Source organism: Ruditapes philippinarum, unplaced genomic scaffold, assembly GCF_026571515.1.
Source record: "Ruditapes philippinarum isolate M1 unplaced genomic scaffold, ASM2657151v2 ctg4747_1_1_1_1, whole genome shotgun sequence".
In the NCBI taxonomy this organism is placed as follows: Eukaryota; Metazoa; Mollusca; class Bivalvia; order Venerida; family Veneridae; genus Ruditapes; species Ruditapes philippinarum.
In genome coordinates this window covers 85692-146984 of record NW_026867054.1, presented here as the reverse complement: position 1 = coordinate 146984, position 61293 = coordinate 85692, and the positions used below count along the sequence as shown (strand labels likewise).

At 32.1% G+C, this 61293-nt stretch overlaps 3 protein-coding genes across 4 annotated transcripts; all 3 read left to right on the top strand.

The window, feature by feature from the left end:
• The first annotated feature begins 2633 nt into the window (after nt 1–2633).
• On the top strand, nt 2634–3469 carry LOC132734655 (uncharacterized). Its single transcript, XM_060721442.1, has 2 exons — nt 2634–3111; nt 3346–3469. Exons 1-2 carry the CDS (start codon nt 2835–2837, stop codon nt 3408–3410), a joined length of 342 nt encoding a protein of 113 aa, XP_060577425.1. The 5' UTR covers nt 2634–2834; the 3' UTR covers nt 3411–3469.
• Nucleotides 3470–18630: 15161 nt separating this feature from the next.
• Nucleotides 18631–46170, top strand: LOC132734658 (uncharacterized). 2 transcript variants are annotated; one of them, XM_060721445.1, is made up of 2 exons: nt 18631–18740; nt 43201–46170. In XM_060721445.1, the coding sequence occupies exon 2, from the start codon at nt 43204–43206 to the stop codon at nt 43708–43710; it is 507 nt and encodes a 168-aa protein (XP_060577428.1). In that variant the 5' UTR covers nt 18631–18740; nt 43201–43203; the 3' UTR covers nt 43711–46170. The 2 variants fall into 2 exon arrangements, with proteins under 2 accessions (XP_060577428.1, XP_060577427.1); XM_060721444.1 differs by lacking the exon at nt 18631–18740 and adding an exon at nt 18919–19130.
• Nucleotides 46171–53067: 6897 nt separating this feature from the next.
• LOC132734657 (E3 ubiquitin-protein ligase TRIM71-like) lies at nt 53068–55547 on the top strand. Its single transcript, XM_060721443.1, has 2 exons — nt 53068–53284; nt 53700–55547. The coding sequence occupies exon 2, from the start codon at nt 53704–53706 to the stop codon at nt 55468–55470; it is 1767 nt and encodes a 588-aa protein (XP_060577426.1). The 5' UTR covers nt 53068–53284; nt 53700–53703; the 3' UTR covers nt 55471–55547.
• Nucleotides 55548–61293: the final 5746 nt, after the last annotated feature.

Here is a 61293-nt window from a genome sequence, read left to right as displayed (position 1 = left end):
TTTAAATATTGACTGAAAAATAGGTTATAGTTTTACGACTGTAGAGAGACGCAGCGTAGAAGCCACTTAGAATTTAGAATAATAACAATATATCAGTATATGAAAACAACAACGTTATAAGTACAATGTAGTATGATCTTTCGACATAAATTATATATCACTCTTCCTATAAAAAGGAAACATAAATAAATCTCTAAGCTACACCAGCCACAAACAAGATCGAAATATATAGCTATTTTACAAAAATACAAGGTTAAAACATGTAAAAAAAAATACTAAAAAACGTTGCAAGTTGTTAAATAAAATAATAAAAAAACAAAGAATAAGTTTCAATTTTAAAAGAAATGTACATATACGTAATATATGAATTATTGTGAATCAGTAATAGATTTTTTAAGGCCCCTTCCAATTGATTTTTAAATTATATATGTTGCCATAGAAATGACATGCGGACATAGGTGCCGCCGTAGTTTATATTTCCCTTAACAATTTGAGGACATTTTCGGGATTATTGCATTTTTAAAGAAACGACAAAGATTAGCTCCGATGATTTTACTTAACTTTGAATGATTTAAGAAAACACATTTAAAATCTTTATGTAGTATAAAATTAAACTCACAGTGCTACTGTTTGAATAATCAGTCAATGAAAATTGAAACTGTTTGCTCTTTTAGGTTAGGTCATGTCATATTTCAAACAGCGGAGCTTAGAATAAATGAACACAATTTTAGACGTGAAACAAAAAAAAACAACCCCCGCTAAAAAAAAAAAACATTAAAATAAACCCCATAAAATACACCCGCAAAAAAAAGAACCCATCAAAACAAAATAAAAAATATGTCTATATTGCGTTATTTTTGGTCTCTCAAATAAAAAGTGATAATGAGCAACACATCCTCGTTTTAAAATGACATGCCACAGAAAATGTGTGGTCATAAACGTCAGAAATCATTCAAAATGTACGTTTATTGTTTATCATTAATTAAAGTATAACATTGTTTACAGAGGAAAAACCTCGTTACAATGAACTTTAGTGATATGACGTCATCAAACAATGAATTAATGAGTTCCGGAATGTTTAAATTTTACATGTTTCATTGAAATATACAATGTTTACATTAAAGGTATACAAACATAACATTTTGGTAAACAATCGCATTTTCTTTCGGCCATTTCCGTCAAATTCCGTAGGAAAGTAAAGTGATATTGTATTGTTGATTTTTAAGTGTCAGTGACACGACTAAAAGATAACCTTGAAAACCCAACCACGTCTGAATTAACACACTTGTCAATTGTTTTTCTCGTACAAGATGATTGATCAGGGCATACGACAAAATTTCATGTACTTAACTTACAAACATTTACTCAGAAAAAAGAATGTGGTGTTTTTTAGATTGCCCCATTGAAAGGAAACAGAAACATTTTATTAAAGCCTGTAAACAAAGCCTCATATTTCTGTTATTTTTACACTTCATCATCTTTAAAACTCAGTTATATGAATGCGTTTATAAAAAATGATCTTACACAACACGTGAAGAAAAAAATATAATTCAGTTATCTCTAGAGACGATGACAAATGTCTGCCGACACAGAATTGACACAATGCCCTATTTACGACAAGTATTTGGCAGCTTAAGACTGTGAATTTTCTTTTGAATTATTGAAATATGTATTTCCCACTCAATTTATATTGACCAATTTCTACAACACATAGATTGTGACGATAGACTAAATTATAGCAAAATAAACGTTTTTCCATTGCTTACTATGTTGGATAAACACAGTTAACTCACATATGTGTTTGATATCTGCCATAGAGATATATAATGAAATATATTTACTTGTTCAGTAACCATTTTTGTGTCAACCAGATGAAACTTAATATACGAGGGGCTTCAAAAAGTAATGCTACTTGATTAATAAAATGAAGACGTTAAAAGTGCCTCTAAAATAATTAATTTCCAACAAAACAATTTGCACGCGGTTTTCGTGCTTGTGTAGCTATTACATCGGACAATATATACCTGAATAGAATTATTGCACCAAAACGTCTGATTTAAGTATGGAAACACATTTCCTATATTGTAAAATATGTAACCTAAAATTATATTCAAAATGCTTGTTATAACGATGTACCTATGTGTGTACAAGTTATGAAATAAACTCTGTTCTGTTCTATTCATAAGTAACATGACTTTTTGAAGCACCCTCGTATATTATAGTCATGCATTTTAGTATGCCCTCCATGATTATGTTCCTGGACCAGCAGAAAAGTTTTCACATTTATTTACAATGCAACCAGCATGTTTGTTTACATAGTTTATTATTATAATAGTTTTTTTTAGGAATAAAATAAAATAATACAAAATCATATATACGTAAAAATATACGTACAGAACACCTGTAATATACCTGAATTATCAAATAATTTCATTTGTGAACACGGTGGAAGATAGTATGAACTTTTTTGTCGGTTTGTTTGTTCTTTTTTTTTTTGGAGGGAGAACATTTCCTTTTAAATGTTCAAAAGTGTAAAATAATGTTACGTATAATGACATAGATTATCTTAATCAGTCAAGTATATAATGTTTAACATTATTGTACACCAACTAAATTTGAAAAGAGTATTCTGCTTTTAATTTTAAGTTCTGCGCGTTACGTAGTATAGCCGCAGAACGTATGTCTCAACGTTATGTCGCACATAAACTAGTGCGCGGATCACTGATGCGTATATCACGTGATCAGTGATTGGTCATGTGGTTTTAGGCGGTAAAATGCTCGTGGAAATCAGTTCTACGCTCGGTTTCGATTGTGAAGGACAATTTTGAGCAGCCATGAATAGAGCGGAGATGTCGGGGTTTATTGAGGAGAAAGTTAAAGAGGTTGTAAAAGCAAACAACGAGGAGCTTCTGGGAAGCATAAGTAACATGCTTTCGAAGATAAGTGACAAACCTTCTTCTGCTATTTCAATTTTGAACGTGCCAAAATTTAAACGTAAAAGTAATGAAGAACAATTTAAACTTAATGCAAAGGTTATTGACAAATTAGCAGTCGCTCAAGCAGCCGTAGAAACACAGGATTTATCGTCTGCTAAAGATTCTATTATTCAAGGTAAATTGAAAATATTTTAATAACAAACGAAAAATGTCACGTGCATTCAGTGTTTCCCGTTAGAGGTCAAAACAGGTATATTTCAAAGATAGTCATTTAGTCTATAAAGATAACGCCTAATTTGTCGGGAGTCTACCGTTTAATTTTAATCGTTCATGTTTCGCCCGTGCTTTATTTTGGTAGGCAGGATTATTTTATTGTTAGTTTTTTGACACATGTGTGTAAATATTTCAGCATGGGAGTTATTGAAAAGGCGGCAAAAACTGGTGTTGCTTGCCGACACTTCAGATTTGGGCTAGAAAACGGTGAACGAATACGAAACCAACCCAATTGCTAGTGACAGGGATGATGAGAGGCGGATTTTCAAGGCTGAGGCACGTGCTAGCAGGAAGGCTAAGGCAGATAAAACAAAAATGGCGAGAAAAAGCAGCTGTACGTATAGACGTCCAGAGACGCCAGGATCGTCATCACAGACTCAACAGGGCACAAGACAATGGCCAGGATTGTGTTTCTTGTGTGGCAAAGCCGGTCACTGGAAAAACGAATGTGTGCAGAACAGTTCTTATCAGAACAATAAGTTAAGTACTTGTAATTTTGATATTTTAGAGACTTCACAGTTAGTCTTAGGCACAGATGAGCATGTAGATATGGCATGTTTGGGAAGGATGGAAGTAAGTAAAAATGAATCATGTACGGGTGCTCAAGTAAATAATGGAGAAAACGTATCAGGGTCAATAGGTAAAGATAATCCTATTTCCCCAGTTGGCAGGTTAAAGCAGAATTTTGGTAAGTGGGAAAATGTGTCTAAAAATGTATTTATTTTGGACGTTGTTAAAAATGGCTACAAATTACCGTTTAGTTATATGCCGCAAAAAGTGTATCTGAAAAACAACAAATCGGCAAGGGAAAACGAATGTTTCGTTAAATCTGAGATAAAGTCTCTTTTAGAAAAAAGTGTGATCTCTGAGGTAACAGAGAAGCCCTATGTTATAAACCCATTAACAGTAGCTTACAATAAAGTGGGTAAACCTAGGTTAGTGTTAGATTGCAGGCATATTAATCCTTGCTTACATAAATTTAAGATAAAATTTGAGGATATAAACACTGCAGAAAATATGTTTGACCTCAATACATTTGTTTACTCTTTCGATTTAAAGAGTGCTTACCATCACATAGATATTTTTCCGGAATATACTAAATATTTAGGTTTTTGTTATATTGAAAATGGGATTGAAAAATATTATGTATATAACTCATTGCCATTCGGAATATCCACCGCTGGGCATATATTTACAAAAACACTTCGGGTTATCATTAAATATTGGAGATCTTTGGGTCATAAAGTTATCATGTTTTTAGATGATGGAGTAGGTGGTCACACTGAATACGAAAAGGCAAAAATATCTAGTAATTTTGTGCGAAGTTCTTTGCTCGAATTCGGGTTTTTGCTTGCTGATAACAAGTGTTGTTGGTCTCCATCAAGATTAGTGTCTTGGTTGGGTCATACAATTGATTATAACACAAATTGTATGTTTATTGCAGAAGAAAGAATTGCTCGTTTAGAATCGTCATTAAAATCAGTCATTTTTCAATTATCAAGAGATAATTTAGATTTGTTACACGTTAAGTGTTTAGCTGTCGTCGTAGGGCAAATAATTTCTCTTCAAAGCGTTGTAGGAAAGATAGTCTGTCGTATATACAAAAAACATGTAGCTAAACGTGCAGTTCTGTTTTACGGTTGGGGTTCCATTTCTTTTATGAAATTCCATGTTAAAACGGCGGTACATGCATGCATTTATTTAATTAGCATATTTCTGTTTATAGAAGTAAAGTGTATGCCTCCATATCATTGCGCGGAACTGCATGTTGCTTGCAATGAAAACGCGTTCTCATGAATGACCTTACATTGTGACATGGTTTACATATGAAGAGAGAGAAGATTAACTCTAAACAAACTGAATATAGAAAAAGTTTCCATTATTATCATAATTCTTAACTTTTGTTACTTAAAGAAATATATAAATAAAAAATTCTGTTGAAGTATCAGTAATTCTTAACAAATACTGATCTTACTAATAATGTGGTATATAAGAAATCTTCATTTTAAAAAGAAAATATACAAACAAATGTATTGATAGGAAAAAGGTCTAATTATCTGTGACAATTTTCATTTAATGTTTGTATAAGCTGCCATTGTCAGACCGACTTGTATTGTAAACTGAGTAAATAATAACATTTTGAAGAAAAGAACTTCAGAGGTTGCTATTCTAACTGTTAAAATATCACGCTCTCATATATATCAAATATAATTTTCACGGATAAATCAGTGAATGTAAGCCGTGATCGGACATAATGTTATTGGCATTAGTTTCGTAATTAGACGCGCCGTCCAGTAGATATGCATTTGTCCGTATAGCAATGGGGAAAATATTAGACTTGATTTTGTGCATTTTTTCAAATTTTCTAATAAAAATAGCTTTTCTGATGTACAACATGTCACAGAGCTTTAAAGGATTAAAATAAACGTTTAACTGAAGTGATAGTGTCATGTTTGAATATCATATTATTTTTATCTACCTCATAAATAACGTGCCAATGAGCCAGTCTATAGTAAGTGAGACTAAAAAAAGAATTGGAGCACCACACTAAATACCGAATTCCGGTATATACGATCGTTCTAAAACCCGTTGAGACCCGTCAATAATCTAATGACGGGTAGGAAACAAAAGGTATCACTAAAATATGCAACGGAGATTATTTTGGCGCTGCGGACACAGCGGAAATATTTTTGAACAACAGGCAAAACGTGTGCGGAGTGTTATTCATTTAAATAATTAACATTTAAGTTACAAAACAGGTTAAGTGAGTGAAACATTACGCTTAAATAGGTTATTTTGAAGGATTCTGTGACCGACGATTGTCCTATTTTACCTAGATTTTTAATAACATTTTGTGGTCCATTACCTAGATTCTAGGCGAATATGCAATTTTTTGTTCAAGGAGTTTAATCTTTTATAAAAAAAGTAAATAATACGTAACACAAAATTGAACTGTTCACATCATTTGACGGCTTCTTTGATGTTCAGCACCAACATTTAACTTGTTTCGTTTTATATTTTAATATTTATTCTTAATTCATTGAACTTTACAGTTATATTAAAGTAGGATATTTTCATCCAAAATATTCATTGTATATTCACTCATTATATTTGCATTTTTTTCTACCGCAGCATGTTATTGTCACTATGTTATAAAGATAAAAAAAATTGTCATATCATCTGGATATCCTTGGACGTTATAATATATAATGTGATTATGAATAGACGTAATTGTATAGAAGGGAGAAAATGGTGTATATGTTTCCCTTTTCAACGCATTGTTGTAAAGCCAGCATTTAACTCTCGTTGATTATCTTCGTAATAGAAAGTGACTGATTTTTTGCATGATAATAAACTAACTGACATCATCTGTCAATATGTCAGAATATTTGTTAGATTTACCGTTTAAATAGCTTTAAATTGACAGAAAATCAAAATAATTTGCACGTTTAGCGCGGTAATTGTATAATTATGTGTGTAATAAAAGTATATTCACACTACGGTGTAGTTTCTATAATGAGCTAAGGCGTGTAATTGACATTACGCCAGAGAACCCACTGATTCACGTGACCCGGTCAGTAGGAACCTTGGACAAAATACAGGTACCAATGTATTCACAAAGCTGTTATGCCACTTATGTTACCAATTAATTTACCTTATATAATGTGTGACTATATATAAAATGTTGATGCTTTTAATAGTTTACTTGAATAGTAGGTATATTATTCAATTTATAAATGTATAACGGTTTTTAAAAAAAAATAAAAATCAATATCTGCATTCACGTATTAATGACGCATGAAACGTTTTGCCAATATCGTGTTATTTCTTGTTGACTTCAAGGAAATTCTAAAACTGCCAAATATCATTACAATTTACAAATTCAAAGGGATACTATATGTAGAACATTATATGATTATGTTATGATCGTTTGATTTTGAAATTGAAGTAGCACAATAAAAACAGTAAAATTATAAATGTGACACAAATAAATTAAAAATATTTTTTCGAGTTTTATGTGCAAAATTCGGTTTAGATAATACATTAATTTATTCAGAAATTGTTAAAATTGATTAAGAAGATTGCATGCCCTTTCTACATTTTTATTTTTATGTGATTATGTATTGTTAACATACATTTGACATGATTCACGACAAAATACAATTTTATTCTCTAAACGTCACATACATCAGACATGTTGTTATTGGTATAAGTTCCGTATTAAGCTGATCTGTTTGAATATTTAATTTTAATTTATTATTTATATTTTAAAACTTAATAGAGATACTCAGGTTATATAATTTCACTCAATGTTTTATTGTATTTACCCATTATGTTTTCATTTTTAAGGCTGCGTCTTTATTGACACTGTTCGTTACAAACGAAAAAATTGTCAGTATCGCGTCTGGATATTCTGCGGACCTTATGAATATATAAGGTCATTATGAATAGATAGGAATATTTAAATAAACGTGGTCTTGGGTATTTAAAACCTTTTCTTCTTAAAAATATTGTATTTTTTAGCACGTTCTATTTATTGGAACACTTAAAACTAATTGCTAGAACAAGACAGGCTTAACGATTTTTTCTAATGTTTAAATCCAAAATTTTAAATTCAAGTTCTTCATCAATTTCCATACTATTGCTTTCCCTGACTATCTTTAGTAACGAACGAGTTAATATTTTATAGCCTTATCTTAGCGCGTTGTAAATATTTGCAATATCGTATAGTATTGTCTATGTACGTTTGAAAAGCGTGCACCTGCTAGTGACGTTATTAAGTTATTTTTCTCACGCCACCTGATATTTTCTTTAGATTAGTTTTTCAATTAGTATTGGTATGATTAATTTAATAAATTAAATATACAATTTATAGACAAATAATAAATCAAAATGTGTTAATTTATTATTTTTTTTTTTTTAGGTATCATAAGCTCTACTACTTTCCTTTTGTTTTACATACCTATTTCTAGAAGTAAACATATATTTTGTAATTACATACATGTATGACATGTACTAAAACTTATTTTATCAGTTAAAATCATAAAATGTAAATTTGGAAAACATAAACAATACATTTCAGCTTAGTTTTTGACCATTATAATTACTGTCCCATTGTATGAAAAAAGTTTAAAGTTATAATTTGTTTATGTCATTATGTTACCCACTCTTTACATTATTATTTCAATCAGTCATATTGTTTTACTATTGTGACGTGGCTTCTAGAAAAAGTGATTGTTTGTTTTGTTGTACGAAAGTGCATTGTGTTTATAGCCAAAAAAATATTTCATACTTATTATCTACATAATATTATGTTGAAATTTAATAACATTTTGCAAAATAAAAACAAACTTATTCCGATCTGTCAATATGTCAGTATATTTGGTTACTAACATTTAATATATCATAATAAAACTTCAAATTGACAGAAAATTAAAATTATTGCAATTCTGAATAATTATTTCTGTACCATTGTCTTAGCCAAGTACTTTGTCGGACTTCGCAGGCATTTTTAGCGTGGAATCGATAACGACAGCTTATTGGTTTATCTCTGTGACCCCTGCCCAGTTTGATTGACATGCGGCGTGAATGTCAATTTACTATCTTGAACGAATTAATCGGGCGGTTTTATTGCTATCTCACCGTCATGGAAGAGTAGATGTTCAGCAGTACAAAATATACATTTGTTGGAATGTGGTAGAGTGTTATTGTTTATAATAACAAGGAGTGCAGTTAAATTCATCGAAATATTATGATTAGATGCAAATCAAGGTATTTATTTCAGTTTTTTTCAGTTCATGTGGAAAAATATGTATCATTTCCACGTAATGATTGTTTATTTGTATTAGTATTTGTTATAGATTAAGAATATAATGTGAAAATCTGTAAGGGCTGACGGCTTATAAGTTGACTTCTTATGAAATATATTGTTCCGTATACATATGCATTGTACATCACTTCTCTGTCAATTATCGAATATAGTGAGACCCAATAACACAAAGAAGGTGACTTTCATTTGAAGGAAGAAATAAAAAATGAGCAGAAATCGGTATTGTTTCTTTACAAAAAACACACACATGATTTAGTAACATATCGTTATCTTTGCACATGTAAGAAAATCGATTTAATACCAATAGATGCAATAAAAGATAAAAACATATGAGTGAAACAATCCAAACGATATTAGAATGAAAATATCTAAATATCTAAATGCATTACTTTCTTGCATTTATAATAGGACATGTGAATAATAATAAATAAAAACGCTGTAACTCGTATCTTTATATGCCATGTTGAGATTGATACAAATTGCAGACACGTGTAAAACAAACTTCGAGTAGCCGATTAATTGTAAATACTTTCGCCGTTGACGGCGTGTGGTCTGAGCCCATCCTTATCTCAGCTGTAATCGATCTAACTGGTTTATCAGCTGGATAGATTCATGCTTTGGATTATAAATAGGCGGGGCTATTTCCTTATTGCTTTGATTGTATAACATCTTTATACTCTGCTATTACAGCGGGTTGCAATATCTGTTGCTTTAGTCCATTCATTATATTGCAGAAAAGATATATTAAATTAATTTAAGCAAAGGCCAGTATACAGAGAAACAATGTGAGAAGATATGCAATCCTTGTATATTATATAAATGAAACAAATGAGCTATTAAATCATCGTATGAGAGTTATTTTTATTTATCTTATTACATTAAAATTTTACGCTTTTCATAAATAAAGAATATGGTTTTACAATATTGGCATAAGGGTTTAAATTATTCCAAACTTATTCTGTTTATTTCATTTTAATGCTTGTGATCAATAAAGTAAATGATAACGTTATACTAAGTTGCATTATAAGCAATTTCATATTGTTTCAATATTTGTTTTCAGATAAAGGCAATGTCAAGAAACAGACGTTATAGAAGAAACCAATAAGATATCACTCTATACGTGAATGAAAATTTTATCGATTGCATGTCAAACTTTATTTTATCATGTTTTGCTTATTTATTTTTGTTGTTGTTGTTTTTTTCTTCTTTTTATCAATTAACAAACATATCTTGAACAATAGATTATACATGTATCGTACTATTTAACAATAACAAATAAGTGACGACCAAATTTTCATATGTATTTTAAAGACGCAAAATGAAGACGATAAAAAGATGATTAAATAGGCGATGTTTAAGTTCTTTTCAATAAAAACAGGATTTGTTTTTATCGATTGAAACTAGTATGAAAATAAATATTTCGCGAATATTTAAATATTCGAACTTTCATGCCACAGTGTGAAAATTAATTAATTCCGTAGGTATAGAAAAAAAAGTTGAATTTTCTGTTTATTCCGTTTGTTCGACATTTAAATTTGAAATACTTCTAATTTCGTGATTTGGCTGATTTTAGAAGAATGTAGTGAAAATACGGAAATATGTTGAAACAGAAAATATTGAAACAAACTACTCACTTTCATGTTATCAATAATTCTCAATATTTCCAAACTTATATTAAGGATATTTAATAATATAATGAAAAGATGATATCAAGGACTTTTTATTATATAATTACATGATTAATTTCATCGAGTGGTATGAAAACGATTATTATACAATTTGTTATAAACACGGATAAGATATAATTAATTGGATAATCATGAAATTAAATCCCGTTATTTTGGAAAAATAATATACTTTTTTGTTTATTAAATGCGGTTACTTTATTTAAAATTGTTACAGATATTACAGTCCCATTTTTATTTATTTTAATATGTATATTAATGAAAGAAGTTACGACTCGAATGAAAGTACGGAAAATATGATACACAGCAGTAAATGTAATCTTATAAAGAGAAATATATGGAAAATTAAAATACGCATTTCATTGATGAATACATCTGAATATTTTTTATATATACTTTACACTACATGTATAGTATAGAATAAACAACTACAACACATAAGAATAAAAAAATTAAAGATCAGCATGCCTATCAATTTGTTATGTTTTCAATTTACTTAAATGATAATACGTGTACGGTTGTTTGATAAACATATTTATGTTGTAAAAAATAAGTTGAAATAGTTTACAGATAAATGTCAACAGTTTTATATAAAACCATTATTATAATTATTATTTATTGAATGTAATTATTATTGGGTGTATTTTTTTGTGTTTCTTCTTTATATTCTCAAATAGAAGTATGAAAACATGTATCGAAAATTAACAGACATTTCCGTTATTATTTAACCTTCCTTTTTTATATTTAAAAAATACATTGGACGTCTACAATTAATTAAAACGGCTTTTGTAATCCGCACAAATGACAATAATATTGACCCATTTAAAAGCAAGCAAAATCTTCTTCTATATGTATTCATCAAATAGCGCCGAAAAACGATTTTCCACATAATCGTAAGAAAATAAACTCGTATAAAAGGTAATGGAATATTATCCACAGAACGGACAGGTACCAAGCGTTTCGTATGAGGTTTAAAAGAAAGGGGAATTATTCCTCTAAGTCAGCAAACACTCTCTCTCTCTCTGGGCATGTAAATTTGTTGTCGAAAAATTAGCTTTTAGGTCGACCCCCGAAAAAGGACATCTGGAATTTCCTTTTTATTCTGGAACGCATTAATTATGTTAAGTTATAGAATCAACATTGGGCTATGGCTGGTCAATTTACAGGTCTTGTTCAAAGGGTTGTAGTATTCAAGTTTGAAGGCAATCCATTGATTAATAAACAATTATGACCGACTTTGAAGTTTTCGAAAGGCGATGACAACATGACTGTAGCAAAATCTCTTTTTTGTTCTCAGTATTCCTAAAATAAATTCATATTCAAAATGAGAATATTTTCTGAAATATATAGCTCTTTCAGACTACAATTGTTTCCCAATCGTTTAGGGCACACGCATTCTTTTACTTGGGGATAATACGTCGCTTTTCATGGAATGACACTCATGTGTCACATTGAAGGCTCCATGATAACCGCAATATGAACACATCTACGGATGCTTCAAAATTGTACCAGTTCATGTTAAATGTTGAATTTTGCTTGGGGCGTGGATGATAGCTTGCACTTGACAGTAACGTCCATGAACAAGCTCAATCAAACTGAGCCTGCAACATTTTTAATTTTGCTGTGTTTGGCTTTCTTTAGGTATTTTTATTTTCTCTATTATACCGCCACATCAGCGTTGTTTGTGCAGTGTCATGTTATTGAAATTTGAAGCTATAGGTTGGTTAATACTAAAGTTATTCATCATACATTTATCGTACGATCCTTGAGCACGACATTATTGTTTTGTATACATTTTAGTTGGTATTTTAAGTTTCTTGTATTTGGCCTGTTTCAACTTGGGTGGTTCCAGCATTCCTACTTTAATACTGTATAATCACCCTTAGGATATGTTGCCTGCTTTTATAGTCTTGTCTGTGATATGCAGGCTTCATAACCTCAGATACCCTTTCAAAATTCCATTTTATTCAGTTCCACCCATTGTTTGAACTTTCCTCGTTTAGGGCACACGCATTCTTTTACTTGGGGACCATACGTCGCTTTTCATGGAATGACACTACTGTGTCACATTGAAGGTTCCATGATAACCTCCGTGTGATGTTGAATTCTGCTTAAGCCGGTGCTAGGGGGCGTGGACGGAAACTTGCACTTTCCAGTACCGTCCATGAACATGCTCAATCAAACCGAGTCTACATTGTTTTACAATTTTGCCGTGTGGAACTTTCTTTAGGGATTCTGTTTTTCTCTATTTGGTAAGAATAAAATCAATCATCATTATATCCCTCTTCAAATAATATTATGTTTTCTAAAATATACCTTATACCTATTGGACGGTATATGACAACACTTGACAAAACAAAATACAGAGACAGTTCACCGAAAAATGACAACACAAATTCGACAATTCATGTTTTGGACTTGTTCATCACAAGTTCAAAACATGACCCCTATTGATTTTAAAGTCAAAGGTCAGGGTCACAATAATGTTTACACTGAAATTTGTGGTTTCTGGAGCATAACTTAAGTTTCATTTGGCCCACAGTGTTCAAACTTTATAGGATGATTGTCAATATTGGGGTAGAAGACCCCCTATTGATTTTGGGGTCAGCAAGGTCAAAAGTCAAAGGTCAAATATGATCTTTACACTGAAAATTGTGCTTTCTGTTGGAGCATAACACAAGTTCCATTTTGGCTTTACAGTGTAAAAACTTCATAGGCTGATTGCCTATATTGAATAAAAATCCATATCTATATTGGGGTTACAATGTCTAAGGTTAATATCAAATGACCTTAAATTGTTAACAGTTTTACAACTATAGGATGATCACTTATATTGAGTACATTAATTATATGCCAAAAAATTTGCTTATATTATGTTACACCTCTGGCGGTTTTACTGTCCATCCGTCGTAGCAATTTTTACTTACAATATAACAACTTGATGGTGGTTGATGAAGATTCTTCAGCTATACAGGAGATTGCTTTTTGAAGGAGGTAATACTTTATTTAATTCCCATGTCTTACAAAAGCTTTATCCTTAATAAAAAAAACACTTTCGGGCATATAATGTTCCGCCTAGCGGTGCTCTTGTTTAACATATGATAGAAAATCTATCAGTTGCTCCTGGTTTTTATATTCATCGTCACAATATAGTCCAAGAAATCCGTGCATAATATAGGGTGAATTGTGCACCTCTTGTGAAAAGCATGAAACTTGGCATGATGGCAGGAAATAGTATTTCAATTCATTTTAGCCTGGGATCCACTTTTTAATTATCCAATATGGCCGCCAAAATCCAAGATGGCCGCCATATATTAAAATTTTCAGAATATTTGGGTATTTCAGCTGTAGTCATACCTAGAGTAGTATAAAAAGTATCAGTGCATTATATAGCAGGTTAATTTATATTCAAGCCCCTGATCCAGGTTGTGCAAATCCAAAATGGCCACCAAAAATCCAAGATGGCCGCCATTTATTTTTTTTTCAAAATATTAAGGTTTTCCAGCTGTATTTTTTACAGGTCTGTATAAAATAGCACCATTTTATTTTATTACACATTTATATATATTCAAGCCTCGGATCCAGGTTGTGCAAATCCAAAATGGCTGCCAAAATCCAACATGGCCGCCATATTAAAATTTTCAGAATGTAATAGTTTTCATCTGTTGTCGTCATTACAGAACAGTATAAAATGACACCAATTTAAAATTATGGTATTGCATGTTTATTTATATTCAAGCCTCGGATCTAGGGTTTACATATCCAACATGCTTGCCAAAATTTAAGATGGCCACCATGTTGAAATTTTCAGATTTTGTTAGCTCACCAGCTGTAATCATTTTCAAATTAGTATAAAATAGCACACATTCATTATATTACATGTTTTTTTTAAACATATCAGCATGAAGTAAATTTTTGGGAGACGTATTGTATTTGCCTTCGCCGTGTGTCTGTCTGTCCGTTCGTCCGCATTAAGCTTGTCCATCCTTCACAGGTTAAACTACAGGTGGGATTTCAACTTAACTTCACAGAAGTAATCAGTACCATCCTAACTTGCGGACATCACCGTCACGTTCCGCTTCGCTGCACAAAATAGCCGCCAGAGCTAAAAAAAGAAATATCTTGCCCGGTCTTCACTGGTCAAACTACTGGTTGAATATCAACCAAACTTTACAGGAGAGAGCAGTATCATCCCTAGTTGTGCATACACATCACCAACACGTTTCGCTTCGCTGCGAAAAAATGGTCGTCATAGCTATAAATGAAAAAAATATTGTCCGGCTTTCACAGGTCATTACTGGTGGGATTTCAATGAAACTTCAGATGAGTGACCATGCATAGTTTTGGGAGACATATGCTTTTATGACAATAACCCATTTAGTTATGAAACTGTTTTAAAGCATCCCGATTCATATTGAAAATATGCTCATAATTAAATTGCTCAGATTATTTTTTAAAATCATTTTTACTTGATTTACGAAAACTCAAAGAAACAAAAGAATATTTAAAACAAAAAAAAGAAGTTAAATTATCTCATATTTCATTATCTGCCCTCGAATAAAAATTTCTTTGCTAATTTTAGGTAATTTCAAGGGCAAGTTACTTGCAATCAAACGTAGTAGTGTCATATTCCAATGATATAATATGTAGCTGACCTCCTTATTGGGTCATTGTGCAAGTGCTCGAGGAATGGTATAGAAACTTTTGTATATTTTTACCCAACAGCTTTGTAATTTTCCCTAAAAGGAAAACACTTCATTATAATAATTTCAGAGAATTCTAGACTGTGTAATTTGTATTTTGATAAAAATAAAAAGTTAAACGTAACCAAAGACTACTTGAAGTAGTTTATGTTCAAAGTCAAAAGTGACCTGTTCTTAAAAAATTGTGGATACTAGGCTAGTAAATTGCTGAAAATGTTAGAAATAATGATATTTCAGTTGTTTCATCAGGTTGTTTTTATTCTAACTAAAGCAAGGTAATGTTTAAAGTGTTATCAACTAATTACTAATCGGTATAGACAAGAAAATTTTAGTCAATTATTTATAATTAACACCTACATGTTTTGATGTACCGAATGTCTGTCAAGTTTAAAGTCAATTGTTCATTGTTATTGTGATTCTAGAAGGACTAAATAGAAAAAAAAAAAAAAATAACAAAAAAAGCTGAACAAATGACAACCTCATGAATTAAGCTAAATGCGGCATGATTTCACTAGTTCTTGTGTACAGTCCTTTTATGACAGTTGTGGAAACCAAACAGAAATAATTTAATCTAAATAAACAATTTATAGTTTGTTAAAGTTTTTTCATTGTTTTTGAAATACAAAAAAAATAACTGAGATTATAAATCAACTATTTTACTGTAAAATAATATTCACATGAGTGACCATGCATAATCACATGATTTACAATGCATAGTTTTTGGAGACATATGTTTTTGTAACAAAAACCCATTTAGTTATGAACTGTTAAAAATCCAATAATTAAACAAGAGGTGCACAATTCACCCTATTTAACATCTACAGAAACGCGAGGACACATTCTGATATCTAAGTAAACAATTTATAATTTGTTAAAGTTTTTCCATTGTTTTTGAAATACAAAAAAAAACTGAGATTATAAATCAACAATAATACTGTAATATCAGAAAAGACATATGCCTATGTAAGGCTTAATCAGGCATTTCAACTACTTTAAAATATAAAAGGGAGAAATTAACAAGAAATTTAAGAGCGTTGCCCCTGGAATGCAGCCCGAATTCGCAGTAAGTCAGTAAGTTAGTATCTCAATCTTACATTTGGAATTATCAAATAGAGTCTAAACTTGATCTCATATAAAGTCACGAATTACTGATCTTAATAATGTCAAACACTTACGTTTGATTACACAAAAACCAAAGATATTTTTGTTCAATATCATTCTGTTTTTCTGGTCAATTCACAAGACCTTGCCAAAATAATGATATAATAAGAGTCTGATTCCGTTATCTATGAAACAAAATATGCTGCTTAAATTACTAATGAAAAAGAACTCACAGCTGCAGTAAGACGATCACAAGGATGATGCAAAATAATTTTATTAAAAAGAATTGAAAGGAGAAGAACCCTTACGTCTCCGACACTTTGTAGTACAAATCATACTGAACATTTGGTTCAAATAAGCTAAGGAATTCTGTGCACTAAAATATACAATACAATAGAGGATTAATTCACACTTTTCATGCATTAAATTCTACAGAAGCGCGAGGACGCATTCAGAGCCCTCATTCTATGGGCTCAGGTTTCAATTTCTGTAGATGTTGATGCACACAATAATGTTTTAGTCATTCTGTTTCGGTTATTCTACGATATGTTGTTTTCCGCATTGTGTGTTATGTTTTGATAGTAAGGTAACTGGGGATCATTATTAAAATCAGCGGCTTTGCATTGTATCAGAATCATGCACATTGACAAGAGCTATCGGTAGGACATCATAGAGTGCTTGACTGTTCTCGGTGCTTTAAAGCTAAACAAGAACCTAGATTATGAAGAATTCTCTATATTTAAGAGGGACATAATTCTGTCAAAATCCATGATAGAGTTATTGACCTTAAACGGTGACCTTCTATTATGCTAAAAAATTAGTGTATTAGGGCTTAACGTATTCCATCATATAATTTTTACAAAACCAACTTGCATGAAAAAACATAGCCAAATTGTAAAGCTGACGCCTTTGGTGTACAATATCACTCGCTCCCTATTCTTTGAAATATCAAGCTAAATAATGTGCTCGCATGGTTTTATCCATAAATGTAAGTTTTTTTTCTATGTAAATGTACATCTGTGTGTGCAGGTTTTATGCAGGCATGCAACTTTTTTAATTTGTTATATCTATGAAAAGTGTTAAGATACAAATTACCTTTATTTTAGAAATTTGTCAATATATAATCATTTAATGGCAGCCATATTGGATTTTGAAACCATATTTAATTTTCTACAAATGCTACTTTAGCATTTTTCCAAGAAATTACTATTTTTGACCTATCATGTCAATTTATATCATTTTCTAATCATAAATAACTTCATTTTGACATGTCCTGTGTATTTTTTTCATTTTGGCGGCCATCTTGGATTTCGCGGCCATCTTGGATTTTTAAAAAGTGGATCCCAGGCTGAAATAACTTGAAATACCATTCCTTGACACCATGCCAAGTTTCATGCTTTTCACAGAAGGTGCACAATTTTTTCACAAATTTCTTGGACTAATAAGAGTGGTGTCGTTTTATCAACACATCCCTTACTCATATGATGTAGGTGTTGATAGGAAACAAATACTAGAGTATTTGAAAAATTAAATAATATCAATAAAGAAAGAACACGATAGTGATCCCTCAAACGGAAAAATATAAATTGTATAATAGTTGAAATTGCAACTTGGTAAGGGCAGTTCATGCTACACTCATGTTTTGTGTGTTTAATCAAGTTACACGTGATAGAATTTAAAGCTCAATAACCTAATAACCTATACAAACTATCATAAAAGATTAGCCAGTTGCACCTTGATTTCATATTTATTGCCACAATATATGAGTGAACTCCTGATAACAGTATTGTTCTTTTATTTTTACATGCTCTGCAATTAGGCTAACCGATCTTAAAAACCAGGGCATCAGCTGATTTTCTAGTGAGGACAGTTCTTTTGTACTAGAGATGGCATTCCACATCAACCGAGGACAGCACCGGCAACCTTTACTGTGACCAGGTAATGATGTGTTCCACTTCATTTTTCAGCCTCTCCTGATAAGTTTAACCTCTTTCCATAGTGCATTTTTCTTTTATGTTTATTCTGGGCCCATCACCGCTGTATATACCGCGTTCAGGATACACAAACAGTGACATTATTAGTAATATGCGTTATGGCGCAATCGATATTACAAATGAGGATATTACTCATTTAACTCTTTTTGTGCTGATATTGTGTTAATTTTTGAAAAGTGTTTGAATAGGGTTTATAATCGGTTTAAATTGGGTTGAATGTAAGCATTTGTTTTTGTCTTTATTTTTGTCATTTTTACTGAGGACGCACTATTTTTATTTGTGTATTTTCTTGATAGATTTTGTAAAGGTCGTGATTCGGTTTTTTGTTTACAAACATTGTAAGTAATGTTATTTTTTCAATTTTTCACAGCAAATTCTGATATTCTTTAAGTGCATAATGTTTCATTTATTTCAACGTTAATTGTTCTTTCATGTTACAACATGACATTCTTCTTTCGTTAAGTAAATTGTTGTCGTGTTAAAAAAAATTAACCGAATACCCCTAGCAACAATGTAACCAAGCTCAACTGAAAGTAGTTCAAACGGGAATTTCTGTTTATAACACTCACAGGAGGGGTTGGCAGTATTCAGAGATAAATATAATAAAGGTTCAGTTTGATTATTTTTTAGATATTCTTTCTGTACTCAGAAACTATCAGAATATGATTATTATTACTAGTAGACTAGTAGTAGTATATCTTTTTTTTATTATTATTTTTGTGTTTCATAATTAATTTCGAAAATATTGACTTCATTCAATCTGTCATTTTCATATACAGCACAGTATGTATACATGTATATTATGTCTTGGTTATAAATCAAATACCAGTTATTAGTAATGTTTTGACACTGGTGTTTGGTTTGAGACATATATAAATTTGTTTGCTTACCAGTGCATTTAACTGACAGTTTTAGGTAATTTTTAATTTGATATTTATTTGTATAATATTAATTAAAAGGATCATAAGTAAGTTGTTATATGCTACATCTACAACATCTATAACATAAATTTACGGAATTTACATTTACTTGTTTGATAATTATATTTTCTGAGGTAAGCAAACAAGATTTTTGTAAAATAAAAACTTTATAATTGTTTCTCGTTTTATTTGATACTGGTTATCTTATTTATCCCTGTGAGTTCCATTTATCTTTCTGATACCCCATTTACATATGTGTGGCAGGTAGTTTAAATACTGTTATTATGTTGTATATGATCATATATTTTATGAATACACATTGATCGTTTTTCATCCGTCATCCCATTTTTATACAGTGTTCCATGAATTTTCAGCTTTTCCGCCACGTTAAATACATTTAAATGTGTTAAACCAAAATTTAAGTCAATAATTATTATTTTCAGCAAACCTTAGTGTTTGTCATTAACTTTGCAACTTTGACCATTTGTTGATAATATTGTAGTGACACGAGTTTATTTAAACCTTTTTTGCAGAAAATACATTGATCTGTCCGTTAAGGACTGACGTGTCACAAACTGCCATGAATTTTAATTCTTTGGTCACTTTTAAACATATTTCGGTCAGGGAGTGAGTCATCTTTTACATTTTTCAGAAAAATATAGGTGGTTTTAATTTTGTATATAGATATATCTCTATTTGATATGTTTACAATATTACGCATTGAATACACATTTCAATACGGAAGTTAAATTAACAGGATGAATTTTGTATAACGTCAGGTAATTTTTTCAGGCGAAAATCAATAGTGTTTAAAGCTATAAATTTATACGTGTGGATTTTACACTTCATGTTGACTAGGCAGTAAAAACAGGCCAAGCATATATTTATTTATTCTGCTTTGAACCTGGATAGATTAAATAGAGGATATTGAATGAGTGTAGTTTAATACTAAATTTATTGAACGAGTTGAATAAAATCATATTATGCGAGCTTCTGGCGAGCATAATATTGTTTTATTCAACGAGTTCAATAAATTTAGTATTAAATATAATATTCTATTTATCACATATATAAAATAAGAACAGTGAACTGTTAAAATGACTATCTTCAATCTCCTTGAGAATGCCACCAAGAGCTCATCAACATGACAATAGACAATTTGACAAACGGCTACATGAGAATAAGATCTTTGTGGGTGGCATTGTCTTAGTCAGAAAAGTAAGTCTTCAATGAAGAAATTTGCTGGCAAATGGGAGAAAGACACATATATTGTTATAGAGATTCCCTACAAAACCAGCCAGTATGTAAAGTTTAGCGGCATCCTTCACCGAAATTTCTTCTAACTTTTATGCCAATACCTGAGCCTGAAGAACTTTCTCAGCCTATAACTGATCGCCCGCTCAGAACTGGGCAAACAGTTATTCAGGGAGATTTCCTCACCCAGGTTTGAGCCCTGCTGCAGAAGTTACTCGAACTTCTCTATCTGCTCAGCCTGCTTCTTTACTCAGAACTTAACCTTCCCCCTTTACTTCGCCCACTTTATTTATTGATAAACCTTATAACACCAATACCTTTTTAGGTGTAGGTTCAGCAGGTCTGAGTCCACTCCAAGCAACACCTGTACCTCCAGTTCCACAACCGAAGTCAAAGAAATATTACAATATGGTAAACAAGATTAACAAGTAAAGGCGGCGTTCAGTTGACGTCTACCAGACAGTTTTCGTGAATGGGTGACATCTCAGCTCAGTGTGTTTAAACATAATTTTGACTTTAAGGGCCATATAAGCTAAATTAAATTTTGAGGTCTAGCATCCATATCGATTAAATTGTGTGCTGTAATAATAGTTGAATAATTAATTCACAAAAGACCATATATACAATATATTTTAATGCACTATGGACAATCAGTTTTCTTGATAATGCAATTCGTGTTCCAGTACCGTCCATGACCAGGCTCAAACAAACCGAGTCTGCAATAGTTTCTATTTTTTCAGTTTTTTGTTTTTTAAGGATTCCGTTTTCTCTATTTCATTGTCATATCAGTGTTATTTGTGCCGTATGGAAGCCGTAAAAAGTAAAATACACATAATCAAAAATGTTATATTTGTTATCCTTAAGGATCGTTAAGCACAACATTTTTGTTGTGTGTACATGTCTGTGTTAATGCTTTTAGTTCTAAGCATTTGAACATTTTTAACTTTTTTGATTCCAGTCATCATACTTGATTCCAGTATTTATACTTGAATACTGTATGATTTTCCTTAGGCTATGATGCCTGCTTTTTAGATTTGTCTTTTGATGTCCTTTCTGTGATATGCAGACTTCATAAACTCAGATTCTCTTTAAAAATTCCATTTTATTTAGTTCCGCCGATTGTTTTCTCGTTTAGGGCACACGCATTCTTTTAGTTGGGACCATTCGACACTTTTCATTAAACATCTAATTTTCCTGTTTTGGGGCATTAATCAACAAGATTAATCAAGGGAAACAACTTCTTAAAACTGGTTCATAATAGTTGCACAATGGTATCTTCCCTTCATCTATATAAATCGAAGGTATACATTTAAGAAATATAATTAAGGATGTAAAAGGGACAGGCAATGTTAGAATAAAAACTTAATATCAGAAATAGAATACCATAAATAGTAAATCTGCAAATTGTCTGCCTTCAACTAATAATATTAAACGATTTAAAAAAAAATTAAATCGCTAAATCACCGATTTCTACAAATCAGTAGGCGCGGCCATGTTTGTGTATTGGCCGTATAAAAACAGGTGCGCGTGATGTCATTTCCCAACATCTTGAATAATATCGTAGCGAAATATTAAGATATTATAAAGAATTGGCCAGACAAATTAATTTTAACAGGATGCGCAGAGAAGATATTTTTGTTCAAAAAAAAAAAAACAATATCAAAAAAACAAAAAATAATAATAATAAAGAAACAAACAAATAATATCGGTCTACCCGTCGCACCACTACAGAACATAGATGCCTGTTACTCCAAACAATGCTACGTTTATTAAAGTATCACCTTAATGTTATTCAATAATATTTCACAGATCTGATAATACACAATGTTATTATTTTAACAAAGTTTCACAATAATGCAATTAAATAAACAAACGCACCAACGAACAATTGGCTGTTAATTATTAAACGGCGATAATTATCATAATTATATATTATATATATTAGAGGTTAGTATATATATATATATATATATATATATATATATATATATATATATATATATATATATATATATATATATATATATATATATATATATATATATATTATATATATATATATATATATATATATATATGTGTATATTTTTACATATTCTTCGATGTTTAAAAATTGTTTAATTTGCAAAATTATATACATATATACTTTCTTGTACACACACAGTAGCAATATCAATCACAAAATATACAGGATCTTTAATTAATTTTACATTTGGTTAGCATTTATTATTATTCTAATTTACAGGTTCATAGAATGTCGGAGCAATTTAAAACTAGTTAGGGAGTGTGTAGATAAGGTCAATTTTTCCAACTTGTACTTATGTAATATAATGGTACAGTGAACACAATAGTAACCACTGTAGCGAATCATTTTGCATGTTTATCTATTTATTGTCACATGACTTAATATTCGTTGGTCATTTTAGAATTATGTTTATTTGTCATGTTTGTGTTATGAATTGTCATTGTTCAGTGAAGTGTCAAGTGTTGTCAAGAACTGTCCAATAGTGATCTAGTATGTTTTGGTAAGTGAGAATATGATTGGATGAGAGGGATATGATGATTTTTGAACGCAAGATTGATTTTTTTCTAACCCATTCAGTTGAAACTTAATTTTGGAGTTGAGCTCATGTTCTTCATAGAACTGCATGTTTAGATAGATTCACTTACTGAATTGATTAAATTAAATATACTTTCTTTATGGAACATTATTCATTTAATAACCTATATAATAACCTAACCTGGAACTTTCATTGTAATACATGGTTTTTATAATTATATTTCTTAATACTGTTTCATATAATTTTGTTTTTGAATATTTGTCCATTGTGATTGATGACATTACATATCAAAGGCTATACATAAGATATATATTACTGGATTTAGTTGAGTTTATACGCTGAAAAAAGATATACGACTGGCGACATACCCGATACACACAAACAAGCAAATACTTGTCGCGAAAATTTAGTTCAAAATAAAAGGATTTATTTAATTTTACCCATGAAATATGGTGCTATATCAGTCAAATATATTTCATATTTTTTAGAAATAAATATGAAATATAAATATGAAAGTGGGCGGAGTCAAAACTCATATTTATTTTACGGAACTTCTTTCGCTGTTTTGTTTGAAAAAAACTGATTAATACAAAACAAGTTTTTCTTGAATTTTGTTTTTAAAACTATCTAGAATGATAGAAAATGGTCTAACTAAGAAAATTAATCCGAACGCCAATATCTTTAATTCAGTAATTAACGCTGTACAGACGTTTAAAGAGTTGTTTACATGACGTCACACTGTCTGTCCGTCTATCCGTCTGTCACAAAACTTGTCCGGACTACTCCTCATAAACTACTGGTGCAATATTATCCAAACTTTACAGGAATGATCAGTACTAAGTCTAGTTGTGCATATTGTCAGCATTTTCCGGTTCAATGATTTTTGTCTGAGTTATGGCCCTTAAATAATTTTTATTTTTAAAATTTGTCCGGACTACTTCTCTTATACCACTAATTAAATTTCAATGAATCTTAACAGGATTGATCTGTAGCTCAAGTCCTTGCGCATATTGCACGGGTTTTCCGGTTGAATGAATTTATCGCCCTTTGATAAAAAGGTGTTTTTCTGTGTGTTGCCAGATACACAAAAGCTTGTCCGGACTACTCCTCATAAACTACTGTGCAATTTTATCCAAATTTTACAGGAATGATCAGTGCACTGTCCGTCTGTCTGTCCGTCTGTCCGTCTGTCTGTCACAAAAGTTGTCCCAACATGAAATTGGCCATCATGAGGCGACACATGTGATCACTGATCGCTCTTGTTTAAATTTAAGAAGTGATTGCACTAATCATGTGGTTAGGGATCAACGGCAAGCTTGATTATCGGGTCGATGTTATTTAATGTCACGGTGAATTCAATAAATTAATCAAGGCATTTTTAAAAGTGCAATATGAAGTTTTCATACGCTTTATTGATTATGATTTATGATCCATTATCGAAGGGGGGGGGGGGGAATTTCAAGTGACAAAGCATTGTGTCGAATCATGCGATAATTTCAATATCAGTAGCTACGTGTACTTCTTACTTATACCTATGGAGAAAACAAATTGTCAACGCATTTTTGTAAAATCACTTTTATACATGGATGTATGTGAATATAATATACGTATTAAGAATAACAAGTTGTACACCAAGATTTATTTCTGTTGTAGCAGCGTACGCTACTAAACCTTAAGTGGGAGTAATACGTCATTATCGCGGTGAGAACAATAAACTTATTTCTCATGTTAAAACATCACCGTAGGGAACGTGTTACAGTATCGCGTTTTTCGGTTACAGTATAGAATTTTCAAGATGGAGGATTATTTATGGGAAGAGAGGAAGGTGATTTTTATTCAGGTCCATACTACTAGTAGTTTAGTTTCTAAAAGATGTTTTGTGCTTCGACATTATTTATGTATGCCTAGAAAAAGTAAACCTGCAAAACGTTAGTCCTTTATGTTAGGAAACGTTTATAAAAGTAAATGACCTATTTTCCTGTTCGTTAAATGCGTTTGAAAAAATAAACAATGTTACAGTATAGAGCGAGGTAATTTGTGCAGGGTTACAGCATAGACCTAGCGATTTGTATCCGATTTTGTTACAGTTTATACCCAGATTTCTGTTACAGTTTAGACTTCGATTTTTTCTATATATACTAGGTAAAATGTATGAATGTTACATAGACTTTTAAAACTCTATGAGCTTATTGGCCCGATGTTTTTTCGTCCGTCTGACGTACACAAGTGTGTGCAATCCCATCCGCTCATAAACTACTTGACTAAATTTAAATGTGATGAAGTTTTCATGACTTTCTACCAATTAAGTTGTTCACATGGTTTTGGTTGCAATCGAAAACACAAAACATAGATTTTGAAAAAAAGGCAATGTTTAAAGACCCTTCTCATCTCGAACCAAAAGCATTCAAATCAAATCATGATCATGGAGTCATTTCGAATGCTTCTTTTTTGAAGTTACGATTATTTTATCATTATTAAATTAAAAGTCGTTTTTTTTTTTATTTCAGACATCCTGTATAGCAGTTTTGATGTTTCTGAAAAAGAAAATAATATTGAAAGTTATAGAGTATAAATTAGACAATTACAATATCTTCTCTAGTGAGCCTGATGGATGTACATAATAGTGGCAGAGTCGGGATAAGGCCGCCGACTTCAAATCATCTTTCACTTACTGTTGTAGTTGAAATCCAATCATGACTTTGGATTCTTTGTATGTGATGAATCTATCAAGCCCTTTTACGGAAAGTCGGTGGTTCTAGTCAGGTTCCCGCTCATGTCTGAAATGATTCACAGAGGGTATCTGGAGTCTTTCTTAACACTAAAGCAGGAATGTTTTCACATGACCTTAGTTTCGTTGAAACTTAAAATCCAAGAAAGCCAAACGTAACAAAATAGAGTTAAACAGAATCCCTAAAGAAATTCCAACACAACAAAATTGAAAATGATTACAAACCGTTTTAAATACTTACAAAATACATTATGGTAGATGTAAATTCCAACTTAAAAAAATTAAGGTTGCAGTATTGCGCACTTAAATACAACTTAGGGTATTGACTGCTTGTCAGTTGTGTCTTTTGACAGCTTATCTATGGTATGCAGGCTTCATAACCTCCGATCCCCTCTCAAAATTTTATTTTGTTTAGTTTCACTCATTGTATTCTCGTTCAGGGCACACGCAATTACCTGGAGGTAATATGCCGCTTTTCATAGAATGGCAATAACGTGTCACGTTGAAGGTTCCATGATAACCGCCATATGAACACATCCACAGATGTTAAAAAATCTAAATTGTACCAGTTCATGTTTAATGTGAATTCTGCTGAAGCCGGTGCTAGGAGGCGTGGACGGTAGCTTGCAGTTACCACTACCGTCCATGAACAGGTTTAATCAAACTGAGTCTGCAACATTTTCATGTTTTTCGTGTTGGACTTCTGTTAAGGATTCTTTTTTCTCTATTTTATTACTAATAGGCATCATTATAATGTGAAATGAAATCAAGCAATAATCTTTCTTCTCTCAATACAATTCGATAACAGTTACTGTTGTTGTCGTGAAAACCGTCCTTACTTAGGATTTAGTCTCAATCTGAAACTTAAAGTAAGAAAAATAGGAAACTATAACTTTTCTGCTGAAGAAAAAAAGTAATACAACCTTTCAAGAATGTATTAAATAGAAAGGTATGCGTTATTTCATAAAAAATAATGGATACACGAACTTTGTTTGAAATTTGGCAAGTATCTAAACTGTAACAGAAATCTGGGTATAAACTGTAACAAAATTGGACCAAAGTCGCTAGGTCTATGCTGTAACCCTTCAAAATTAACCTCGCTCTATACTATAACATTGTTTATTTTTTCAAACGCATTTTACCAACAGCTGGTCATTTACTTTTATAAACGTTTCTAAACATAAAGGACTAAGTTAACGTTTTGTAGATTTACTTTATCTAGGCATGCTTAAATAATGTCGGAATGGGAGGAAAATGCGATGGTCTCTCGATTCAAATTTTTAAACTGTCAAATCTGCACATTTATGAGACAATATAGCGATAAATCTGCGGTGCAAGGTCAGAAGAAATATATGACTAGATACCCGATTCTGTTCCTTACAAGCAAAACACAAAAACATCTTTTAGAAACTAAACTACTAGTAGTATGGACCTGAATAAAAATCACCTACCTCTCTTCCCATAAATAATCCTCCATCTTGAAAATTCTATACTGTAACCGAAAAACGCGATACTGTAACACGTTCCCTACGGGGAACATGTTATATGATTGATTTCAACAGAAAAACTGTCATGGTACCTCTTTTTAAAGGATATATAATGATATAAGACAGACATCAATTTATCCGTTCTTATTCCTTTTATTGGTTTTATTATCATGTTCTAGTTTATTTTACAAACATTGTCTTATAATTACAATAGTAGACATTTTCGAAAACGTGTTGTGACAGATTTCTGTTGAAAAAAGAAAGCATTTTATTACAATATCACCAAGCACTATTATATGACCGAATGAACCGTGTACCGAAATTTTGCTGCTACTTTAATTTCTGAACACCTCGCCGATCATTCCTAATTTGAGCTTATCCGGATTCTGACGGTAATAGTCGATATTTAGAGGTTATTACTTGGTTGCTGCTCGGCATAATGCGATAATGGCCCGAAGATGTGCATAATGGCCCGAGGGCCACATGCCCGAAGGACATTATGGACTTGAGGGCCATTATCGCATAATGCCGAGCAGCAACCAAGTATTAACGTCTTTAATACCTTTGTCCGAAAAACGGCATTTAGACATCGCCGCTAATCTTGGTTGTCGCCCTTTCTAAGAAACGGACAGTTGTCAATGTAAACAAAAATATGTCATTCAGTTTAACCCTTAATACATTTGAAAACATGAGAAAACAAAATAAATATGAGACAATGTTGTTTTATTGTTGTTTATATTGATAAGAAATGAATATATTTCTTTGTGAGAATAACATATAGTGCCAATTTTTATTAACTTGTGTGCCTCCGAGACTGATGTCTGGCTCCATTTGTCATCGATCCGAGTCAAACTGAAATCATTTTTGGAAATTCTGGGGGTTATATTTTGTCTTTGGTAGAGTTATTGTATTCTTTTCTTGAGTTTATAAATCTTCAATGTTAAGCTTTGTTGATTGAGACTGATTATGTCATTTAAACTGAAAGTTTTTTGTGCAAGTGACTACAGTTCATTCAACGTCAGCAGTCATCTTGAAAGTCACTGAGAGTTGATTACGTCATTTTGCACGTGCGCTCATTCACTCGCCCATTATGGAAAAATAATGCCGAGTAGCAAGGCGGCCGAAATTGCATTATTATCTAGATCTTGCAATAATGGCCCTGAAATACAGTTGAGTTCACACTAAAGGTTACACAAAGTGCACTAGGAGTGCACTAGATGTGCACTACTAGTGCACTTCAAAGTGCACTACTAGTGCACTTCATAAGTGCACTTTGTAGTGCACCAGACCTATTATATGTATAAAGCAGTTACCTTTTATTTCAATGACTTTTACAAAAAGATAGATAAATATTGATATCTGTATAATAGTTTTTCATAATAAATTTGAAGTTTTGAATATTGGATTTTGTAAAATATGGCGTAAAATATTAGAACAATAATTTTTCAAAGTCATTAATTTTACTGATTTTAAAACTTAATCGTTAAAATAAGTAAATATAAATAATTATAACTTTAATGTTGATAAGTGCATAAATAAACAAAATTAATTGGCATTTAATATGATTCTATTTTATTATAATCTGGTAATGAAATATGAAACACTGAAATGCAATCAAGTTTTTTTTTTGGTTTTTTGGGGTTTTTTTTTTTTGGGGGGGGGGGGGGGGCAAATTATACCAATTTATCAATTTTATCTCATTTATAATCTCTCTTACCTTCTCAAACTGAGATTTACCTAAGATTTATAGAAATGATATATGTTATTTTAAAAATAAATGTTTAGATATTTAATGGTGGTATATTAAGTATTGATATTTTGTGGATTAAGTGTTGATATGTACCTGTGGGACACTAGTATACTTTAACCGACATGGATATCACAAATATATCTTATATTTAGCTCCATGTGGATATTAACAAAAAGATTAGAAAATCTTTCAATTCCATTTTTTGAGACGACACCAATCTTTTTTCTTTTTTTTCATGCATTGTAACATAATTATGCAATATGATTATTTTTATGAGTTTATTATAAAATACAAAAATATTTCAGTTTTCTTTTTTCTTTTTTGTACTACTTGTAATGAAATTTATTTGCACCAACATCCAGAGAATACAGAATTTACATTGCCTACTTATATTTATCATCTGCCTTTTGTTATTTACCCTGAGGGGCGCTCTTATCAGCAGGGCACTACATTAAAACACCAATACACAGCATGACTTTTGACACTTCAATCTTCTGTAACTGTTTTCTGCTCATGTATGGTACAATGTATTAGTATTTTAAAAAAAAACAAAAAACAGATCTGCATTAAAGTGAAAAGGAAGTTGCAAAAGTTTTATAATCATGTATTTAAAAATTTTCTTTAAAATATATTATTTTTTAAATGTGTTAATTAAAACTGACAAGGTAAATTTGTCAAATCTATGATAGAAAAAATTAACATTTCCCAGTTCAGAAACTAAAAGATGATTTTAATGCAAAATTGCAAGAAATGTGGATAAATATTGATATGAGGTCTTTCCAGAATAGTTAACACTGATATTGATTTTAAACCAGTTTTTTTATAAGATTAGAAAATTCCACTTCAAAGACAATAATGACAATAATATCTAACATGCGTTTATGCCATTATTATTATGTTTTTACATTTGATTATACAAAAATTATAGTCATTTATCTTAGATGTCTTACATGTATTTTGGAGAAAAAAAACAGGAAATTTTAAATACATGTAAATATTGCATACATCTGCATTTTTGTTATTTACCCTGAGGCCCTCTTATCAGCAGGGGACTAGTATAAATACCAATACACAGCATGACTTGAGACTGTCCTCTTGTATAAAAGCATTCCCTTTATACATTAAATTTTTAATATAGAAATCTTAAATAAAGTTATCAATTTTATTTATTTCATGCACAGATATATAAACTTATATTTAGCTCCATGATTTCTTTGAAAAATTTTAATTATTTATATCTTTAAAAAGTATGCAAGCATTTCATGGTTGAAAAACATAATATCACAGTATATGGATTGTTTTAAAATCAATGAATTAATATTCTCTTTCAATCTTGAACATGAGGAATTGCCTCTTAAGTTATATATTATTATGCAGAGTGGCAAGAATTGTGGATAAATATAGAAAATTCCGCTTTAGAGACAATAATATCTAATATGCATTTATGCCATTGTGATTCTTTTTGTATATTTGATTATACAAAAATTATGGTCATTTATCTATATGACTAACTAGCCTGAGTGCCAACGCCTGGTGAATCCCAGGCTTATGTCTAACATGCATTTTGAGAAAACCAGGGAATTTCAATGCATACTTATAATCTGCAAAATTGACTGTACTTTGTTGTTTACCCTGAGGCCCTCTTATCAGCAGGAGATTGGTATAATGAAAACAGTCCCTCTCAGAAAATACCAATACACAGCATGACTTGAGATTTTCCTCTTCAATTAAAGTATCCCCTTTATACATTAAATTTTTAATATTGAAATCATGAATAAAGTTATCAAATTTATTTATTTTATGGATAATATTTTAATCATTTATATGCAAGCATTACACAGTTGAATACTAAATTATCACAGTATATTGATTGTTTTAAAATCAATGTATACATACTCTTTCAATATTGAACATGAGGAATTGTCTCTAAGTTATATATAATAGAAATAATATTTTAGCTTAAATATAAACCTTTCCTTGATTTGTTTGAGCTTATGAAAAAAAGTTTATGTTGTTACAAACTAAATTAATTGGGCCAGAATTATCACATTTATTTTCTTATTTGTACATAAGACAAATTGAAATCGTTATGGCCATTAAAAATAGCTTTAAAAACACTTACGCAATTATCCATTACCGAGCATATTTAAATTTAACCTTATTAATTCTATAAATTTGATTTTAAGGGGTATTATTTTACACTTAGGCCTACAGTTAAATACTGGTTAATAAAAATATGATTACAATAAATAAATTTCTTTTTTTAATTTAAAGCACCTAAAATGTTAAAATTTACTTATTTATATATATACTTTATTCAGAAATAAGACATGATATGTCCATCATCTTACAAAGCTAAATATATTAATACACAAAAGATTGTAATATCTAAATTTCACAATAAAATATCATCACAATGGCAGTTAAACAGTATATAAACAGTAAATAACAATTGTAATCATTAATTTGATCTAATCTGCATTCACCTTGAAAAAATATATATCTAACTGATTTAATTCACAAATCATGTTTTTAACTTTAACAGGGGAGAATTTCTGGTGACTTAAGAAAAAATAATAAAGAAATACAATTTTAACAATTACATAATACGATATATGCAAGATCCATCAATTCTTGTACATGCACATATATATATCTATATATATTTTACATAATTCGGTTCAAATATTGTGTTCTTAGTTCAAAACTTTTTAAAACATACAATGCTAACTTCTGAATAACTACTTTGTTATCATTGTTTAAAAGCTCAGTAAATTTTAATACATTAGCATTTCTCCAAAAATATTCTTTTATATATCGTTTGCGTAACTCAATATACAGAGGACACTCTAGTAAAAAATGAAATTCATCCTCTAATGTTTTACAGATTAAACATTTACGGTCTGAATATGGGATTTTTGAAGGTTTGTGCCACCTGCCTATTTCTATTTCTAATCTAAGCGCCGAAACCCTAAGCCTTGATAATGCAATTCTTAATTTGGTGTTTTTGATAATATCCAAATACGGCTGAAATTTAAATTTTGCATATAAATTATATGTTCTTGCTCTAGATGACCCTTGTAGTTGACTATTCCAATTTGAATAAAACCATCAGTAAGTCTGCTTTTAAAATATTCCAAAAATAAAGTTTTATTTTCTACTCCCTGAAACAACCATGCATAACTAAAACCTAAATTTTCTAACAATTCTTTAATAGATTTAGCCCAAGAATTCTTTTGGGGATGCAAATCTAAATCATTCAACATTAAGCAATATACCTTTTTAATATACTTATTTTCATTACTTTCAATAATTTTAAACCAATAGCGTACAACATTTACTAACTGTTTATAAAATAAAGTTGTGCGCCCCAGTTCACCATATATAAAATTATTTTGTGTTTGAGGCCTAACTCCTAGTAAATGTTTGCAAAATTGTAAGTGAACTCGTTCTATTTTTTCTGAATTGTAGAAACCCCTCACCTCACTACCATAACTTAAAATGGGTAAAATAAGTTTATCAAATAGATTTAAACAATGACTTATTTTAAGACAAGGGAATTTCACTAGATACGATTTTAATTTGAATTTACCCTTTAAAGCTTGACCACTTAATGTTTCACATGTTGATTGAAAAGAACCACCAGTACTAAATACCATACCTAAATACGAAAAAGAATTAACTACTTCAATAGCAGAATTTTGATATATGAATTCTAAGTTTTGTCTATTTCTCCCGCCTTTTCTAAAAATCATAATTTTCGTTTTATTCACGTTTACTGTTAATTTCCATCTAGTACAATAAATATCTAACAAATCTAAACCTTTCTGTAAACCTGACTCTGATTCTGAAAGAATTACAATATCATCTGCATAAAGCAGTAGAAATATTTTTGAACAACCTAACTCAACTCCTTCGAATCCATTTATAGAGAAATGTTCCTCAATGTCATTCAAATACATGGAAAATAAAAAAGGTGATAAACATTCCCCTTGACGTACCCCAAGCATACAAACAAAATCTTCACTAACATTATTGTCATATTTAACACGTGACTTAATACTCTTATACATGGATTGTAAGATATTTAAAATATTCCCTCTCACTCCCAATTTAATCAATTTAAACCACAGAATGTCTCTAACAACATAATCAAAGGCTTTTGTAAAATCCACAAATGCAACATATAACTTTTTATTTAAATTTAATAGATGATTTATAATACCATTTAAAACAAAAATATTATCAATGGTTCCCATGTGTTTTCTAAAGCCTGCCTGTGCCTCAATGTAAACATTATAATTTTCAGCCCAGTTACATAGTCTGTTATTTAACACTTTTGAAAATAATTTCCCAAATGTACTAAGTAAAGTAATTCCTCTATAATTTCCTACTTCATTAACGTCTCCTTTTTTATGCAATGGAATAATAAACCCTTCTGTCCAGATGTCCGTGAAGTACGCGGGCTAACGGGCTAGCAGTCTAGCGGTTTAACAGTATGAACTGAGCGGGCTAGCAGTCTAGCGGGCTAACAGTGTGAACTGGGCGGGCTAGCAGTCTAGCGGGCTAGCAGTGTGAACTGGGCGGGCTGGCGGGCCAACGGGCTAAAATCTAAAACTTTATTGATTGAACATAAAAACGTTATGATACATTACCTGGCAGTGTGAAGTGGGCGGGCTAGCAGTGTAGCGGGCTAGCAGTGTGAACTGGGCGGGCTGGCGGGCCAGCGGGCTATAATCTAAAACTTTATTGATTGAACATAAAAATGTTATGATACATTACCTGGCAGTGTGAAGTGGGCGGGCTAACAGTGTAGCGGGCTAGCAGTGTGAATTGGGCGGGCTGGCGGGCCAGCGGGATAAAATCTAAAACTTTATTGATTGAACATAAAAATGTTATGATACATTACCTAGCAGTGTGAAGTGGGCGGGCTAGCAGTGTAGCGGGCTAGCAGTGTGAACTGGGCGGGCTGGCGGGCCAGCGGGTTAAAATCTAAAACTTTATTGATTGAACATAAAAATGTTATGATACATTACCTGGCAGTGTGAAGTGGGCGGGCTAGCAGTGTAGCGGGCTAGCAGTGTGAACTGGGCGGGCTGGCGGGCCAGCGGGCTAAAATCTAAAACTTTATTGATTGAACATTAAAACCTCATGATACATTTCCTAGCAGTGTGAATTGGACGGACTGACAGTGTAGCGGGCTAGCAGTGTGAACTGGGCGGGCTGGCGGGCCAACGGGCTAAAATCTAAAAGTTTATTGATTGAACATAAAAACGTTATGATACATTACCTGGCAGCGTGAAGTGGGCGGGCTAACAGTGTAGCGGGCTAGCAGTGTGAACTGGGCGGGCTGGCGGGCCAGCGGGCTAAAATCTAAAACTTTATTGATTGAACATAAAAACGTTATGATACATTACCTGGCAGTGTGAAGTGGGCGGGCTAGCAGTGTAGCGGGCTAGCAGTGTGAACTGCCCGGCAGCCCGCCCAGTTCACACTGCTATCCCGCTACACTGCTAGCCCGCCCACTTCACACTGCCAGGTAATGTATCATAACGTTTTTATGTTCAATCAGTAAAGTTTTATATTTTAGACCGCTGGCCCGCCAGCCCGCCCAGTTCACACTGCTAGCCCGCTACACTGTCAGCCCGTCCATTTCACACTGCTAGGAAATGTATCATGAGGTTTTAATGTTCAATCAATAAAGTTTTAGATTTTGGCCCTCTGGCTCGCCAGCCCGCCCAGTTCACACTGCTAGCCCGCTACACTGCTAGCCCGCCCACTTCACACTGCCAGGTAATGTATCATAACGTTTTTATGTTCAATCAGTAAAGTTTTATATTTTAGACCGCTGGCCCGCCAGCCCGCCCAGTTCACACTGCTAGCCCGCTACACTGTCAGCCCGTCCACTTCACACTGCTAGGAAATGTATCATGAGGTTTTAATGTTCAATCAATAAAGTTTTAGATTTTGGCCCGCTGGCCCGCCAGCCCGCCCAGTTCACACTGCTATCCCGCTACACTGCTAGCCCGCCAACTTCACACTGCCAGGTAATGAATTATTATAACGTTTTAATGTTCAATCAATAAAGTTTTAGATTTTAGCCCGCTGGCCCGCCAGCCCGCCCAGTTCACACTGCTATCCCGCTACACTGCTAGCCCGCCCACTTCACACTGCCAGGTAATGAATCATAACGTTTTTATGTTCAATCAATAAAGTTTTATATTTTATCCCGCTGGCCCGCCAGCCCGCCAGCCCGCCCACTTCACACTGCTAGCCCGCTACACTGCTAGCCCGCCCACTTCACACTGCTAGGTAATGTATCATAACGTTTATATGTTCAATCAATAAAGTTTTAGATTCTGGCCCGCTGGTCCGCCATCCCGCCCAGTTCACACTGCTAACCCGCTACACTGTTAGCCCGCCCACTTCACACTGCCAGGTAATGTATCATAACATTTTTATGTTCAATCAATAAAGTTTTAGATTTTAGCCCGCTGGCCCGCCAGCCCGCCCAGTTCACACTGCTAGCCCGCTACACTGCTAGCCCGCCCACTTCACACTGCTAGGTAATGTATCATAACGTTTTTATGTTCAATCAATAAAGTTTTAGATTTTAGCCCGCTGGCCCGCCAGCCCGCCCAGTTCACACTGCTAGCCCGCTACACTGTTAGCCCGCCCACTTCACACTGCCAGGTAATGTATCATAACATTTTTATGTTCAATCAATAAAGTTTAAGATTTTAGCCCGCTGGTAAGCCAGCCCGCCCAGTTCACACTGCTAGCCCGCTACACTGCTAGCCCGCCCACTTCATACTGCCAGTTAATGTATCATAACGTTTTTATGTTCAATCAATAAAGTTTTAGATTTTGGCCCGCTGGCCCGCCAGCCCGCCCAGTTCACACTGCTAGCCCGCTACACTGTTAGCCCGCCCACCTCACACTGCCAGGTAATGTATCATAACATTTTTATGTTCAATCAATAAAGTTTTAGATTTTAGCCCGCTGGCCCGCCAGCCCGCCCAGTTCACACTGCTAGCCCGCTACACTGCTAGCCCGCCCACTTCACACTGCCAGTTAATGTATCATAACGTTTTTATGTTCAATCAATAAAGTTTTAGATTTTGGCCCGCTGGCCCGCCAGCCCGCCCAGTTCACACTGCTAGCCCGCTACACTGCTAGCCCGCCCACTTCACACTGCCAGGTAATGTATCATTACATTTTTATGTTCAATCAATAAAGTTTTAGATTTTAGCCCGCTGGCCCGCCAGCCCGCCCAGTTCACACTGTTAGCCCGCTACACTTTTAGCCCGCACACTTCACACTGCCAGGTAATGTATCATAACATTTTTATGTTCAATCAATAAAGTTTTAGATTTAGCCCGCTGGCCCGCCAGCCCGCCCAGTTCACACTGCTAGCCCGCTAGACTGCTAGCCCGCCCAGTTCACACTGTTAGCCCGCTAGGCTGCTAGCCCGCCCAGTTCACACTGTTAGCCCGCTAGACTGCTAGCCCGCTCAGTTCATACTGCTAGCCCGCTAGACTGCTAGCCCGTTAGCCCGCGTACTTCACGGACATTCTGTCCAGACCTCTGGAAAATAACCTGTAGAAAATAACTTATTAAACAATAAAAATACTCCTTTAACAAATATATCATTCTGCGAACCGTACTTAAAAAATTCAGTTAAAACATAATATGGGCCTGCAGATTTACCTATATTTAATTCTCTACATGCTTTCACTATTTCTAAATACGACAATTCAACATTTAATTCTGAGAACATACACTGGAGTTCATTATTCAAATAACATTCATTAAAATATAAAATGTCCTCGTCTGGCTGAAAAAATATAGAGTCCGGATCATTGATAGCTTTAAAATATTGTACAAAGTTATCAGCTGTCAATGTATTTGATTTATTATTATTTAAATCTGTACTTTTTAACAAATTCAAATAGGCCTTTGCATTAATAAATCTCAAATTTTATATTTTATATTCATGAATAGGCCATAATTATATTCCCAAAGTTTTTTTTCTTTTCCACCATTTGAAAAATTAAACAAATTTTCAACAGCTGCGAAAAGACCTCACGCATGTTCAGTTTAAAGAAGCAAACTTGTTAAAAATACGGGTTTAATGTATTGCAAGGATACTGCAAAGAAGGATATTTAATTGTTTGGTGCTTATAGTGTTAATTATATATTATAAAGTGTTTGAATATGTTAATATTGAATTTTGTTGGATTGAATGTAAGTATTTGTTTTTGAATTTATTTTTGTCATTCTACTGAGGGCGCACTATTATTGTGTATTTTCGTGATATGTTCTGTAAAGTTCGTGATTCGGGTAATTGATCTTTTTCACTTGCCTTCACATTACCGTCCATGACCAGGCTCAATCAAACCGATCACTTCAATTTTGTTCTTAAGGGATTTTTTATTTTGCTTTATTGATATATTTTAATTTTTAAGATCATTTGTTTTCTCATTATAAGGGTCATTTTTGACTTGTTATATATTATATCTACAATATTATATGCATGTGTATAAATTAACGGATTTTATTTTTACTTTGATGAAAGAATTTTATAAAGTAAACAAAGAATAATTATTTAAAGTAAAACTTTTGGGTGTTTGTTATCATGTGATTTGATACTGGTAACTCCCCCCCCCCGTGCGTTCCATGTGTCGTTAGATTGCCTGAGTAACATATAAATTTAAGTACTGTTGTTATGATATATATTATCACATATTTTATGTGTACATATTATATCATTATATTCATCTGTCATATCATTTTTAAACAGTGTACACGTGACAGAAATTTGAATGAATTAAAAAAATGATTTTATTTTTATTATTCTTAACATTTACAGTGACACAAGTTTATTTAAATCATTTTGCAGTGCAGGCGTTGATCTGTTTGTTCTTTTAGGACTGAGACAAACTGCCAAATATTTTAGGTTTTTAGTCACCTTAGAACAAATTTTGTGCAAGGAGTCGTCATCTTTAACATTCTACAGAATATATAGGTGTTTTGTGATTTGTGTGTTATAAGTGTACAGTTCCTCTTATTGAATTCACATTTCAATACAGTAGTCGAACTTACAACCTTCAAAAATAAAGGTCTAACACCTTGTCACTGAGGCTTGTAAGGCGACTGGTATGCTTCTTATTTAACGTTATACATATACTGCTGTGCTATTCTTCAGAATGCGCATGATTTTCTTCGGAATCCAATAATTACCTACAAAAGATTATTGAATATTCAAATGTCTCAGGTCAATATTGCCAAACAATACACTCGATACCTTTCAAGCCATCCTTTGTTTTGACTAAGCACTACAGACAAGCCAATCATATAATTACTTGTTTTATTTTGATTTCTAATAAGGTAATTTGATGACTTAAAATATGTTTGATTTGATATTAAATAATAAAGAAATACCTTTATTAAATATACTCGGTTAAGTTAAACTGGTTTAGTTGTATATGTTATTTCTAAATTTGCGATACATTTAGAAATGTTTGCAATGCCTGTATAGCAATCAGATAAAAAATAATTCTTGTATGTAAGAAAACCACATTTTGTAAACAGAGAAATTAAATTATAAGCATATTGATGTCTCTTCAAAGTAGGGCAATTTCTATTTTACAGTATTAATTTAGGTGACCCTGTTACTTGTTTTAACGCTTGACTTTATAAACTGTGTATTGACAGTGTTATTAAAAGAATAATGGACAGTATGAAATCAACACATTACGTTTTATTTTTAATTTAATGCAAACAAATATGATGAAAAAAATTAAAACATTGTATAATCTTTGTTAACCGGCTTGGTTTCAAAAGCAAAAGCAATTGTAACAACTAGAGATAGACCTAGAGGTGGTTTATAATCACTACATTAATTGTCTGAAAGTTTTGATAGTAAAGTCAAATTTAAGCTCCTCATACAATTAAAACAATTTATTTTGTACTCAATGGGTGTGTCTTAGCTTCGTTCTTTTCTTGGTACTGCAGGATTTTACTGCAGAGTTATTAAGAATAATTCTAAAATTGCCAAGCCTTTGAGCCAATACTAGTACCAGCACAAGGAAAGTCCAAGCATAATAGAAAGAAGTCATCAGTTCCCTGGACATGGGGAATTAATCAGCAAAAACCATTTGACACTATTGAACAGAAACTATTTTTATCCACTGTACTAGCTTTTGCAAATTTTTCTAAGCCATTTGTTGTCCTGTCGATATAGATGCCTGTACTACTGGGTTTGGTGCTGTTGTAACAACAACAGGAAGATTGCACAGAGGGAATCACTGCTATTCTTGGATTAACAACATTATTGTTGTGTTTACGGTACTGTAAGTTTTTTACTTTTCGGCATTTTTCTAGTTGGGTGATTCCAATATTCCTCCTTGAAATATGTTAAACCACACTTAGAATATTTTGCCTGCCATTTAATTGTGTCTTTTGATGTCTTATTTGTGATTTGCAGGCTTTATAACCTCTGATCCCTTCTCAGAATTCCATTTTGTTTAGTTCCAACCATTGTTTTCTCGTTTATGACACACGCGTTCTGGGAATTATACACCGCCTTTCATGAAATGGCATGGAAGTGTCACTTTGACTGTTCTATGAAAACCGCCATATAAACACATCTGCATATCATTTGAATTCAGAAGTTCACCTTTTTATGTTGAAATTTTGAATTCTGCTTTTAAGTCGATACTTAGGGCCTGGACAGTAGTTTGAACTTGACAGCACAGTCCATGAAAAGGCTCAATTCAACCGAGCCTGTAAAATTTTCAGTTTTTACGTTTTGGACGTTTTAGGGATTCCTAATTTCTATTTTTAAGACCAAGTTAACGGAATTACATAGCTCCTAAGCTCGAGCTCCTTTCACTTTATTGGGTATTGACTGACTATTTATATGGCAACTTTTTAACAGTACAGTCATGACGGCAACTATCCATTAACTTTTAGTGTTATGTCCACCGGAAAACTTGATGCAACAGCACATAGATGGGTAACTGCTATGCCATTCTAAGATTTAGAAGTCAGATCGTTTAAATGCGACTCTGATGGTTTAAGCCGTGAACCTCAGATGCTTGCTGACACCATAAAATATGTTGGTGTTGGTGCTGTCGTTTCTCCTTTTGTATTTGAAGAATGTTTATTTGGTTCAGAAGCTTCAAATTTGGACGACATGCTTATGCCACCTAGGTCTAATGTTTGCGCTTTTGAACATATCAACTTGGCCTTTGACAGTCTGAAGACCCAAATACGTCTAAGTTAATTTCTGTTTTGCAGTACAATTCTCACCACAGGAAGAGGAGGTGCCAAAGATTATCAAATCCCTACTTTGAGATATCTCACGTTTGACCGTTGAGAATGGTGTTTCCTACCATACTGCAACAGTCGATGGTGAGCCCGTAAGTCAACGTGTAATGCCCGCTTCACATGAAATCATAGCTTGCAATGAAAGAGTGTTCAGTAAACTTTAACAGGTTTTGAGAAGTGATGATATGTTATTTTACAGCTTATTGTAAAATGTTTAAAAACATCATTTCAGCATTTCAAAGCAATTTCTAGCTGTATTTAAAAACAATCTAAATGATCTTTGCCAAATGTTTTAACACTTCAATTTTTATATCAATTTATATATTCTTTTTTTTCTCAGTTTATTTTAACGTAGACTTTTATAATGTATCACTAAATTTTTACTTAAATGCTAAATGCTTAAACGTTATCTTTCATAGTTTTAAATTTAGTTTGTTGTTTGTTTCTTAGTTTGTTTATTTTACGCCTTTTCCCAACAGTATTTCAGTCATATAGGTGGGTAGTTACCTAACCATCATTCCTGGAGAGTTACACCAGTACTAGGAAGGATGTCTAGTACAAGTATAAGTCAAGTACAAAAGTGAATCTGTACACTGGTGGATTCAAACCACAACCTTAAGCATGATGCTTTACACCTACAAGAATTTCAATCCACTAATTTACTTGCTTGAGACCTCACATTTGTGACAGGGATGGATTCGAGACTGTGTCATTATTTTCTTTTTCTACGCAATCATACTAAAATAAATTCTGTATAAAATTAATTAAAGTTTCCCCACAAAAATATATATTTGAAAATACTCGCCGATTAATGGTGTTAATCAGTTCATTACTATATATGAAAATAGACACATTTTCCGGCGTTACCGCGAAACACAATTCACGTACATCGGCGTTACCTCATAAAAACGACTTAAATAACACTTTATGAGATTATTTCAATTTTTCTTATCACCAGAAGTTTAGTAAAGGTCATTTTTCTCCAAAAACGAAATTTTAGGTAAATATGCTTTTTTACATATTGGTCGATAAAAACCAAAATTTTGCTCAAAAAAGTGGTCAACCCTTTTCCAATGACCTTGAAAATAAAAATTTTTGTTTTAAAAAATCTTGATGAAGGATAGAGAGTAAATTCTTCGCAGCCGTTGCGCATTCCTTTTTTCATTTCGGGTTTAAATTAAAAAAAATTTTCCCCGTTTACTTACGCATTTTGGAAAACCTGTCAGGTATCCCCATTTTTTTGAAATTCTCGTTAAAATTATTTCATGATTCGCGTTTTTTTTAAAATTTCGCGTTAAAGGGAACAAAGGGGTTGTTAAAAAATATTTATTTTAAGGTTGATCTGCGTAAATGCAGTCTTCATTTCATATAAAGTGGGAGAAGTGAAGTAATAATATTTATACGCCAATTCCAACATCCTATATTGTACTGAAGCGGTGTAGCATTTTTCATCTTTGTAGTTTTGAAGTAGTGTGGTTAAAATTACAGTCAACACAACGAGTGCAATCAGATCTTTAATTGCACGTGGTTTAATAAAATATTAAAACCCAACTGCATGTCAAAGGGCTACTGTTACATATTTAAATAAATGCGGTCTAATTGACAGGAATATTGATATTTAAATCACATAAAATGACACCTGGTTAATTAATTAATAAATTATGCGCTTGAGCTAAGAAATAGAAGAGCAGGTTAACAACATTTCTTTAGCGTAGACATTTCATAGTAAATAAACAGATCCATATGTTTAACATAATTATTTTTTTTCATAACAAATTCTTGTTCTTTATATTTTACTTCTTTTAAACAATTTCCTGCCAAACTTCTTTTAGTATTTTGTTTGCAATGTGATCGGAATCAATATTTTTAATTTACTTTATCGCATGGCTGCATCAAAGATCACCGACCATTCCATTCTCTTCCATGATTAGTGACACTTTGCCGCTGGTTAAGGATAAACTGTTCTACGGTTAATTTAAACCATATTTTGAACAGCCAGATCCTGGTCATTCAAAACAAGATAAGCACAATATTATGTGCTGTCTACAGGACATGTCTGTTGCAATGTTATAACCAGTACTTAACTAATTTAAACAATTTATTCAAGGCCCTTTTTATCAATGGTCCTGTATCAAATAATATTAAAAGTTCTGGAATAATGTTTCAAAATGAAATAATACAAAACTTTGTAATAAATAGGTGGCAAGGTATTTTAAAGATATATTATGTTCAAATTTTATACATGAAGAAAGAAAACTGATAATTACTATACAGTGTCTTTTGAAACGTATAGTAAACATCTTTTTAATACACAAAGAGAAAATATATGCCATATATAACTCTACAAACTGCAAATTATCACAGTATGATTGCATAGTGTCGTTACACGACTGAGTCTCTGTGTCTTTTTAAGAGAAAATAAGAAAGTATGACGGTATCATTTTTGTTTCTAGATTTTTCGATTTTAATATTTTCACTATTCAGGTTACTGTATACGTACGTGTGTATCCAGAATCAGTTTTAAAATTCCACAGAAAAACAAATGTCTTATTTGTAACAGTTTTGACAAAACTACTTCAAACAAGATCAGATATATATAAGGCTTAATGTCATGGACTAAGTGTGTGCATATATTTATCTTCAGGTAATGGAAGTTGGAGTCAAGATCATAATTAAAGTCGGTCTCAATATGGCTTGCCCAGGTTCTGGAAGTGTGGTTGACTTTTGTGAAGCAGGTAGAGATTTATGGAATGGCGACTACACCAGTGCTTGTCTAAATGTTGGCACTGGTGTATACGATTTATGTACGCTAGGTTTATTCAGTGCAGCAAAGGAAGTGGCAAAGGATTCTGCAAAACAGGCTTCTATTGGTATTGCTAAGCAAGCAGGTAAAGCATCGGCAGATCGCAAAGCAAAAAAAGAGATCGGGTCAATATTAGCTAAAGAACTGGCACGTGGGTTGACAGATGATGCTACAGAGGAAGCCTTCAAGCAATCATCCAGTAAGATTTTTACTTCTCCTTTCGGAACCGCTGCGGCAACTGCAGCAAAATCGGCTGCAAATGATTATTATCGAGAAGCATTTGAGAGGGATCTCGCTTTCAACGGCCTGAAGAGAATTGTGAACCATTGCTCTTCAAAAAGGGAGTTGTAAAAGCCATATAAGCCGAGCGCTTGTCTAGTGAAGTTAAATGTGTAAATCCATTAGAAAGTTGACAAAATAGCCATTTAAACGTGTTTTGTTTGCACAAACTACTAACAGTCGCTGATATCATTCAACATGTTGATATGTCACATGAGTGGATTGGCAAAATCCCGGGATCCGGTACACCCGGGTCTGTGGTCGTATTTTAAAGTAAGTTTATATTCAGGCTGGTAATATTAGAAGTGCACTGGTAATATTAGAAGTGCAATCTAAATATTTAGATTTTCAAAATTAACTAACTAGTATTTGAGGTTTAAGCCAATCAACTCTACTTTCTGTATCAAAGCATAGAATCATGAGTTAATTTTTCTTTCAACTCAAAATGTATATTTTGCCAACAAATTAGATTTAAGTTACGCAAACACAGAAAACATAATTTACCATCAACGACAATTTAATTCACACGTGTGGCCATATCAAGATCGGTTAGCGCTAAGTAAATGTCGCCTAATCAAAAATATTATAGTGGATTGGTCTATATTGGGCATATTTTCTATAATAATTTCACACATTGATAAAAAATAAAATGCATAGATTTGTTATTCCTGTCAAATGTTCCATAAAAGAAATAATTTATAAAAGTGATCGGTGATTAAGTAAGAACCTATGATAGATAATATTATATTGTTTTAGAACATTTTATTATTATTATGCTACATAAATATGGGTTATATCATATCATGTATCTCTAACTTGCTGACAAAATAGCCATTTAAACGTGTATTGTTGGCACAAACTACTAACAGTCGCTGATATTATTATATAAGTTTTTAGTTATTTGCTGTTATGTCTAATACTTGAGTCTATCAACGTTATTACTTATTGTTTTACAGACATTTCCTTATAGATTAATTCACTTTAAATAGTTTCTTCAACCGTTAGCCTGCCAGTGGCAAATGTTTCTACCAATCGGACTAAAATCAGCCAGCACAGCTTCATGGTCGCCCTTGTTCACTTTATTGTCCATACTTCTTTTTAGTTATCTCGAACAAGTATGAGTGGTTAACTCCAGAGTCAGGGATTAACATATCCATGTACAAATTTATGGGAGTAATGGTCAAAGTTAAAATTGTGAGAAAAGTTTACAGAAGCCACCTATGCAATGTTGTCTATTTAGGCAGTATGCATGGTAAGTCCAGGTCTGGTATTTTAGTAATTTTCAATTGATATATCTGTCATTAATATAGGTTGCGGTATGTTACATTATGTCGCATTTGTCAAAACTGGAGGATGAATTTCACTTGTTGTTTGAATGTAAATTGTATAATTCTATTAGGAAACGATATATCAATCAATATTACGTAATAAATCCAAAGATGTATAAAACTGCAGAACTGTTTAACTCTCCTTCAGTACAATTTGTAAGTAATTTAGCAAGGTTTATCTATAAAGTCGTTGAGATTCGAAAATAATCTACAAAACAAAACAATCTTAGAGAGTAATAAATAAATATATGCCGTAAAACTTAAAAGTTCATTTTTGTGAATTTTCATAATTATGTTCCTCGGTACATGCATATATAGAATCATTTTCCTATTTTCCAAACTTTATTTGATACCATTTAAATGTATTATGTTCACTATTTTCTTGTTTTCTTCTTTTTTAATTTTATTTCACCTACGTTCTTGTTAAAATTAAAAGAATTTTTAATTTGTGTTACAAATTTATCATAGCGAAAACTAAAAGTAAACATAACTTGATAATTGTTTACACAATATTTGGCATGTTTATTTCCCTTGTGTACATCATACAATGGTGACTATAACCGTCTTGTACTTTCGCTATTGATACAAGGCAATTTGTCAAATACTGAAAAGAATATTTGTATGTGTATCAAAATCTGACACATTTATATCTGACATAACTGACAATTTCAAGAACTGTCATGATTTGGGATTTGAGTAGTAGCAATAAAGGTTTTGTAATTTCATTTTCGATACAAGACATTATGTTACATTATGTTTATGTACACATTCGTATGAAGTTAGCAATAATAATCATTATAAATATTTATATAAGAACATAATTATAATAATAATTATACAAGTAGACACTTATGTATAGTAGCAAGAACACAAACGGAGCAACATAATAAGCCAAATGATCAAAGAAATATACATGTATGAAAATATACAGTAGAATTTTTGTTATAAATTAAAATGTAGCTGATATCATACAGTTCTGATAATATAATTATGTTACAACATGTTGAAAGTGAGTAATTTTATTAGTCAATGTCAGTCATTGTAATATATTGTATGGCAATGTATTGTATGCTGTATTGTATTGTATGTCGTATTGTATTACTCAAGATGTTGTTTCATATATTTTGTGTGGTTCAAGGGCTTATTAGTTTATACCAGACTGTTGTTTATATGTGGATTTTGAAATAAAGATTTTTTTCTTCTATGATGACTTAACTCTATACTTAATACTTAACCCCGTGATATAATCCCTTTACTGTATTGTAGCGACGTAGATTTTTTCAGCCTTCTATTAAGGAGGTCCTTTTTTCAGGTTTACAATAAATGTCTGAACTGATAAGTGGCGATTTTTTATTCATTTTTTTTTGGAGGGGGGGGGGCTCGTTGTAATTATCCAACATGACATTCTTAAGTGTCATAAAACAAACCTTTTTTTTAGCAAACCTCACTGCTATATATAAAACCCAACAGTACGTCAATAGGTTACTAGTACACATTTAAATAAATGCGGTCTAACAAATGTAAATATCGACATTTTAATCACATAAAATGATATGTTGTACATTAATCAATAACATATGCCCTTGCGCTGAAAAAAATACACCAGTAGATCAACAATGTTTTTGAATAAGACCTTTCGTAGTAAATAAAATAAAATGATGATATTTTAATGATGTTTCGAACAACAAAAAAGTAGACATAGGAGCATAGCACGACTAATATAATCATCATCATAGTCAGTGAAAATTGGATTTTAAAACAAAACGTGAAATGAATTTGAAGATATGACTGTTTATAACATGTTGATAAATGTAGATCTATTATGTACGAAAATATGACAACATTATTTTTGTTTCTAGATTTAACTGAGGTAAAAGAATTCTGTCGTTTGATGAATCTAAATATTTGATTTTCCTGTATACGTGCATCTAGATTCAGTTGTTACTAAATCGGTGTTAAAAATAAACTAAATGCAAATATCATACTTATAAAAAAGGTTGTAAATACAGTTATCAGTTTTGACAAGAATATTACATGCCAAATCCAGATACTCTACAGTAAACTAGCCATGTATGTGATAGTATCCATTATTTGATTCTTTTTTGTCATAGGGATAGACATTTTTTTTTTAAATGATTTTTCCATAGTAGCGGATGTAGCATTTCGCGCATGGGCATTCTGCAATAACGAAATATTACATTTTATCATACTTAAAGGCTTAAATAGACGTAATTCAAGTTATGTCACCTAGAAAGCATAAATTTTGAGATGACTGAAATTGGTAAGTACTCAAAAATGAATTGTTATTTATAAAAAATATACGAAAAAATGCGGGACAAATAATACAATGATTAAAAAGCGCATACAAAAGTCTTCTGTTTTAGGTATCATTAGAAGACTTTTCAATTAGTAATTTAAATTGAAACAGAAGGGAGTTAAAGATAAAATGTCATTGCCCTTGTATTACATATTATTACACAATTGGTATTGTGCACTTCCTTTGAATAAGTGATATGGCAAGGTGGTAAGTGTCAAACAGATTGACACGTGACCGGTTGTTTTATAATAATTCAACCCGGACGTTTTAGAACGATGACTATACCTTTACGTATACCAATCCCATCGATGTATGTTAATTTTGTGAAGTGACAAATAGTGGGACGTGCATTTACATGTTTTACAGGAACCGAATAAAATGTATGTAATTTTACTACCCGTCTTAACTTCTCAAAATTTTGGGGAAAAAAATCTACTTTTGTGACTTAAAAATTTTCATTCAGCATCACAGTCATTTGGATAAAGGACAAAATAAGATAAAACTAAATAAATGCCTTATTATGTGTTCTGACTTTTGTTCATAATGATAATTAATCTCGATTTCTTGTTATATAATATGAACTATTTTTACCAACAATTAAGTAGACCTCTTTATCTGCATATGGATATATTTCCACATATTTTCTTTACAATTATCTCAATGCCAGGTCCGTGATCGTAAGTGAGTATTCTTCAACAATCATCCTGTCCTTGCCTTTTTATGGCATCTTGGCCACAAAGCTATAGAGGCATCTTTTGTATTTTTGTTAAAAGCTGCTTTATATACTTTTTCTATCTTTTACCTTAAACTTACTCGATTTTTCTACATTTATATTTAGGGCGACGCTCTTTTGACCTACGCACATTGCGCATGCGCGACAAAATACTACTTCCGGCCGATTTTTCATATAATGTCATTAAATTGTGTAATGGATATTGCACTGATTGGCGGAAAGGTACTAACTAAAGCTGCTCTAAATATTAATTTCCCTGGCTCGGGACACAGGCGTTTGGCAATCTCCCCTTGATCAACAACAACAAAATTACTATCCAGCACCCGTTTACTATATCAATGTTGTTTTAACATGATTCAAATATTTTTAACGAATTGAAAGCAGCTGAATGTATGTTAACTCGACGTGGACCAGAAAATTTCGTTGGCGACCTCAATTTCAAGGTAATTTGTTGAATATAGTTGGATATTAAATTTATCGTGAATGAAGATAGATAGCTCAATATTTGAACGGTTACCGAAAGATATATCTATTGTGTCTTGTTTGCAAGAATAAGTATGAAAATATGTCTTATTTTAAATAAGGAGTATCTTTTAAAAAGATACTCGGCTGAAGTATAACTGTTTTATATGCAAAAGAATGATATCTTTCAGTTTTCAATACAAAAAGAAATGTAAGCAATGCTTGCATAACAATGACATGATAATTATTTCTTTTAGCTAAGAAAATACCCATTTATACTTTAAAATGAAATATAGCAGATTTATATTGATGATTTTTCAAAGAAGAACAACTTCTATCTAATTTATCCTTTTTACTTGTTTTCATTTGACTTTTACATTTTGTTATCATTTACAAATTAACCTAAAAGTTAAATATCTATCCTTATTCCTGTACATTTCATTTTAGGACTATACTTTACATTTTATTTTAAAGTGACAAAACCATTCCTTACATTTTATCATTGAGTTATACTTAAACTTTTATTTAGAAAGGTAAGTAATATTCTTTACATTTTATTTTAGAATGACCAATGAGATTCACCGATTTCAGTTTGTAATCTTAAATGACCAATAAAAATTCTTATTATATTCAGTCCTTCCCTGTTAATTATACAGGAGGGTAAACCGATTACAGACGGACTTCGTCCGAAAAAAATGCGAGAGCAAAATGTTGATCCTTTCGGGGAAATACGCTATGGCGAGTTATATACCTTGTCTATATATTATATATAGTTAACGGATGTTGGATAGTAATTTTGTTGATGATGATCATGGGGAGACAATGTAATGATAATTTGAACACTGTTGACAAGACAAATGTGTCAAATGCCTGTGGTTCGGGAAGTATGGTGATTTTATTGATGCAGCTTATGAAGATTTTACTTGTAACAACATCAGTGCTTAAATAAATATTTGCTCTTGTGTATAGATAATTATACTTGAGGTTTTTACTGTGTTGTAAAGGAAGCGACAGTGGGGTGTAGAAAACAGGCTTGTTTTACGCTGTTAAGCAAGCATGTAAAACATTTCAAAAGTATCGGTTAGCAAGTTGCAAAAATGATTGCTCAATAGGCACCTAAAAAAACTGGCAAGCGTATGGCTTAAACATGCAACGGAGAAATCATCCCTACTGTGGCGCTTAAAACAGCAAGGATGAGTTTTTATTAAGGAAGTGATGCCGAATGTGATGGAAATGGTTTTTTATAGGAGATGCTATTAAGAATGAATGTTCCGCTGCAACCAGACTCTGTTGCATGTCTTTAATTTAAAGATTAACTAAAGAGGAATTTTTATTCTGTTTTCAACAGGAAGGTAAGACCTGTGAAAAGATTATTAGTTGAACCGAGTGATGAAACCCAAATAGGTTTTGGATATAGAAAAGTATACCTTTTGTTTTTTCAGAGTTATATTCCGGACAAAGTTCAAAGCGCAATAATTACAAACTTAGGCAAGGTATAGTTACTGTTCTTCGCACTGCACTTCTACACAATGAGATCTATCTACCGACTTACTTTCTTGTTGAAACCTCTTGTAGTTTCACATAAATGTCCCAGACAACGTTCAAAGTGAAAAACATGAACAAAGGGGATTTACTCAAAAAATTAGCCAAGGCAAAGTCACAGATTTTTTTCACTGCACATTTACCCAATGAGATCTATCTACCTACAATGTGTCTTGTTAATATCTCTTCTAGTGTCAGAGTTAAGTCCTGGACAATGGTCAAAGTGTAAAAAATGAACAAAAGGCAATGACTCTAAAATCAAGCAAGGCAAAGTTATTATTATTTTAAACTGCTCTTTTATTTAATGAGATATATCTACCTACAAAGTTTCTTGTTGATACCTCTTATGGTTTTTGTACTATGTCCTAGACAAAGTTCAAAATGTAAAAATGAACAAAGGGCATTAACTCAAAAATTAGACAGGGTGGAGTTATGATTTTTTGCACTGCATTTTTTTCCAATGAGATCTATCTACCTACAAAGGTATATGCTGATACCTGTTGTTATTTCAGAGTTATGTCCCGGACAAGAAAAGTGGACAACGGACAAACCGGTGACTATATGGGGAGCATAAAAATAAATTTTGTATTTTTGATAATTTCAAATAAAAACAACAACACACTTTTCAAGGCTTTGCCATGTATTCCAAAAAATAACTTAAAAAGCACTAAACATCTGTTCACAAACATAATATATATCACTACATTTAAAATTGGCATTTTAAGAATTGGCTTCTAATTTATTAATAAATAGTTATTATCCGGAACTTGGCAAATGCTGGGTTTTTAAGCTAATCACCCGTAACAAACAAACTTTTATAAACAAACTTTTATTGTTATAGCTTTAAGATGCAATACCGATCACAAAAGATTAGTTAACCCGATTTGCATATTATCGAAGGTGTTACTGTTGAAATTTGTTTGTACCCCCTGATAAGCTGGGAAAACTAAAATATTCTTAATTCCGTAATAAGCATATTGAAATTAACAAAATAATACTCTAATGTATATAAAAGTTCAATAATAATCTTGTGATAGAAAGATCAAATTAGTCTTGGCAAGTTCAGGAACAAAAGTTTGTGTTACACCTTTCCTTTCTTATGGCTAAACCATGTAAACAACAGCTGTCTTTAAAACATTGCAATTACCATTCCCAGAGCTTAACTGTAAGAAAAGGGGCATAATTATATAAAAAAGTAACTGAGAGGCATATGACCTGAGCTCATCGTGATAGATTATAACAGATAACAATTGTGTTAAGTTTCAACGAATTCTCTTAAAAAGTTTTTAAGATATAAACTTGCATGTAAAAACTTAACCAAAGTGTAGCAGCAACTCTGAGACCGATGCCGGTGCCGGAAACAGTTTGAGTACATTAAGTTGATTAACACTGTCTAGTTTTCAAATTTTCTAGTTAAAAGGCAAGAAAAATTAATATTCAGCTTCCCTCACCACAGCTAAATTGATGTAAACATTAACATTTGTAACGTGCACGGGCTAGCTGTTATATATAATTTTTCTTATGGCTACTTTGCCAGTTGATTGGTTACAAATGATTATACAATAATTTGTTCAAACTTTGGAATCAAGTCTAATTAACTAATGTTACAACAGTAATGTGCTTGAAAGATAATTAGTGGTCTTGATCTTGATATAAAATTGGGGTGACACTTTTTAGGCTACTTAATATATAGAAAAACCACTTGGATATCGAGTTTTCAATACTTGAGTAATAACAATTACACCTAACGCAATGTTTAATTGATGCAATTGAAATACTTTGTAAATAGTGCAAGAACCCAAGTAATTAAACTAAAATATTAATTAATTATTTCTGTGGTGTTGACACATCGGCAGCTGGACAGAGACTGATCGTCCACAGCTTTGAGCTCTATTTATACCCAATAACGTAGTTGTATTTAATAATCGTTTACTGAAGTTGAAGAAATCAAGCGTCCAAGAGAAATTGATAATGGTTCGAATATTGGTACGAATGGCATTGAGTTCGAATGATTTTAAGTACGAATTGTTCTGATATTTTAGAAATAATAAAAATATGCCCGTTATATCAAATAATTGCTACAGATAAGTTGTTAAAACTAATCATTTAATTTTTATGTATTTATTACTTATTTATAAAAGATTAATCTATATATTAAACACAGGATAACATATTTGTTTACAATTTAATTTACCGACAGTTTAGGTACAAAACCACTAAATATCATTACAGAATCAAGGCTGAAGAGAACAATCGTCACACATTTTTTTTTCATTTACTAGTAAACATTTTGTGTAAAACAATTGAAGGTCAAACGTATGAAGGGCAAATATTTGAAAGTGAAACATATGAAGGTCAAAAGTTTGAAGGGAAACATTGAGAGGTCAAACATTAGAATGTCATACTTTTGAAGGTCAAACAGGCATCTATGTATAACAACTAAAGCATCACTGACCATTTCAGGGGAGAAACGCTACAAAGATCTTTTAACCCTAAACCTGCTGATTTCCTTTTTTGAACTGTCCATGATCAGGGAGATCATGATAAGAAATTAAGTTGGTCAACTGACAATATATATCCTGGTTCTATACTGCTTGCAAAGGACAAAACATTTATGTGGAATTATTTGTGGAGAAAACAATTTGTACTCCTGCTGGGTGTGGGAAAACTCATTAAACAGAGAAAAATAAATCAAGAAAAAAATTAACACTTAATTAAAGGTATTAATAAATTTTGCCATCCTTTTATTATATTTGACAAAACATGTTTTCATATCTCAATTTATAATTTTATAGTGAAGATATAATTTTTATTTCAAGAGCTATCCTTGGGATTGTAAATAAGGACATTTATTTTGGTATCAACTGTTTAAATTTTACATGTTTGTTAACCAGCAATTCATTTGTACGAATATATTTAACTATTTAACACAAACTTGAAAATATTTAGTAGACTAGTTTAATAATGTCCTTATATATACGGGCTTATAACAAGATAGCACTTACAAAATGTAAAATTTGTTTGTACAGCAAGATAACATTTACAAAAAGTGAAATTCCATTGCACATTTATGTCATGTAACATGCTACTTTAAATATTGACAAGTTTTGGCTTGTGAATCAATAATTTAATCTTTACGAACTGATTTTGTAAAGTTTTCATATCAGCGGATAAACTAGACGGGAATTTACTTGTCACATGAGAAAAATTAAAAATACTTAGCTTTGTGTATTTGATATATCGCAGGAAGCAGGATAAATCATGGTGAGTTTATTATCTTATTTTACATCTATGTTTTTAAAAGTTAATAAAACTCAACGTTACAATATCTTATTTATGAACATTATGCACATTACAACATTGACCTACAATAACCTTGACAATAATTTTCCTGTAATCCATCGACACCTTTCCTGATTTTCAATGTAACATGTGTTTTCTAATGGGGAGAGGTAAGCATCAAAGCTTTTGCAAAAATTAATGGGAAAGCAGTTCCCTAGGTGATAAAATAATCTGAAATCATGCTATCAACAAAATACTTGAAATTTACATGAAAGCTTAGATCAGATGGTAACATATTATATGACAGAAGCACTCAAGGATATGCAATCTGAATAAAATTTCTTCTAGTAAATTCACAGCTGGTCATAAATAAATGTATGGTATTTGTGCATTCCAGGTTAATGGATGTTCCTGGTAAAAAGGCATCGCAGAAACTTTCATCTTCACTTTCTCGGGGTGGTGCTGAAGATTTCGACATCTTCTGTGAAATATGTGACAGAGTTGATATCAGGCTACCTGCCTTTGGTTACTGTGTAGATTGTGAGGAACACTTATGTCAATATTGTTTCAACACTCATAGGCGACCAAAACCACTACGCCATCACCAACTTTTAGATAAAGATCACATGCCACAAAAACAAAAACTCAACAGATCATTAAAATCTTCTTCCTGTCAACAGACTGGTGATTTAACAAAGCCTTGTACTAAACACACCAAAGAAGTGATCAAATTCTACTGTCATGACCATAATGCTCTTATATGTATTGTATGTGTGACCCTTGAACATACACCAACATCCTGTCATGTGGACTACATACCTGATATATCAGGACAGATTATAGACAGCATCGAGTTCAAGGAAACTCTGAAAGATATTGATAAATTGACAAACAAATGCTCCCTGGTAACAAGTGGCCTGAAACAAAGAGTTGTTAAATCAACAACTTCTCTTAAAGATGCTATAGCAGAAATAGAAATCTATAGAAAAGCGATAAACAAGAGATTTGATGAACTAGAAAAGGAGGTAAAAGATATTGCTATAACAATCCAACATGACAACAACGAAAAAATGAAAACAACAAAAACAACATGTAACGATATAAACAAATCACTTCAAGCATCAATTGATACTCTAAATCACCTCAATGTAAACAAGAAAAATGACCAACTGTTTGCTGAACTTAAGAGAGCTCAGCAATTGATTCAAGACAATAACAATATAATATCACAACTACCAACACTCAATGACATTGATGAGTACATCTTTGAACCTAATAAAGGTATCAAGAAAGTCCTTCAGGATGACAAATCATTAGGAACATTGATCAGTAAGATGCTAAAGCAGACAACTGAACCAAAGAATCAAGGTGCAGTAGCATTGAAATTGTCTACCCCTAGAGACATCAATGCTAAATCATCCTCAGATAAAAGGGATTGCTGGATTACTGGTATAGCGGTTTCTTCTCAAAATCAAATATATGCTACAGATTATCCTAATAAATCTATTAAAATGATAGACATCAATAGTGGAGCTATCAAACAATTACCACTTAAATCATCACCCTGGGATATCACCATGGTCTCTAGTGATTCACTTGCTATAACAATACCAAACAGAAAAACAATACAGTTCATTTCCTTCTCCCCAGACTCAATCACACCAAAGTACAAAATGAAGGTAGATGGAGATTGTTGTGGTATCAGTCATCATCTGGGAAAACTTGCGGTCACATTTACAGAACCTGCTAAACTACAAATCATGGATTTAAAAGGTAATACTGAAAATACAGTTGATAAAGATTTCAATGGTGACCATATATTCAGTTATCCTGGGTATATCACAACAAACAGTCATTCAATCTATGTATCTGACTGTGACAATGATATAGTTCTACGATTTAACTGGCAAGGAGAGATGATAGGATTAGTAGGAATTGGAGAACCAAGGGGTATAACACTGTTACATGATGGGTCTCTCTTGGTGATTGATAGAAACAGTCAATGTATACATCGAGTAAGTGGTGACTGTAAAGACAGTAAAGCTATACTTGAGGATGCAGATAATCCTCAAGCTGTATGTTGGTGTGCTGAAACCAGGACACTTTGTGTTAGTAGTTTAAAGTGTCACAGTGATGATAATTATATCAAATTGTATAAAATGATGTAAAAGATATGACGAGACTAAAGACATGACACTAACAATGGAATAAACACATCAAATCATCCTCATTCATTCAAGATATAATATATATATAGAAATTAATTAAAATTATGACATCACACATAACCTTTTTTTTTTTTTTTTTTTTTTTAAGTTTCGGGCGCCCAGTTAAGGGGTAACCCCCATTTATTTTTCCCGTCATTGGCATAATAGGGGTCGAGGAGCATCCTCCTTTCAGCCTTACAATAATGCAAGTATATATTTGATTTCTTACAAAATAAGAAGCAGTACAGATAATGTGAAAAATATAATATAAGAATTCGCAAAGGTATCATTTACTTGTCCGAAAAAACGAAAAGTGACAAGGTTGAAAAGCGAGTTAACTCTTTATGAATTAAATCTATTATTTCAATTGAGTTGCGTCCCATATATTAAAGGTATTATTCATACAATTTACAAATATTTTTAAAATTCTGTCACAGAATCGTCTTTATTTCTACACTTGTATTCAAATTGATATTTTATATCAATTTAAAAAAAAATCTTGACAAGATAGGTATTGGTTCATATGAACAATTATGCTTACAATTGTTACGATATTTCCAAATGCCCATTTGGTTTCGAATGTAACAGTATTGATCAATTTATTATTAATTGCGTGTTCAAAAGATACAAAAAGTGCAGTAGATTGGAAATTTGAAAAATCATTTTCCAAGATTTTTTACACGCAACCTTAATTTTGTTAATCTCTAGAAGTACAGATAAATTATTTTTTACAAAATCAATAATTAATTATTAGTTAATTAATATATTTATTGTGAAATTTCAAAAATTTATAACAGAATACAAAAAAGTGCAAACACTTAAAATGTAGATATAACAGTTCAGTTCTGCATCTTTTGAAACAAAATTATACTTATCTTTTAATGTTCATGATATAATATAAATTAAATGTAAAGATGAGGAGCGTTCAGTGATCACATGTGTCGCCTTATGACAGCCAATTACATCTTTAATGTTACATGTCTAATATTATTTATTGTGAAATTGCAAAAATTTATAACAGAATACAAAAAGTACAAACACTTTAAATGTAGATATAAAATGTCAGTTCTGCATCTTTTGAAACAAAATTATACTTTTTTTAATGTTTATGATTTAACATAAATTATTAATAAATGTAAAGCTGATCGAGGAGCGTTCAGTGATCACATGTGTCGCCTTATGACAGCCAATTGCATCTTGCAGCTACTGTGTAGCAGGAGACACAAAAAGCATAAACAGGGCAGAGCGTGTTTTTATGCCCCCACAAAGTGGTAAGCATATAGCGTTGCACTTGTCGGTCCGTCCGTCCGTACGTCTGTCAGTCCGTACGTCTGTCCGTACGTCCCGAAATCTTGTGAACGCAACTCTTTGTAAACCGGACGGCAGATTTTTCTTCAACTTCCAGGGATGAACAACCTTAATGTGCAGATAGTAGTAAAGGAAGGAATTTTCGCTGCGACCAAATTTAACAGAATTTTTGCCCTTTGTTGATTTTTTCAAGATATACTATGTGGAAATTTTGTGAATGCAACTCCTCTTAAACCGGATAGCAGACTTTGCTTAAACGTCCAGGGATGAACAACCTTAATGTGTAGATGGTAGCAAATGAAGGAATTTTCTGTACAGTGGGGGCATCCGTGTCCTTTGAACACAGTTCTAGTTCATTCAAGGACCATAACTGAACAAAATTATTCTTTCAAAAAGTATGTCACTGTTTTGCCTTCGGTAACATTAATAATTGTTTTTACAAAATGTATATCAAAAGCTACATGTAAATAATGTTTAAAAAAATAATAATGTGGCCGCTAGTTTGATGAATTGTATAATACATGTACATAAATATTGCATGAGAAATTACAAAGTATATAAATAAAAATTGTATATCAAATTACAATGTCAGCCATATAATATTAGTACATCTTAAGATTAGTCCAAAATAGCTCAATGTTTTGTTTAGGTATAAATTCCTCAGCAAACAGTGCTTACAATGGCCAGGTGACATGAACTTAGTGCTAGCCGATCTTGATCTGGTCACATGTGTGAATTAAATTTCCGCTGATCTCGGTATTTGCGTCACTTTAATCTAAGTTGTTGGCAAAAATATACATTATTAGTTGCACCCATATTTTAAAAAAAAATTAATTCACGATTCTATCCTTTGAAGGTTGCCTTGGCTGAAATCTCAAATACTAATGTTAAATCTTAAAATCTAAATATTTAAATAGCACTTCTAATATTACCAGCCTACTAGCTTTAAAATACGACAACAGACCTGCTTTTGCCGGATCCCGGGATTAAGCCAAACATTTCATGTGATACATAACCCCTGTTGATTAAATTATCTTTTCTATTTATATGAGCTACTGTAAGTAGTTTATGCACTATGCAAACAAGACACATTTAAATGACTATTTTGACAACATTCTTTCTAATGCATTTACACATTTACCTTCACTAGACAACAGCTCGCCTCATATGTCTTGCCAATAATGATAAAATCATAATAAAATAATCTGCAGTTTACCATTCACTCCAGCACGCGTTCTATACATAGTTTATATTTTAAGGTCAAGAAAACGATACGATAATAAATTTAAAACACAATAAAAACTATCTCTTGTCCCTCATAATGATATATAATACAAATAGAGGATATTTGCTTAGTTCAGTGTAAGATCGCAATATATTTCACCGAGTGAGCACCAAAAGTTATATTTCACGAGTGGCGCAGCCACGAGTGAAATATGAACTTTTGGTGTTCACGAGGTGAAATATATTTCGACCTTACATTAAACTAAACAAATTTTCTTTTTATTATATGCAAAGAAACGTTTTAAAAGACATTTTAACCTAGTACTAAATGAAAAGGGCGTCAAATAATAATACAAAGTGACGTCAATTACGACGTCACGTCATTAGGTCGGTTTCAAGTACTGTGAACGCTTGTATTTTACTGAAACAACGTAACGAGCTCAAATATTCAAAACAGTGAACTTATCAAATTGATAATTTCACTGTTTTAAACAGTGAAATTATCAGTTTTTATTTCACTGATATATTTCTATAAACCACCGAAAAGCATGTAATAAATGTTTATTGTTCATTTATATATATTTTACAACTCCCTTTTTGAAGTGCAACAATTTACAATTTACTTCCGGCCGTTGATTTTTAATGCATCAAGAAATGTATAAATACTAAAAAATCATACATAACAGTACAATGTTATAAGCAATAATTTACTGAATTTTCATTAATAAATCTTATTCCATTACTCATAGAGATTTGTCTTTTTTGTCTGATACTATAAGGTGATCATCTGTGTGAAATATAAGTGCCATATGATAGCTCTAATAATTTAATCTGCTCATTTGACAACAATTTTGCTGTTTAAAACAATTTCTATTTTTTTATAATATGTGTGTATATAACATGAATGTGTATCAATACTATGTTGCTTAAAGCCTTAATAGCCGATTATATCTATGCAACCAGTGCAGACCAAGATCAGCCAGTCAGTTGTGCTAACTGTATCATCTGACAATGGTCTGCACTGTTTGCTATTCACTCAGTATTTATTTTGAAATAGAGAAAAACAGAATCCCCATAGAAAGTCCAACACAACACAATTGAAAATGTTGCAGGCTCGGTTTGATTGAGCCTGTTCATGGACGGTACTGGAAAATGCAAGTTACCGTCCACGCCCCCTAGCACCGGCTTAAGCAGAATTCAACATTTAACACGAAAAGATGTGTTCATACGGCGGTTATCATGGAACCTTCAATGTAGCACAGTAGTTCCATTCCATGAAAAGCGGCGTATGGTCCCCAAGTAAAAGAATGCTTTTGCCCTAAACGAGAAAACAATGGGCGGAACTAAATGAAATGGAATTTGGGAAGGGGATCTGGGGTTATGAAGCCTGCATATCACAGATAAGACGTCAAAAGACAAATTTAAAAAGCAGGCAACATATCCTAAGGGTGATTATACAGTATTCAAGTAGGAATACTGGAACCACCCAAGTTGAAAATGGCCTAATAGAAGAAACTAAAATTACCACATAACATGTATACACAACAATAATGTCGTGCTGAACGATCTTCAAGGATCGAAAATATAACATCATTGATTAAATGTACGGGGAGATATTTTACAGCCGCCACACGGCACAAATAACACGGATGTGACAATAAAATAAAGAAAAACAGAACCACTAAAGAAAGTCCAACACAACACAATTGAATATGTTGCAGGCTCGGTTTGATTGAGCCTGTTCATGGACGGTAATGAAAAGTGCAAGTTACCGTCCACGCCCCCTAGCACCGGCTTAAGCAGAATTCAACATTTAATACGAAAATGGTGGAATTTTGAATTCAGAAACATCCACAGATGTGTTCACACGGCGGTTATCATGGAACCTTTAATGTGGCACAGTCGTGCCATTCCATGAATGGTTGTATGATCCCCAAGTAAAAGAATGCTTTTGCCCTAAACGAGAAAACAATGGGCGGAACTAAATGAAATGGAATTTGGGAAGGGGATCTGGGGTTATGAAGCCTGCATATCACAGAGTTCACTAAAGTTAACTAAAATGATGAGGGTTAGTTAATTTGAGATATTCAGCATGATAAGGGTTAATAGAACTATTACTTTGACAAGTTTAGGACTTTATTATTTGTTGCATATAGAAATATTTTATTAAAATTTATCAAACAAGAATTTGTAACAGAGTTGTCAACGTTTCCTGCCTAAAGAAGTTTTGCATGAAGCACAAAATAGTGCTATTTCAAAAGATTGAGGTATGGATCTGTATTTTCAAAATTTTGATCAAATGCTAGATCTTCACATGCAAGTAACAATAAATTCATTAAAGAAATATAATTAAATAACTCATGTGTATGTGCCAACAGAAATACATTTGTATACTAAACTTGTCATCACTATTTTAAAGCCACAAAATGTGACAAATGCAAAATCAATACAGTCATGATATGGTGTGTTACAGGTTACATTTAATGTCAAGTCATCAAACATCAACCAATGGCATTTTCATACCCTGTAACAGACTGAACATACGGAGAGCTGTCCTACCCGCCTCGACGTCGGCGTCCGCGTCCAGATTTAAGATAAACGTTTTGGTTCAATAAAATAGTCACTATAACTTTTTCATTTTTTATGGTATCAACTTCATGCTTCAAATATATATTCCTTATCATCAACCACATCGTATGTAACAATGTTCACAACTCTCAAGAATTATCTCACCATGAATTTAGATGTTTTACAAATAAAATGGTCTTTTTACTATAACTTCTTTAGCTTTAAACTTCAATTATTATATTCCTTATCATCGACCACATCTTATGTGACAAGGGTCATAACTCTTGAAGCAATATTTTTAGATTTATCTCCCCTTAAACTGAAAATTTTCTTTAAGAAATATTATAACTTCTTTATTTTTAAGGTATCTACTTCAAACTTCAAATATATATTTCTTATCATTACCCACATGTTGTGCGACAAGGTTCTTAACTCTAGCCTGACTATTTCCTTAATTATTCCCCTTGAACTTGGAATTTATATTAACAAATTGTATATTTTACTATAACTTCTTGTCATATTGATAAGAGTTACAAAACGCAAGCTCCTGTATTCCCACAATTATCTCCATTTCATTTTTGAACTTATAATTCAATTGTAAATTGACTTTTTAGTATTATCTTTGTTATTATAAATTGTATTTACTCTAGACATAAGACAATTCATTGTTCTTTGTCATTACTC

Bases quoted from the DNA above. Each gene is read 5' to 3' on its own strand.
- LOC132734655 (XM_060721442.1), top strand. From the start codon at position 2,835: ATGAATAGAGCGGAGATGTCGGGGTTTATTGAGGAGAAAGTTAAAGAG. The intron at 3,112-3,345 runs GTAAATTGAAAA...TAAATATTTCAG, and splicing joins TAAAGATTCTATTATTCAAG to CATGGGAGTTATTGAAAAGG.
- LOC132734658 (XM_060721445.1), top strand. From the start codon at position 43,204: ATGGAAGTTGGAGTCAAGATCATAATTAAAGTCGGTCTCAATATGGCT.
- LOC132734657 (XM_060721443.1), top strand. From the start codon at position 53,704: ATGGATGTTCCTGGTAAAAAGGCATCGCAGAAACTTTCATCTTCACTT.